A 69,750-nucleotide genomic window follows, 5' to 3' on the forward strand; every position below is an offset into this window, starting at 1 on the left:
AAGAGAGAGGATTCCAGTCTCCTGAGCCCCTGCCACAGAAGCTCCTTAATGACGCTGGTGGTTGACCTTTGGGTGGAGCCATTCCCCACTCAACTACTTCCCAACAGCACTGGACAGAGGGCCATGGGTAGACTGGCTCAGGTGGTCTATGGCAAACTACAAGTCTCACATCCCTTGTTCAGGGCTGAAGAGAAGGAGAAGCAAGATAAGGTAAACCAGAAGAAGCAATACTTTGATTCAGGACAAGGGGGTAGAGGGAAGCATGTTTGCAGCTGCCCACACCACAGTCCTGAAAACCAGGACAGCAGTTTGCACGTGAGCTGGAGGCCTGGGGTACAGGGGAAGAGGCATAAATGGAGTGAGTGCGAGGGAAGGAGGCCTGGCATATTCTTCTCTATGATCCCCTAAGTCAGGACTGTCTATTTTCAGCATTTTGAGCAGACTGGCTTCCACTCTTTGACATGGTTCTCTGATGCTCTCTGAGGCCCTTGTCTGTCCTTTAAAAGGATCTGTGTTTTTCTCACCAACTGCTACTCCTGCTCTGGAGCCACTGCCATGGAATGAAAGTAAAGTTTAGCTACTGCTCTATCAAGTGGCTGGGACTGTAAAAGCCAGGCTTCTATGAAGGGGTCGGGGTGTTCCAGTCAATGCCAGTGACCTTTTGTTTCCATGCAAACGAAGAATGTGCCAACCCAGCCTGACACCAGGATCCTAAGAAAAGAGCAAGCTGAGCTACAATGGTGAGAACGAGAACTAAAAGATAGTATCCAAAATATGAGAAAAGGCTTTGTGCCCAAAGGCGGGAGACTCACAGTTGTCTCTAAGTCCCCCAGTTGTTAGTAGCCTGATGTCTGACCTTGGGGACTGGCTGAGGAAGCTATACACAGCCTTTCTCTGTGCATATGGTGCAAACTCCATGAGTGGTTGTTATAAAACACAGAGCAAGTTGGAGAAAGTATTCACAATAAAATATCTGGGGAACAAAAGTCAGGAGCCAACCTGGTACGGGTGCTATTGTTGCACTAAGGAAAGAAGGGTGACACTTGGGTGGCTCAGTGGTTGAATGTCTGCCTTTGGCTCGGGTCATGATCCCAGGATCCTGGGATTGAGTCCTGCATCGGGATCCCCATAGGGAGCCTGCTTCTCCCTCTGCCTGTGTCTCTGCCTTTCTCTATGTGCCTCTCATGAATAAATAAATAAAATCTTTAAAAAAAAGAAAAAAAAAGGAAAGAAGAGGGAAACATACTAAATGTGCTTCTCAAACTATCAGAGGTGAAGGGCCAGTCTATTTCCCTAACATTTCCAGTCCATCACAAACCAACAGTTTGGTAAAATACCATAAACATAAATGACAAATACATGTCTATCAAAGGATGTGTATTTTTTTTTAATTTTTTTTTATTATTATTTATTTATGATAGTCATACAGAGAGAGAGAGAGAGAGGCAGAGACACAGGCAGAGGGAGAAGCAGGCTCCATGCACCGGGAGCCTGACATGGGATTCGATCCCGGGTCTCCAGGATCGCGCCCTGGGCCAAAGGCAGGCGCCAAACCGCTGCGCCACCCAGGGATCCCAAAGGATGTGTATTTTAAAAAGCCCTCAAGGGGTGCAGGGGTGGCACAATGGGTTGAGTTTCAACTCTTGGTTTTGGCTCAGGTCATGATCTCAGGGTCATGGGATCAAGTTCCATGCCGAGATCCTAGCTCAGCAGGGAGTCTGCTTAGGACTCTCTCTCTCTCTCAAATAAATAAATAAGTCTTAAAAAATAAACAAATAAAAACTCTCAAAATTCAGCAGTGAGAAAACAAAACAAAACAAAACAATCCAACTAGAAATGGGCATTAGACACGAATAGACCCTTTACCAAAGAGGATGGCAGGTAAGCACATAAAATCATGTTCACTCTCTTTCTCCACTGGGAAATACAAATGAAAACCTCATGAGGCCTCACCACGTACTATTAGAAGGCCTGTGGTGGGTTCCGGGGGCCGCATGACAAATCACCACAAATCGGTGGCTTCAAGCAACAGAAATGTATTTTCTCAGTTCCAGAAGCTAGACATCTGAGATCAAAGTGTTGGCCGGGTCCAAGGAGGGAGCAAGGCTACCAAAGAATTCTTCCTTCCTTTTCCAGCCCCATGTGGCTGCTAGCAATCCTCATGTTCCTTGGCTTGTAGCTGTGTCACTACACACTAGCTGTCCCATGGCCTTCTTGGAAGCACAGCAGTCACTGGATTTCAGGCACACCTTAATCCCAGATGACTTCTTAATTCAATTACATCTGCATCAACTCACACCCACAGGTATCCAGGGTTAGGACTTGAACATATCTTTTTGGAGAACGCAATTCAACCCACAATAGTGGCTAGAATAAAAAAACAGAGTTAGGGACGTCTGGGTGGCTCAGTGTTTGAATGTCTGCCTTGGGCTCAGGGCGTGATCCTGGTCCTGGGATTGAGTCCCACATTGGGATCCCCTCAGGGAGTCTTCGGGATCCCCGCAGGGAGTCTGCTTCTCCCTCTGCCTGTGACTCTGCCTCTCTCTGTGTCTCTCATCAAATAAATAAATAAAATATTTAAAAAAAAAAAAAAGAAAAATTAACCACAAATGCTGACAAGAACGGGAGGAACTGGATCCTTCATTCACTGCAACTGGAGAAAAGTTTGAAAGTTTTATAAAACTAAATACGTACTTACCCTAAATCTCAGCCATCACAGTCTATTGCATTTATCTCAGAGAAATGACAACTCATATTCACACAAAAATCTGTACGTGATGTTCATTGCAGCTTTATTCATAGTAAACAAAACATGGAAACAATCCAAATGCCTTTCAGCCAGTGAAATGTTAAGCAAACTCTATACATCTCTATCATGGAATACTGCTCAGCCATAGGAAGGAGTGAGCTATTGGTACATGTAACACCTGGCTGCATCTCCAGGGCATTTATGCTCAGTGAAAAAGCCAATCTCAAAAGGCTACATGCTGTAGGACTCCATTTAAGGAATTTTTTTAAGGATCTTATTTTTGGGGCGCCTAGGTGGCTCAGTCAGTTAAGCATCTGCCTTCGGCTCAGGTCATGATCCCAGGGTCCTGGGATCTAGCCCCGCATCAGGCTCCCTGCTCAGCGGGGAGCCTGCTTCTCCCTCTCCCTCTCCCTTCTGTCCCTGCTTATGCTCTCTCTCTCTCTATCAGATAAATATAAAATCTTATTTTTATTTATCTGAGAGAGAGAGAGAGAATGAGAGAGAGAGAGAGAGCATGAGAAAGGAAAGAGGGAGAAGCAGAATCCCCAGTGAGCAGGGAATCCCAATGTGGGGCTCGATCCCCATCCCAGGACCCTGGGATCATGACCTGCTAAAGGCAGGCCCTTAACTGACTGAGTGAACCAGGTGTCCCCATTTACATAAATTCTTAAAACAATAAAACTATAGTTATGGGGAACAAAATAGTGGTTGCCAGAGACAGTGTTGGGGTAGGGTGCGTGACTTTAAAGGGGTAGAAACAGAGAGCTGCTTCAAGTTCTGTGCCTTATTTGTGGTGAGGACGATCATCTGAGGTCAAACTTCACAGAACGAATGACACACGCAGCTGTATATATGCATACACACATACGTGGCTGAGGAAATCTGACTAAAATCTATAATTAGTTAATAGTACTGTACCAACATCAATTTCCTGATTTTTGTATTGTGCCATGGTTATAGAAGATGTCACCGTGAGGAAAAACGAGGCAAAGGATTCATGGAAGGTTGTGTTATTTTTGTGTTTTTCTGTGAGTTTATGTTATTTCAAAATCAAAAGTTAAAAAGTTAGTTATTAGGAAAGTGAAATGAAAAGCAGATAAACTGAGGCACCTGGGTGGCTCAGTAGTTGAGCGTCTGCCTTTGGCTCAGGGCGTGATCCCAGGGTCCTGGGATTGAGTCCCACATTGGGCTCCCTGCATGGAGCCTGCTTCTCCCTCTTTTTTTTTTTTTTTTTAATAAATTAATTTTTATTGGTGTTCGATTTACCAACATACAGAATAACACCCAGTGCTCATCCCGTCAAGTGTCCCCCTCAGTGCCCGTCACCCATTCCTCCCCACCCCCCGCCCTCCTCCCCTTCCACCACCCCTAGTTCGTTTCCCAGAGTTAGGAGTCTTTATGTTCTGTCTCCCTTCCTGATATTTCCCACTCTGCCTCTCTCTGTGTGTCTCTCATGAATAAATAAATAAACCTTAAAAACAAAAAAAGCAGATAAACAAAACTCAAAGCCCAATTTGTAGATCACAGATTGCACAGATGTAGAACAAGTATGCTGGCTTGCTGCAGGAGTTTCTCAATGCTCATTCTTGTTTTCTGCACCTCGGGCTGAGGGGTAGTCATGAACATCTGGCAGAGTGGCATCAGGCCACGGACCACACTTGGAGGAGCACCTGCTCAGAGATAAGAAGAAAATACTAGAGGTGGATTTTTTTTGTCCCCAAAGAGGCCTAATTTTTTTGCAGTGAAGATATATTTTGCTATTAGAAATGAAACTTGATTTGAAGTATGTATTGAGGGACGCCTGGGTGGCTCAGTGGTTGAGTGTCTGCCTTGGGCTTGGGTTGTGATCCTGGAGTCCCGGAATCAAGTCTTGCATCAGGCTCTTGCATGGAGCCTGCTTCTCCCTGTGTATCTCTTCTTTGCCTGTGTATCTCTCTGTCTCTCATGAATAAATTTAAAAAATCATTAAAATATAATAATAAACTATAGATTGATAACACCATAATAATAAAGAAATCCTAATAAATGTACATTTATATAAAATTGCATTTAGAAATAAATTATATATACATTTATATTAATTAAATGAAATTTTAAAATAATTAAAATATTTATTTCCTCCCCAATCCTGGTTTATAGATAAAAAACACAGTTGATGGAAACCACACAATCCTCCATGTGCCTGATTTTGTTCCCTCTCCCTCCAAGTCTCCTTCCCTATCGCCTTCTCTTTACTGCACCTCCCGATCTGATCTCCCTGTGGCCTGCAAACGACCAGGTCCACACTGCGTGCCCCCGCCCCCCCCCCCCCCCCCCCCCCCCCCCCCCCCCCCCCGCCAGTATGAGGGTCATTCCCTCTCTGAGCAGATCCTTGCGTGCGGTGTTAATGAGACCCTCCTTGGAGCTGTCGTATGGGGAGTAAATGAGATCGCCCACGTGGTGAGGGCTCTGAGAACCACTTGGGAATGAGCACGTACAGAGCGGGCCCTTTTGGCAGCCCGCCCTTGTCCCCAGACTTGGAGGCTAGCTCTGGTCCACCTCTCAGTCTTTGTTCCCATCTAACCCCGTCCCTCTCAAAAAAAACCAGGCTCCTCCTTCTCTGGCCCCTCTGCCCTGGACTCACAGGAGCAACCCAGCCCCTCAGAGTTAGGCCTGTGCCTCCCCTTCCAGCTGCCCAGGGGTAAAGCAAAACGAGGCCACTGTATTTTTTTTTCTTTGCTACAACTTGAGGTCCTGTTCATTCACTCCCACCTGTAATAACAAGAATGATAATAAAAATGAATACAGTCACACTGGCTAAGTCAGTGAGCACTTAGAAGGGCCAGGCACTATCCCAAGCCCTAACCCGTGTATTAACTCATTTAATGCCCACAACCATCCTATGGGGTGGGTTCTGTTCTAAACCCAATTTACATGGGGATCCCTGGGTGGCTCAGCGGTTTAGTGCTGCCTTCGGCCCAGGGTGTGATCCTAGAGTCCTGGGATCGAGTCCCACATTGGGCTCCCTGCATACAGCCTGCTTCTCCCTCTGCCTGTGTCTCTGCCTCTCTCTCTCTCTCTCTGTCTCATGAATAAATAAAATCTTAAAAAAAATAAAATAAACCCAATTTACAGATGAGGAAACTGAGGCCAAAGAGCAGAGAAATAACTTGCCAGAGGCCACCCAGCTTGAAAGCCCCACACTCTAATCCGCAATGCTATCCATGTTTCCTGCTAGGTCTCCTGCTCTGTGACAGGGGGAACCGGGTCTACATGTTCCAGCTCAGCACCTGGCACAGTGGAGGCTCTGTGATTACTTGTTGAATGAATGAATGAGGTGCGAGTGAATGCTGCCCATCGTACTGAGCCTACAAAGCTGTTCTTCTTTGCTGTTAAGGGGCAAGGCAGAGGCCTGGGGGTGGCCACACAGGGCACCCTGAGCACCTGCCTGCTACTGCCCGAGAGGCATCTGAGAACCTTATCCTTCCCACTTCCATCCAGCACCTCCCAGGCTGACTCTTGAGCACTTTACTCCCTGGGAAGTATTCTTCTGAGTTTCCTTCTTTCTTTCTTTCTTTTTTTTTTTTAAGATTTTATTTATTTATTCATGAGGAACACACACAGAGGCAGAGACACAGGCAGAGGGAGAAGCAGACTCTCTGCGGGGAGCCCGATGCGGGACTCGATCCTAGGACTCCAGGATCACGCCCTGAGTGAAAGGCAGACGCTCAACCACTGAGCCACCCAGGTGTCCGTAAGTCTCCTTATTTCTATTTCAAGCTCAAGCTGCTGCCTGGCACCTGCTACTTTTTTCTGTCCCTAGAGGAAAGATACCCCATCTTGCAGTTTCATCAGCTAAACACTCTGGAAGAGCTGCCCCCGTGAGGGCTTAGCCATTGTGAATCTGGTGGCTCCTACCCTTCTCTCCTACTCTGGAACTTTACCCAGTAGCTTTCTCTCCTCCCCACAGACTCACATTCTCTCTCCGACTATACTCCACTCTCCCTCCTAAATTACACCTGCTCCCCACCCAAAAATAAATAAATTAATTACACCTGCTCCCTTTTCCAGCTACCTATTTATTTCCTTCAACATCTTAAATATAGTTATTTGAAAGGTTTCCAGATTGTTATCTCAAATTTGAGAGACAGAAATCCTCCCATTTGTGTTGTATGCTGCTGCTCACAGGAGCTTAGTTCCTCACGTGTTTTATAATTTTTGATTGTGCACTAAACCTGAGTATTGTTTTCCCTCGTGGATGGTCCAAGTGGCCTGGGTTGTGAAAGCTCCCTCCAGTCATGATTTTAACTTACTCCTGCTGAGCTTACTCCTGCCACCACCACCACCACTACTACTCCATATCCATCTCACTCTGGACCAGTTTAAGAATTCCCAAGTTTTGGGTGCCTGGGTGGCTCAGTCGGTTAAGTGTCTGCCTTTGGCTCAGGTCATGATCTCGGGGTCCTAGGATCAAGCCCCACATCAGGCTCCCTGCTCAGTGGAGAGCCTGCTTCTCTCTTTCTCTCTCTTCCCCTGCCCCTCCCCCTACTCACTCTCTCTCTCTCTCTCTCAAATAAATAAATAAATAAATAAATAAATAAATAAAATCTTAAAAAAGAATTTCCAAGTTTTTTTTCCCCCAAGTTTTGTTTTGTTTTGTTTGTGGTAAAATATATGTACCATAAAATTTATTATCCTACCCATTTTTTAAAAATGACTTCATTTATTTTTTCATGAGAGACAGAGAGAGGCAGAGACACAGGCAGAGGGAGAAACAGAGAAGCAGGCTCCATGCAGGAAGCCTGATGCGGGACTCGATCCCAGGACTCCAGGATCAGGCCCTGGGCCAAAGGCAGGCATTAAGCCACTGAGCCATCCAGGGATCCCCTATCTTACCCATTTTTATGTATATAGTTCAGTGGCATTAAGTACCTTCCCATTGTTGTGCAACTATCATCACATCCAGTTCCAGGATTTTTCAATCCTCCCAAATTGAAACTGTACCCATTAAAAAATGACTCTTGGGCGCCTGAGTGGTTCAGTCAGTTAAGCATCTGCCTTTGGCTCAGGTCATAATCCTGGGATCCTGGGATGGAGCCCCACATCCAGCCTCCTGCTCAGTGAGGAGTCTGCTTCTCCCTCTGTCCCCCACCCCACCCCCACTTGTGCATGTGTGCGCTTGCTCACTCTCTCTCTCTCAAATACATAAAATCTTTTAAAAAGAAGACTCTTCATTTTCCTCTCCTCCAGCCCCTGGATACTACCGTTCTACTTTCTGTTTCTATGATTCTTACTACTATATGTCCCTCATATAAGTGGAATCATACAATATTTATCCTTTTGTAACTGACTTGCTTCACTTAGCAGAATGTCTTCAAGGTTCATCCATGTTGTAGCAGATGACAGGATTCCCTTCCTTTTTAAGACTGAATAATATTTAATTGTATACATCTACCATTCACTGATGGGCATTTGGGTCATTTCCACCTTTCAGCTATTGCAAATAGTGCTGCTATGAACATTGGTGCTCCACCATCTGTTTGAATCTCTGCTTTAAATTCTATTGGATATATATCCAGAAGTGGACTTGTTGGATCAAAACGTAATTCTGTTTAGTTTTTCTGAGTAACCACCATACTGTCTTCCACAGTGGCTGTACCACTTTACATTGCCATCAGCAAGGCCCAAGGGTGCTAATTTCACTATTTCTTTGTCAACGGTCACTATTTTGGGGGGATTGTTGTTGTTGTTGTTGTTGTTGTTGTTGTTATAATAGCCATCCTAATGGGTGTGAAGGGATATCTCATTGTGGTTTTGATTTGCATTTCCCTAATGACTGGTGACACTGAGCATCTTTTTACATGCTTTTTGGTATATCTTCTCTGGAGAAATATCTATCAAGTCCTTTGTCCATCTTTTAATCATGTTGTTTTGTTCTTGAATATAGGAGTTCTTTATATATATTAATCCCTTATCAGATATATGATTTGATAATATTTTCCCCCATTCCATGGGTTTCCTTTCTGCTCCATCGATTTCATCCTTTGAATGAAATTCATCTATATTTTATTTTGTTGCCTATATTTTGGTGTCACATCGAAAAAATCCTTGACAAATCCAATGTCATGAAGCTCTTCCCCTATGTTTTCTTCTCTTGTCTTATAGCTTTAGCTCTTATGCACAGGTCTTTGATCTGAGTTGATACAGTGCAAAGTAAGGGTCCAACTTCATTCTTATGCATGTGGATATTCAGTTTTCCCAGCACAATTTGTTGAAAAGACTGCCCTTTCCCCATTAAACGATCTTGATTTGACACCCTTCTCAAAAATCATTTGATCATTAGTAAGAGTTTATTACTGGGATCTGTAATCTATTCCATTGGTCTATATGTCTGTCTGTCAATGCCACACTGTTTTGATTACTGTAGCTTTGAAGTAACTTTTAAAATCAGGAAATGTGAGACCTCCAACTTTGTTTCTTTTTCAAGATTGTTTTGGCTACTTGGAGTCCTTTGAGATTCATATGATTTTTTGGGATGGATTTTTTTTTAATTTTTTTATTTATTTATGATAGTCACAGAGAGAGAGAGAGGCAGAGACACAGGTGGAGGGAGAAGCAGGCTCCATGCACCGGGAGCCCGATGTGGGATTCGATCCCGGGTCTCCAGGATCGCGCCCTGGGCCAAAGGCAGGCGCCAAACCGCTGCGCCACCCAGGGATCCCGGATTTTTTTTTTTCTTACTGCAAAAAACCATCAATGGGGTTTTGATAGGGATTGCATTGACTCTGTAGATTGCTTTCGGTAGTATTAAGACTTCTAATCCATGAACATGTCTTTTCATTTATTTCCTATCTTCTTTAATTTCTTTCAGCAATGTTTTATAGTTTTTTAAAAAAAGATTTTATTTACTTATTCATGAGAGACACAGAGAGAGAGGCAGAGACACAGGCAGAGGGAGAAGCAGGCTCCATGCAGGGAGCCTGATGTGGGACTCGATCCCAGGTCTCCAGGATCACACCCTTGGCTGAAGGCGGTGCTAAACCGCTGAGCCACGGGGGCTGCCCCTATAGTTTTAAATGTATAAGTTTTTTGCCTCCTTGGTTAAGTTCACTCCTAAGTATTTTATTATTTGTATTGCTATTGTATACAGAATTATTTTCTTAATTTCTTTTTGGGGTTATTGTTAGGATATAGAAATACCACTTGTGTTGTGTGTTGATTTCATATCTTACAACTTTGCTGGATTTTAAAATTAGTTCTACACAATAGGGGTGTGTGTGTGTGTGTGTGTGTGTGTGTGAGTGATCCAAGCTGTCTTTGTCTCTGCTTTTGTTTTAACCCAGAGATGTGAGCAGAAATGGGTTTTCTTCCAAAGCCAATGAGCAGGCTTTTCCTAGGTCCCCATTCACTAAGAGTACAGGTTTTAAGGATCCCAGCTAAATTCAATAGTACTAGTTCCAGACTCCTGACCCATGAAGGGCCAAGACCTTGGTCCCTGCCCTGCATGGTCATTATGGTGCAAGTGCTTGACCACTGGGCCTATTTCCCCTCTAATACCCTCCCCTCCAAGCTCCTACTGCATTAGCTCACCCTTCCCTCTGCTTTTCTGCTCTCTCAATTTCAAAAACAGACACATTCAATTTTCTAGATATTCAGAGCAAGAAAGGTTCCAGCATCCCACTTCTAAACAAGCACCTCAAGTACATGCATTCACAAAGGGTACGCAGAAGCCAATATTTTAACCATAGTGAAAAGCCCTATTCCAGGAGACAACTAGAGTGGGAAACACCCTATCTCTTCTGTGAGCAGGAGTCCTGCCTCCTCACGGAGCTGAGAGCTGGCCAAGGCCATGCATGCCATGTGGGTAGTTCCTGTCTACTGCTACTCAGTGCCAGGTACCATACTGGGTGTCTTACATACATTTGATCTCATTTAATCTTCTTTCCAGCACCATGAGGTAGGTACTATTATTGCCACTGATCTGATTAAGAAAACTGCCAAAAACATAGCCAGCAAAGGAGCAGAACCAGGATTCAGGTTTTGGCTGGCCCATCTTTTTTACAAAATACATCTTGTCTTCCTCTGTCCTCCCATAAGCCAACTACAGCTTCTTTATCCTGCCCAGTCCTCAGGGGCAGGGTCCATGTGGTTCCCGTCCTCTTACTTGTCCTCAGCACCCAGTAGGTGTGACCTGGGTTACTATATTTTGCCCCTGAGGACCTGTCCACTACTCAGGAGGACTGCAGAACACACACAGCACTTGGCCTGAGCCCCCGTTACCAAGAGAAAGAAGGCTTTTGCCAAGGACTCTGAGGGGAGATAAATGCTGGGAGCGAACTCAACTCTGGTCAGGACCCAAGCACCCAGCCCTCCTGGAGACATTGTGTGAGCTGGGCCAGGCCTGCAGACAGCCCCTCCCGCCGCCCCAGCCAGGGTGGTGCTTGTGTGGGAAGGACTTTAAATCCAGCTGCCAGACCCCTGGCCGGGAGAGGCTGAGAGGACTGGCCACCATGCACAGCTCCTGTGATCTGCTGCTGCTGCTGCTGCTGCTGCTGCTGGCGGCCACCGTGGGCCCTGCTGGCGCCCTCACTGAAGATGAGAAACGTGCAATGGTGGAGCTGCACAACCTCTACCGGTCCCAGGCATCCCCACCTGCGGCTGATATGCTGCAAATGGTAAGTGTGGCCAGGGACACTCACCTGCCAGGACTGAGGGGTGCTGGGGCCAGGCCCCCCAATCCCTCCCACCCCTGAGTTGAAGCTACCTCAGAGACTCATGTCTCTGGTCAGTGACAGAGACATATTATATAATTCACAGGTCCCCAGAAGTAGTCCCATTAAACAGATCAGGAAACTGAGGCTCAGAGGGACTTGCTGGTCCCTCAGGGGCTTTCAAGTCCCTCAGCTGGTAGAGCCAGGCCTGAGAGACCCAGATTCCCACTCCAGTGACCCCTTCCTAAAATCCAGGTGCCTGTGATAGGGTGAACACAAGTTCCTAACACCTGGGTGAAAACGGTCTTTCAGATGCCTTCCAAGTCAATGAGAAGAGGAAACGCAGGCAGCAGGATGGGTCCCACCCAGCACTAGGGTAGGAGGGATGTACTAAGGAGGTGGGTGAGAACAGGAGCCAGAAGCGGAGAGGGCTCTGCATCACACAGTTCACATTCTGTCTCGGTCACACCGCAAGACCTGCGATTTGGGGTGACTCCTTTAACCTAATAAGGACCATCAGTTTCTCATCTTCTTCATTAGAGCTACCTATATATCAACATGGACTGAATCTCACAGATATAACACTGATAGGGGTGGGGAAGGAAATCTCAATGTGTATATATATATATATATACTGTGTGTGTATGTATGTGTGTATGTATATATATACTGTGTGTGTATATATATATATATATATATATATACATACACACACAGTAGGGCATATTTACATAAAGTTTAAAAATGTAAAAAAATATACTATTGTATACTGGTGGGGACACATGCAGATGTAGTAAACACACAGGGACATGCCTATAGATGATGGAAACCAGATTTGGGATGGAAGCCAGATTTGGGGTGGTGGTTACCTCTGTCGAAAGGGAGAATTATTCGATGGTAGAATTAGGGGCAAGATGTTAATGCTCAAGATGAAAAGAGATAAAGTCGGAAATTCACCTCCTTCCTGCTCTCCCTGAGGACCAAGCAGGCCCATCCTCTCTGGCCACCCTCAGGTGCTCTGGAAGGTTCATGAGCAATGTCCAGGGACCCCATAGCTCATGCCTCAGAGCAAGTTCACACCTGGGAAACAGAGGAGTGAGCCTGAGGGTCTGGGGACTGGAGTTCTTATAGCTTTGTTCCATCTGGCAAAGTACTAGGGGTGGGTCCTTTTACCTTCAAAGGCTTCCATTTCCTGACCTATCACTGGAGACTAATGATCCCTACCCTCAGGGTCAGACAGGATGACAAAGATCCAGGAAGTCCCCTAGAAATGCACACAGCTCAACCAGGAACTACAGACAAAAGATAAGCTCTGCCAGTAGCTCCCTGATTGAGGCTTGGAACCCACTTAGCCTTAGTTTCCCCGTTTGTAGATCCCTGATGCCCTACAGATTTGTTGGCTGAGGCTGGGGGCTAATCACCCAGGAGCTGCTCTGTGGACAGAGGTGGACCTTGGTGGAGGGATAACATTCTGGGAAGCAGTTCAGCGGTTATGCTGCTGTCTGATGGAAAGTGATGGGAGGAGGGGAGGGGCTGGGACACCAGGATAAATTTGGAACAAGGCTCAGGCTCAAATCAGGAGTGGTAAATGCAAAAACTCTGGAGCCAGATGGCTTCTCTCAAATCTTAATTCTGCCATTTATTAGCTCTGTGACCTTGGCTAAGTTACTTAACTTCTCTGTGCCTCAGCTTCCTCATCTGTAAATTGAATATGATGACAACATAGCAACTCCCCTGTAGGATGGTTGGGAGGACTGAATGAATATGTAGAAAGCGCTTAGAACATGTGTGACACATAGTAAGTGCTCAGTAAGTATGTGATTAACAAAAGAGGGAACGGGTCCAGGGTGAGGCAGGTGGCAGTTCTCGTGGACTCTTTTCTCTCTTTTAGTTTCCACATCTAATTGTCACCACTTTTACCTCCCAGAAGGTTCGATCTTCCTTGACTCCTACTCCCACATCCTGCTCCCTTGGTACAACCCTGGTCCAGTCTTTCAAGACTTCTCTCAAGACTCCTAGAAGAGCCTCTACCTGCTTCACCAGGCTCTGGCCTCCGTTGCCAGAATGAATAATCCAACACATGGTCTTGACCTTGTTCAGTACCTTTCAACAGCTCCCAATGGCTCCTGACTGCCTCGGGATAAAACACCAGTTCCTGAGAAGGCTCTGTGTGTCCGGGGCCCTGCTTACACCGCCAGCTTCCTCTCCTGCTCAGTTTCTCCCTCAGTTACCTCAACAGCTTATCCTTCCCCAGCTAAGATGGTGTTTCTCACCTCTACACCTTTTCTCATGCTATGGCTTCTGTTCAGGATGTCCTCCCCTCTCCACCTGACCAATGCCTCAGTTCTAACCCTTAGCTTAGTGTCTCCTTCCCACCCTCAGGTTGGGCTAAATGACCCTCCTTGGTGCCTCTTCATGACCCATTGCGAGTCTGTCATTTACCATGTGGTAGCCCAATCGTTTATGACAATGTGAACTTGGGCTTCACCTCCAGGCTGGCACAGGGCCCCCAGACTGTTGCATGAGTGAGTGAATGAGTAAATGAATGAATAGACTTGTTTTCAGATGGTGACCATGTGGCCAGTGTGGGTGGATGCCAGGACTCAAAAATCCACAGGGGTCTCGGGAAGACTGAGAAGCCTTGAGACCCATAGGAATGACTCTACTGGTGAGATTCCACACATCCAGGCAGAATAGGAATCGCAGCCAGCCTCCATAGGGAGACCACTTAAAACAGAGCCAGTCATCAACAGCTGACAAATGTCTATTGAGCACCTGCTATGCGCCAGCACTGTGCCAGACACTGGGGCCACATCACTGTCTTACCCTGAAGGAGCTGACTATTCAGTCTGAGGTCCCGCAGGTCATCCCAGAAACCCTGATCCCAGTCCCCTACACCCTGCCACTTCTCACTCCCCAGCTCCCCTTACTGCCAGAGTCTGAGACAACCTCAGGGACCAGTGATTTGGGACAAAAACACCCAGGGAAGGAATGGGATTCACCCATAGTCACAAAATGGGGCTGTCCCAGCCCTGTGTTCTCATCTCCACCCCAGGCAGCTGCTCCTGAGAGCCTTGTGTGGGTGAGGAGTCACACAATCCCCTCCTCTCAGGGTCACCCAAGCTCTTGGCACTTTATAGGCTGTCTGGCTCCCACAGCTGGCTGGGCCCCCAGAGGGTGGAGCAAGAGTTGCCGCCAGGCATCCATTTCTAGGAGAGGCCAAGGACAAAGTTTAATGGGATCCAGACCTTTCTCCTCAATCCTTTGTTAATCCCTCTTCCCACCCACACTGGGCCTGTCCTCCCAGCCAGGGACACAGAGAACCTCAGGGTCCCTTAACCTAAAATGCCCCCTCCGTCTGCCTCACCTGAGGTCCCCCCCAGGAGAACGGTGCTTTTGGGATCTGATAGCTCCTGGAGACACCAAAGTTCTGAAAATAGGCCTCTCAGTGAGGGTCACATGGAGACACTTAATAGGTTGACAAGGGTTGAGAGCACTTGGGAGGGAAGTCCGGAGCTGGTAAAGCCATGGAGGCTGGGCAACCCCAAAGGGAGAGTGGGACCTGAGAGGGGAGTGCTGACCCCCTCTTACTTATGATGTGTGGGTAAGAGGGTGGAGGGTGGTGGAATAAACAATGCAGCCCTTGAACACCTTACTGGACATCCTGTGGTCTTCAAAGCAGTCGGGCAGCCGTGGGAGGTAAGCAGGGCACAGCCGTCCCCCGTTCACATAGAAGGATATTAATATTAATTAATAATAACACCATTACAAACATCAACTCATTTATTCTTCCCAAAGCCCCATGCAAGTTTAGGAAGATGAGGCAATCTGTCTGAAACCACATAGCTGGTAAATGGTCCCAAGTTCGGCTAACTCCATGGCCCGGCGAGGCAGCCTCCCACCTCCCCACCGAAGCCCACCAGGAGCACAGACCTGTTCCTGATCACGGCCAGGGTCACCCCGAGGGAGGGGAGGGCTCCGCCTGCAGAGGCCCCCAGGACACCTCCAACCTTCTTCTCTGACCCCAGAGTTGTGGGCATCCCCACGTCCCTCCCGCGCCTTCTGCCTCCACGGAGCCCAAGGCGTTCCTCACCTTCCTCCTCGACCTGCCCCGCAGAGGTGGAACGAGGAGCTGGCCGCCTTCGCCAAGGCCTACGCGAAGCAGTGCGTGTGGGGCCACAACAAGGAGCGCGGGAGGCGCGGCGAAAACCTGTTCGCCATCACGGGCCACGGCTTGGACGTGCCGCTGGCCATGGAGGAGTGGCACCACGAGCGCGAGCACTACAACCTCAGCGCCGCCACCTGCGACCAGGGCCAGATGTGCGGCCACTACACGCAGGTGCGAGGCCCCAGAGCACTGGGCGGGGCTACACGGCGAGGGGCGGGGCCGAGGACCGAGGGGCGGGGCCTCGTGCGCAGGGGCGGGGCCGTATGAGCAGGGGGCGGGGCGGAGGGCCGAGGGGCGGGGCCGTATGAGCAGGGGGCGGGGCGGAGGGCCGAGGGGCGGGGCCGTACGAGCGGGGCGGGGGCGGGGGGCCCGAGGGGGGCCGCCTCTCCCTCCCCAGGACTCTAAGCCCGCTAGACCCTTGGTCTTTCCGCGGTGCGCGTGTGTGGTGCAGGCCTCTGAGGAAGTCTGCTTCTCAGACTCAGCCCAAACCATCTCCAGTTAACTCTTGAAGAACCACAATCGTTTGAAAACCTAGGTGGCCTTCTGGGCCTCCTCGTACAGAGGGGACCTAAGTGAGGTGTCGCAGAGCCAGTTTCGGGGGCCGTAATTATTGTCCTGGGCAATCCTGACCGACCTCTAAGCGGTCCCGTCCTCTGGCCCAGGTTGGGCAGGGCTTCTGGCTTCCCTCACTGTCCCTCTTTTTTTTTTTTTTTTCTTCAGTGTCCCTCTTTTGTCATCTCTCATGGCGTCTGGGGTGCTGCTTCTAATCAGCCGGGGACCGATAAGCAAACACCCCTGCGTGTGTTTAACCTTCTTCCTCTTTTACAAACTATGTGTGAGGGCACCTGGGTGGCTGAGTGGCTTAAGGCTCTGCCTCTGCTCAGGTCATGGTGCCAGGGCCCTGGGATCCAGTCCTGGCATCAAAGCTCTCTGCTCAGTGGGGAGTCTGCTTGTCCCTGTCCCTCTACCCCTCCCTCCTGCGCATGCTCTCTCTCTCTCTCAAATAAATAAAAATCTTAAAAAAAAAAAAAAAAAGCAACAAAACCATGTGTAAAATAAGAACAAATGGTCACTGTATAAAGGCTTCAGGGAGACCTTGAGAGCATTTCCTGCCCTTCCCAGTCACTTTTTGCTTATGTCAGTGTTCTCACTGCATTTTGAACATTTGCATTTCCAGCTAAGAGATGTTGGGTGCAAGTTTGTATGGGTGTGTAGGGGAATTAACATTAGTGTTATTGAATTCATGTTCTTCTCCACCCAATGCTTATTGTTCAAACAGTAGCATGACAATTCTCTTACAAAAAGAAAAGGAAGCTCAACCTTCTTCCCCCTCATATTCACCAATTCCACTTTCCCGTGCTTTTTTTGAGTGGTATTTTTAGTGCTAATCTTTCGAGAATAAAATCCCAACATCACCCACCCAGATGAAGAAGTTGTGAGGGCACAGCAGCCCTCCCTGTCCTCTTCCCTCTGTACCCTGCCACATCTCACTTTACCCCCCTACCCCCAACACACACACACACACACACACACACACACATTTCCTCCTGCTATGATTGCTATAAGTGCCCAGCAGGAATGGGTCTGGCCCACTCCCACCCCAGTGTTCTCCAGGGCTGAGTGCACATGTACTCTGGGGGCATTTCTGCCTATGAGATGCTCACCACTGCTATCCTCAGCTAACTTAAACAGAAAAACCACCAGTCCTGGGGGCTATGTGCAGAATTAATAGCCAGAGTCAGATCTCACAACAAAAACTAGCCTCCGTTTGAGTGTCTCCTGAGCAGACCAGGGCCTGCAAATAGCAAGGGGAGGCTGCTGATCTCAGCCCATGGTGGTGCACAAAGATTGTTTGGACTTCTAAAATTTTACACTTAAGGCAGAATTCCTTCTAGCAGCTAGGAGACCCAGACTTAGAAAGAGCAGAACAGATCCCCACAAGCACTCACTTGTGCTTTGGGGAGGAATTTCTACATCCAAGATGGCTCCTTCTGTTCTCTTTCTCAGATTTTATTTGTTGCTGATATCTAAAATTCTCCCATTTGAGATTCATTCCTTTGGGATATACTCCTTGTTTAAAGTGCACAGGAAGTTGCAAAGAAAAAAACGCACAGGAAGAGTTCATGAGGGTATATACAAAATGAAGTTTTTTCAGAGAAAGGCCTGGTGAAACAGTGTGTTGTTCAGGACAAATTCCTACAAAACTCCCTGTTTAGAGTTTTATCCTGAAGCTGTGTGTCCTTAGAGACTTGGATCTGACAGGTTGTAGAGATCTTCTTCTCCTCATCCATAGAAGACTGGTGTAGACAGACACTAGCTACTGGCATCCCACCCAGGCTAAATTGTTGGGTTTGCCCTTCTTCAGGTGGTCTGGGCCAAGACAGAGAGGATTGGCTGTGGCTCCCATTTCTGTGAGAAGCTCCAGGGTGTCGAGGAGACCAACATCCATTTGCTGGTTTGCAACTATGAGCCCCCGTGAGTGCCCAGGGAGCCCGGGGGATAGAGGATGCGCAGAGCCAAGGGGACGGTTGAGTTGGGCAGCCTAAGAATGTGGGAGGGGGCCAATCTGGGCCTATACCTCATACCCTTGGGGGAGCTGCGAGGGCACCGGTGGGAACCCAGCAAGCTAGTGGGAGCAAGTAAGACCCCGGGTACTTCAGGCCTAGGTGTGTGTATGAGGGATAAGGACTCAGGTTTGCAGGGACCGCCCCGGCCCCCAGCATCATCCTCGCCTCCCACAGGGGGAACGTGAAGGGAAAGAAACCCTACGAGGAAGGCACTCCATGTTCCCTCTGTCCATCTGGCTACCGCTGCGAGAGCTCCCTCTGCGGTGAGTTGGGCTGGGGTGGGCCCACCCTATCAGGCTTCCCGAGCCCACTTTGCCTGCCTTGCGCAGTCACTTCGGCGCCCTGTCATTCAAAGTGACTGGATTTCAGCCCTCCCAGGGGAGGGTGGAGGACAGGAGGGGGGTGGGCTCCTGAGCTCGAGCTCGAGGAAAGGGTCCCCGAGGTGGCAGTGCCTATGGTGGGCGTGGCCAGGGCGACACATTAGGGACACACAGCTAGCTGGAGAGTCCTCTGAACAAGTGGTTGTGTGAGTGCGGAGAAAGGCAGATTTGGACACGGAGGTGGATGGAGGAGACACTGTTATAAAGCTAAAATAAAATAAAACTTATTATCAATGAAGGACAGATTCGCTGGAGAGCATGTGTGTGTGTGAGAGATCACAGGACATTTGGTCGCCTCACAGTGACTGTGGTGGGGCAGGGATGTGGAGTCCCGCCGCAGCACTAACACGGGGCCTTGTTTCTTGTCAGAACCCATCGCGGGCCAGGAAGAGGCTCAGGATTTGCCTGGCCTGGTAACCGAGGCCCCATCCTCCCTGGCAACTGAAGCTTCAGGCTCTGGCAAAAGCGGTATCCCTTCTTCCCTGGCAACAGAAACTCCAGCCTCCTTGGTAACAGAGGCCTCAGACTCCCTGGAAACCAAGGCTCTACCTGCTGTAGAAACCAAGGCCCCATCTTCCGTAGCAACAGAGGAGCCCCCCTCTACCGCAAGGGAGGCTCCACCTTCCTTAACAACTGAGACCCCTTCCTTGTTGGTGTCTCACAGCCTGTTCTCCTTGGATGAGGGGCCAGCTACCTCCCCCAAATCAACCCATGAGCCTATCTCCAAATTGGCAGACAAAGAGGCCAGCAGGACAAGAATGCCTTCCAAGAGCCCAGAGAGTTCTCCACACCCCAAGATGTTCTTGACAGGGACACGGGAGCCACTACCCCAGTCCCAGAAGGTGGGCAAGGCTGAGGCAAAGTTATCTCCTTCCAGTGAGGTCTTGGCTTCAGTTTTTCCAGGCCAGGACAAGACAGGTGAGCTGCTGGCCACATGGGACCACATGGGGCACACCTCCTCCAAGTCCCTGTCCAACTCCCCCAATACCTCTGCCAGCGCTAAAGCCACACGTACCCTGGCCCTGCAGTCATCGCTGCCAGGTAAGGCCTGTAGTGTTGGTCCCACCTTCCCTCCTTGTCTCCAGAATGTCAGCACCCAGCACCCAGCATAGGTTATGCGCACAGCGGGGCATGCACCCTCTGAGTAAGAGCTTCCTCCCCGGCTGCTGGACCCCACTTGCACCCCTGGCAGGGAGGGTGGGAGGTCAGGCATAGCCTTGTCTAGGCTGAGACAAAGCCTCTCCCTCCCCACAGGTGCAGAGGGCCCTGAAAAATCTAGCGTCAAGTCAGGGCTGAACCTGGGCCCTGGTCATATCTGGGGCCCCCTTCTGGGACTGCTGCTACTGCTTCCCCTCGTGCTGGCTGGAATCTTCTGAAGGGGTCACCACTCAAAGGCAAGGCCTGTGGGGAGACCCTGGCCTTATGCCCACACTGCATTGTCTTTCTCCAAGTAAGAGGCCACAGTTTCCTGGGCAGGTCCTGCTCTGTGGCCCATTAGCCCCCCTTGACCCCAGCTTCTGGCCGGACTCCAGGCCAGTGACCTGTGCCCCAGGAGGCCTCTATAAGCCCGACTCCTGGCACTGGCTCAGGAGTGCCTCTGTCCCTATGGAGGTCCACCCCTCAGCTAGGTGAAGATTGTTCTGAGCAGTGATCCTGTGGCTGCTTGTGCTCATCCTCCAGTGTCCTGGTGGCCATGGTTCTGCTCTTCCAGGAACAGATCTCAGCGCTTCCCAGAAACCCCTTGACCCCTCCTAGGCCCCTGGCTTCTTCCTTCAGCCATCTGAGTCTGGGGCTATTCCCAGGAATACCTCCTGCCTTCCCAGGCTGAAGAGGTCAACAGTCCTCCTGCCATCTCCCCCACACTGCCCCTCACCCCACAAACAAGATGCTTCTTGGCTGAAGGTGCTCTGAAAGGGAAAGGCTGCAGGGCACCTGCCTCATCCTCAAACACCTGGGGGGCATGAGGCCTGGCTGGCTATGAGCTCAGGGTGCCACCCAGCACGCCTCCTGCCCCTCCAGTCTTAATCTTAGGGGGTAGGTGGAGATTCAGGGGAGATCCCTGCCTACCTGGATGGACTGCCACTGCAGGTAGGGGGCTCTCCCTGAGTGCCCCCTCCCCCTACTTGCAGATGTAGCTGGGGAGGTGGAGTTGTGAAGGGCAGATGAAGGACAAGCTCATCTGAATGGGGTTCCATGAGTTGATAGGCAGAGACCGGGAAGGGAAGCCACCCCCCCACCCCCCACCCCCACCCCCCGCCCCCGGACTCCTGAATAAAAGCCTGCGTAAGACTACCGAGTGTCTGTGCTTATGCGGGGCAGAGGGCGAAGGAGGGTCTCTGAGAGCCCTGAAGAGGCTCCCCTCCCAGGCCCCAGCACCTGTCCCCTCCCCGCCCCACAACATCTAGTCCTTTGGGGGCACCTTTCTTTTCCTTTCTGTAACCTGGCCTCCCTCCCCAACTCTTTTTTTTTAAGATTTTATTTATTTATTCATGAGAGACACAGAGGAGAGAGAAAGAAAGGCAGAGACACAGGCAGAGGGAGAAGCAGGCTCCATGCAGGGAGCCCGATGCAGGACCCAATCCCAGGACCCCAGGATCACGCCCTGGTCTGAAGGCAGACGCTAAATTGCTGAGCCACCCAGGGATCCCCCCGCCCCCCAACTCAAACTTTCAGGTGGCCAGCAGGAAGGAGGAAGGGCCCAGGGCTGACTCAGCCAGCTCCAGGAGTCACTGGCTAGTTGGGTTTTAGACCAAGTCAGGGAGTGGCATACAGCCTCTTTACGGGGTGCTGCAGCTCGGGCCCATCTGGTACACAAGGTCAAAAGGCTTTGCCAGCGCTGGGTGCTTTGAGGAATGCTGAAAAAGGCTTCTGGAGTCCCAGGCACACTCCCCCAGGGGAGCACAACTGGATTGTGCAGAGTGCTGCAGGGGAGGAAAGTGTGTGTGTGTGTGTGTCTAGCAGCAGCAAGTTAACAGAGGACGGCTTGGGACCCAGATGGGGCTGGTGGGGAGGGTCAGAGCAACTGTCTACAGGCCAAAGCTGGAGTGGAAGCAGTTAAACAGGAAGCATGCAAGTCAGACTGTGTGCTAATGTGTGTGTGTGATACAATGTATTAAGACATAATATAAATTCAGATGTAACTCATATAAAATTCACCCAGTTAAAGTGTACCACCCAATGGTTTTTAGTATATTCACAGGGTGGTGCAACCATCAGCACAATTTTAGAACATTCTCGTCATGCCAAAAAGAAACCCCATTCCATTAGCAGCCACTCCCCATCCCCCCCACCACTCCAAGCCCTGAGAAACCACTAACCCAGTGTCTCTATGGGTTTGTCTATTCTGGTATTTTGTATCAACAGAATCATACAATAAATGGTGGTCTCTTCTGTCTGGCTTCTTTCACTCAGCATAATCTTCTCCAGATTTATCCATGTTGTAGTGTGTGACAGTACCTCATTCCTTTTTATTACCAATGTCCCCTTGTATAGAATACATTTTATTTATCCATTTGTCAACTGGTGGACATTTGGGTTGTTTGCACTTGTTGGCCATTATGAATGATGCTGCTATAAACATTCATGTTAAAAGTTTCTGTGCAGGCATATGTTTTCATTTCTCTTGGGTATATACCTAGGGGCAGGATCATATAGTAACTGTGGATCATTCGGTCACTCTATGCTTAACATTTTTTAGGAACTGCCAACATGCTTTCCAAAGTGGCTGCACCATTGTACATTCACACCAGCAATGTACAAAGGTTTTTGTCTCTCCACATCTTCACCAACACTCTATGTCTTTTTAAAATATAGCCATTCTAGTGAGTGTATAGTATCATGTCATTGTGCTTTTGATTTTTATTTCCTTGATGGCTAATGATGCCAAGCACATCTTTCCATGTGCTTATTGGCCTTCGGTCTATAGAGAGGTCTCTTTGAGTTTTCTGCCTATTTTTTACCTGGGATATTCGTCTTATTATTGAGTTGTAGGAATTCTTTATATAGTTTATATGCAAGTCCCTTCCCTTATCAGATACATAATTTTAAAATATTTTCTCTCATTCTGTGAATTTTTTCAATTTTTCTTTAGGATGTCTTCTGAACACAAGTCTTTAATTTTGGTGATATTCAATTTGTTTTGTTGCTGTGCTTTTTGGTGTTATATCTAAGAAACCACTGCCTAATCCAAAGTCACAAAGATTTATGTGGGGTTTTTTAAAGATTATTTATTAAGGAGCGTGCGCGCGCACACGTGTGCGCAAGAGAGAGAGAGAGAGGCAGAGACACAGGCAGAGGGAGAAGCAGGCTCCGTGCAGGGAGCCCGACATGAGACTCGATCCCGGGTCCCCAGGATCAGGCCCTGAGCTGAAGGCGGCGCTAAACCGCTGAGCCACCCGGGCTGCCCTACATGTTTTTTTTCTAAGAGTTATATAGTTTCAGTTCTATTTAAGCCTTTGATCCATCTTTAGTTGATATTTGTTATGTGGTGTGAGGTGGGTCCAACTTCATTCTTACACATGTGAACATCCAAGCGCTTTTCTTTGAAGGTGATTCTTCCTCCATTCAGTTTTTTCGTTGCCTTTATCCAAAATCAATGGACTTTAAATGTGAATGTTTATTTCTGGATTTTCAATCCTGTCCCACTGATCTGTATGTCTACCTTATGCCAGTACCACACCATCTTTTTTTTTTTTCCAAATATTATTTATTTGGGAGACAGTATGAACGAGAGAGAGCACAAGTGAGGTGAGGGGCAGAGGGAGAAGCAGACTCCGTGCTGAGCAGAGAGCCTGATGCAGGGCTTGATCCCAGGACCCCAAGGTCATGATCTGAGCTGAAGGCACAAGCTTAACCAAACAAGCCACCCAGGTGCCCTTAGTGCCACACATACCATCTTGATTACCATAGCTATGTAATTAAGTTTTGAAATTGTGAAGTGTGAGTCCTCCAATTTTGTTCTTTTTTTTTTTTAATTAAGATTTTATTTATTTGAGAGAGAGGGAGAAGCTGACACCCTGCTGAGCAGACAGCCTAACTGGGGGGTTGGGGGAGCTCCATCCCAGGACCCTGAGATCTCAACCTGAGCTGAAGGCAGATGCTTATCTGATGGTGCCACCCAGGTGTCCTGGTTCTTCTTTTTTCAAGATTGGTTAGGCTATTTTGGATCCCCTGAATTCCCATTTGGATTTTACTGTCAGCTTGTCAAATTTCTGCAAAGCTGGCTGAGATTTTGATAGGGATTGCATAATCTTCCATATAAATCTTCCAATCCATGAACATGGCTTGTCTTTCCATTTATTTGTTTACTTTTGTTTAGCAATGTTTGTAGTTTTCAAAGTGTAAACTATGATTTTTAAAAAATTTGTCCATATTTTATTCTTTTTTATGCTGTTATGTGAAATTGCTTTATTACTTTCATTCTCACTTTGTGCAATTGTGAGTGTAAAGAAATATGATTATGTATCAATTTTATATCTTGTACCCTTGCAGAATTCATTTATTAGTTATAAAAGTATTTTTAGTGGATTCTTTAGAATTTTTTTTCCTAAAGATTTTATTTGTTCATGAGAGACAGAGAGAGAGAGAGAGGCAGAGACACAGGCAGAGGGAGAAGCAGGCTCCATGCAGGGAGCCTGATGTGGGACTCAATCCTGGGTCTCCGGGATCACACCCAGGGCTGAAGGTGGCGCTAAACCACTGAGCCACCCGGATTGCCCTTTAGGATTTATTTTTTATTTTTTTCCTTTAGGATTTTTTAAAAATATTTTTTTTGAGAGAGAGAGCCAGGGAGCACACAGGCAGCAGGGAGGGACAGAAGGAGAGGGAGAAGCAGACACCATGCTGAGTGCAGAACGTGACACAGGGCTCTGATCCCAAGACTCTAGAATCATGACCCGAACTGAAGGCAGACACTTAACCAACTGAGCCACACAGGTGCCCCAGGATTTTCTAAATCCAAGATCCTGTCATCTGTAGAGATAGTTTTACTTCTTCCTTTCTAACCCAGATAAGTTTATTTTCTTGCCTGATTGCCCTGGATGGACCCTCTAGTACAATGCTGAGTCATGGCAAGAGGAGACACACTTGTCTTGCTCCTGAGCTTAGGGGGAAAATATCAGGTTTTTTATCAGTCAGTCTAACATTAATTACTTAATGTTAGGGTTTTCATAGATGCCATTTATCAGGGTGGGCAAGTTATATTCTTAGGTTTTTGTCATAAGGGGTGTTGGATTTTGTCAAATACTTTTTCTGTGTCTATTGAGATGGTCATATGCTTTTCTTTCATACTCTATGTATAGAGGGTGTTACATTATTTTTCAGATGACCTAGCTTGTATTCCTGAGCGCAGGGGTCCTTCCCTTCTTGGGCTTGTTTTCTCAAGCTAGCCCCAGGTACTATGAGGTAGTCAAGGGAGGTAGCCTCTGAGCAGAACAGGCCTATGTAAGGCCAAACCCAACTTTCCTTGTTTGGGGATAGGCTCTACCTGCCTCCTACAAAAGCAAAAGTATCTGTGGCCAGCCCTCAGGAAACCTGTCACATGAGAGAACCCATCCAAGACCAGAAGCAGGGACTTCTTTGGAAGTTCATTGCTGGGGAAATAACAGAAAACAAGACATGGTGTCCCACAGTAGTCAGGCAAGGCTGTGACAAATGGGCAGGGAGGGGATGTGTCAGCACAGCCCCTGAAGATAGGATGGCACATTCAGGGGAAGGGTGGCTGGCACTCAGAGGCTTCAAGGACCAGAGTGGGGAGCACTCTACTCCAGCACTATGCCACGTGGCTCCCAGGCATCTGGGGACTAGCAAAGCAAAAGGGCTAGAGTAGGACCCAGCATAGGCCACTACTGCCAACTCAGGCTGCACCAGAGGACCCCAAAAGGCAGATCAGAGGACTTCACAGCTTTGTCCCATTAGAACTGAGTTTTCCAGGAGGAATGGATGGACATTAATCCCCACAAGGACATTCCCACTCCTGTCAGCCCTCTTTTTGCTGACAGCTCAGCTCCCCTCCCCAATCTAACCCCATCTCCTTTCTCAGTGAAAGACCCTGTCACTCTAGTTTTCAGGACTGATGGGAAGACCAGGAGCTCCAACATGTAGGTGAGACCTCAGCCCTCAAACACAGAAGGGTCCAGCAAACAAAGGGAGTATTAGTATTTAACATGCACAAGACCCGCATCTGAACACTGAACTGAAAAACAGTAGCGGTAAAAACCTGTACTTTGCTCAACTAAAAACAGAACACCAAAGGGATTTTCTTGCCTTTCTGGGTGTGGAAGACAGCTTGGGAAGCGAGTCCAGACCAAGGTCAAGTCCCCAGGCCCTACTTGGGGGCAGCACTGGCTCTCCTCAGGGTGACTGCCACACCCAGCCTCAGCCCATTCTTTACCAGAGGCAGCCGCTCCAAATGTCTGAGAGGAAGGCTGTCAGAGGGACGGGCTCTTCAGAGCCAGCTCGGGTTCCAGAGCGCCCTCAATCTGAAAAAAATACAATTTGAGAGTGGAGTGATAGGAAGAAAGGTCGCCCCACTACAGTGGTCAGTGCTATGGGGGGAAGCCACACTGGGCTGAAGAAAGGTCACATGCCATGAAGCAGGAATGCCTCTGAAGGGCCTCCCTTAAGGAATGGTGCCAGCCAGGCCTGGCCTGCTCACCTTGCCATGTGCCTTCCCTTCCCTGCCACGTCAGTAGTCTTAAGTGAGGATGGCACCCCCGGAAGCCTCAACCAATGGACACTTAGAGGACGCCCACACAGGCACGCTCCTGCATTCTGGGGGCCAAGGATATATAAAGTAAATAGCCCTCAAGTCAATTGTATGAGGCCACCGGGGAAAGCCAGTTCTGCCAAAGCACCAGGCCTTCCCTCAGGGTGATCCAGCTCACATCTGCGAGAAGTAGGACCAAAGTCGCCAGAGTCCACCTCTCCAAAACCACTCCCCTAGAAAAAGGGCAGACACAAGGCCCCTAGAACACTTGAGGAACTCGGATGGGTCCCAACTGGTATTCAAACCCCACCAGACAGAAACCTGTGGTCCCTATCTGGTAAATTCTGCTGGTTTACAAACCAGCAGGAGCTAATTAAGGGAGATCTCTATACTTGAGCTGGGCCCACGTCTACCCGATGCTGTAACCAAGCAACCATTATATGGGATAACTCTTGGCAAAACAGGAGAACGTCATTGGCAAACGGTGCTGCGTTGACCGGGGTGTGGGTGGAACACTTTCTGAAGCCAGGAGGGACTTTATAGGCACTGCCTTCCCAGTCATAGGCCTCCGCACAAGCTGCTGCTTTGTGAACTGGCATCTTGACTTCGTCTAGTTCAGGAAATCATCCACCGGCCTCCCCCCAGTGCTGATCCACACCAAGGCCCAGCACTTCTCATCCTCAGGCTAAGCTGCTCCTAGCTCCTTCTCACACCAACACAGAGGGCTAAGGAGGACTCTGCGGAGAGCCGCTAAGTTCATAAAAATAACAGACTCCCCACAAAACTCCAAATCACCACCAATACATTTATTTGAGGGAGGAAAGGTCAAATTTGATCAGGAACTTTTAAACGGCATGATACGAGACACTGGCCTGCCTAATTTCTGGGTGTTGACCACTGCACAGTAACCAGATCCTGCACGTAAGGCATCACCATTAAACAGACGAGCATTTGCTGAGGGAGACACATTCTGAGCAGTCACGCGATTTCTCACTCAGAAGATGCTGCCTTTGTATCAGGAAAGTAGTGTTGAGAAACACGAAGGCAGAACCCAGCAGGAGCTTCCTAGCACAGGCCTGGATGCGATGGCGGCCTTGTGAAAGGGGACTGTGCCCTATTTACAAAGCAGGAGAGCAATACTCCCAGCCCAGCTGCAGGGGGAGGGCTGGGGTTGACGGGGGAGATGAGCAGGGGGTGGGACCTGACCCCACGAGCCTCTTCCCATTCTACGTGGGCCTCCATTCACCATTCTCTGGCCCCTTGCACAAGACATACTGGGCAAATCTGTGAAGGAAGGGGATTCTATCCCAATTCCCTAGCTCTACCCCCACCTTCCCCAGGCCTACCAGGCAACCAACCCATGGGGTGCAGCCTCACCCCCACCCAACCCCCACTTCTCGACAGACACACGGCAAATATGGAAACCAAAACCCAGCTGGCTGGAGCACATCTAGGTGTTGCTGGGTTGGACTCATCTGACAGGTGCCTGAGATGACTGGGCTCCACCCACGGTGGCCAGGCTGAGACACTGTTTTTTCAGGTGATTCAGGTTACTCCAAGGCAAAGCATGATCCTGATGACACCCGGCGGAAAAGCAAGCTGGAGCCTCGGAAAAGCTGGCCCTGGATTGGAAGGAACAATCAGATCAGTGAAAGGGGAGGCTGTGCTTTCATCCTGCTCCAGAGCAGCATGAGACAAAGGAAGGTCCAGCAGCTCAGAGATCCCACAGGCGGGGTATGTAGGGGAGGCCGTAGGCTTGCAATCCTAGAGGGCAAGATCAGAATGTGCTCTGTACTGAAGCACAAGAGTGGGTGGCCTTATCTCACAGGGTGTCCGGTGTCACTGGGGGTACTCGGTAGGAAATCCCCAAAGAGGAGATTCATTGCCCTTCTGGCTTCAGAGATTCCTTTGACTCCTTAACGCCCGTGGGATGTGATGCACATAGACCTGTCTGGAAACACTGGGAAGAACTGAGTCTGACTCTTACCCCTTGCTTCCCTGCCATCCGTCTTCTTCTCAACCCTGAGGCCTGTCGCTGTGCTGGTTCCTTCCCAGATCACCGCCCCATTTTACTTCAAGGCAAACCAAGGCTAGGTGAAGCAAGGATCTGCTCTGGGCCAGACACCTGGATCCCTGACCTCTGTGCCTAAGAGCTCCAGCCAAACAGGAAGGTGCTTGGGCAGAGAACATGAAATCCCAAGAAAGACTGGCACCCTCGTCATGTGGCCCCACTCGAGCCTCAGGTTCTCCTAGGCACTAGGGATGTCTTGAAGAAGGGAGGTGTTAGCCTCGGACCCAGTGGCTGCTCCCTAGAAGTGCTCTCGGCCCCTATGTTTTCAGCCACATTACTCAAGGGCTAAGATCTTGAGCTTTACCACCCACCCCATGGGCTCCCTTACCGCCCTTCTAAGAATCTTTAAGAGTTGAAGGAGAAAAGTAGACTGTGTCTACGGTAAAACCTGTAAGTACATTCAGATCTAGTAACTTCACATCCTTTCAAAAGGAAAGTGAAAATTTAATGAAAATGCTTTATACCAAGAGTCTATATTCTTTATCCTCTCTACCAACAATATTGGTTCCTATGACAATCCCTCATTCTTCCATGCAATGTAAAGCCGACACCATTTCACCTGATTGGTCTGGGGGAAGAACCGGGGGGGGGGGGGGGGGGGACCTCCTCTGTTGGGAGCTTGCTTACCTGCACGCTCAGGTATTTCCAGCAATGGATCCAAGACTTGAACACTGGGGAGTATGGAGGGAGCCCGGCCTGCAGCCTGCCCAGGGAGGACAACACATTAGACCCACTGAATGACGGGAGATGGACTAGCCAAGAAAAAGGAGATCTCAAGGAATGGTGTGGAGCTGCCACCACCCACATCCTGAATCACAGGTTCAGCCCAGAGTGGAGGGGTGAAAGAGGATGTTAAGCTACCTGGTGGGCAGTGGGGGGTGGCAAGCCTACACACAGCCCAGGGAGGAGAAAGCAGAGCACTGGACAGGCTGAGCTGGACCCCCGCCCCCCACAGCCCTGGCAGGGTGCCTGAGGGAGGGGTGCACACTTACCCACAGTTGTTCACAGCCATGAGGTCACCAACCAGCAGGAAGGGGTAGGTCAGCATGCTCACTGCAATCTGAAACCCAGGGAGACCTGAGTGGCAGTGACCCCACTGCCACCACCAGTCCCGACTCCAGCTCAAGGAGCGAGGGTATCCTGTGCCCATACCCTACACCCAGGCCTGCCTCCAGCCACCACTAGAGCCACCACTAAGTCCCACCCAGGCCCACAGGGCAGTAAAAAGGGCAGCTGGTGGAGCTGCTGGCTTGACTTACCCCCATTACAAATTTGGTATAGCTCCGGATGGCCAGGGCCTGGCTGAACTGGAGACAGAAAGGAAGACCAGTTTGCTACAGGTACCTCGGGCTGCCCTTCAGATAAGTGCCCTTGCCCCATGCTGCCTGGCCTGTGGCCCCCAAGCCCCACCCTGCACCCTGGTCTCATACACCCTCTTGACTTGGCTCCTTGCACATTGCTGTATATACTGTGTTCCCTTTTAGGGCCTGCCGGTGGCTTCTGTGGCCCTGGAGTCAGAGCCAAGAGAAGCCCCGGGAGGCGGAAGTGAGGTAAGCAGACTGAGAAGACTTCCAAGACCCAGCCAGGATGGTGAGGAGCAGAGGTACAGACAGCCTAAGTGGGACCACTGGCCGCCCACTGTGAACCCCACCAAGCTGTTGAGTTCCCAGGGTCTGGCCCGTGTCTGCCTTGATCAGTATCCAAGGCTTGGGACACAGTCAAGGCTAAGTGCTCACTGAATGAAAAGACAGACGCCCGCCTTCCCAAACACCCCAGACATGGAATCCTGGTCCTGCAGCAAAGGGCAAGGGGAAACTCGAAATTTCCTGCCACTCCCTACCTTACCAAACTCTCACTCCCTTTGGACCCCCAACATTTGAACTCTACTTTGCCCAGAAAACAGTCCCCGACTAGGAAGGGGTAGGGAGGACTACCCGTGGCATGGCCATATCACCAGCTGGAGGCCCTGTAACCTTGGATGAAGGCTTGTTCTGTCACGGGTAGCCTCATCTTAGCCTTTAAGCCACACGCAGAAGAGTACTCGAAACCCCTTTCCATAAAGCTGGAGAAAGCCAATCTGCTGTGGGACACCCCACCCCCACTAAACTACCCCCAGTACTCCAGCCTTGTTCTGTACATGACATTAGCAGCTCCCCTGTCCACCAGGCCCCGAGAAACCCACGGCAGGGCCATGGGTTTGCGCTCCTGTATGTTTGAGTGTGAGCTGGTCTCCAAGGAACTACTTGAATTTGCTTGGGTAGGACTCACCTACCCAAATCAAACGGCCAGACCCCATTTCCCCCTGAGAGATTCTCAGTTGGGGTGAGACATTCTTCACCACAGACACATGCCCAGACATATACTCCCCAGGAGCTGCCATTCTGGGCCTCAGACACAGACCTATAAACCCCCAGACCACCCCATGAGGGGACTGTGACAGACAGGCCCTCAGCCCACCTATCCTTTCAGAAGGACCAATGCCTCCTCACACCTGACTCAGCCTGCTGAGGTCTGTACAGACCAGGCTGTGTAGACCACTGCTAACAAAACAGCCAGGTGCGCCTGCATCGTACACTTCCTAGGTGACCTAAAAAGCCTCAAGGCAGGCGAAACGCCCTTGGCCTGGCACAGGCCTAGTCCCAACCCTGTTGGGAAAGGGAAAGACCTAGTCCCAACCCTGTTGATTCCTAGCCAAGTGCCTCTGGAGAGCCTTTTTATCTCAGGGTTTCAACTTCTTTACCGGTAAAATGGGACATTACACCTGTACTGTTTCCTTCACAACTGGGGTGCTATTGGGATCAAGTGTCATAGTGTTCACAAAAGGGTTCTGAAAAGCATAAAATGCTAAGCAAAAGTTAAAGGGTTATTAGCTAGTCTGTGCCCTGATTTCCTGATTCATAGTTGGGCTACTGCCTTGGATAAGCTGGCATCTGTTTTATTTCTAGTTTGCCCAAGGACGGGCTTTCCATGAGCTCCTCCAGGTCTGGTTACGGATCTTGAATCTTTCCTCTCTCCCGAGCCCAATCTCCCCAGAGGCAAAGCTGACCCCAGGACAAGAGGTCCTCATAGGGGGTGCCTGGGTGGCTCAGTCAGTTAAGCGTCTGACTCTTGATTTCAGCTTCAGATCATGATCTCGGGGTCCTGGGAATCAAGCCCTATTGGGCTTCATGCTCAGCAAGGAGTCTGTTTAGGACTCATTCTCCCTCTGCCCCCTCCTCCCCGCTGTGCTTGCTCACCCTCTCCCTCTAAAATAAATTAGTAAATTTTGGGGGGAATGAAAAAGGTCCTCCTAGACTACTCCCCAGAGACCCTCTCTAGTCCTCAGGGCCTTGTGCTAAGGATCCCAGGGTCCTGAGTCTGCCCCAGACCCTGGGTATCAACAGTACATGGAAAGATTGACAAGTCCTTGTTCCAACCAACCTGGGAACCTGGATTCTGGTCGTTTCCCAGCCCCCCTGGGGTGTCACTCACGCTGTCATCCACCAGGTAGGCATTGATGAAGTGGGCCAGCAGGTTACAGCCCCACAAGAAAACCACATCGCCCAGGAGATGAGGGATTAAGCCGCTAAAAAACAAGGTGAGCAAAGATGAGCAGGGGAGGGAGGGGACCATTTCTTGGAGGCTCCATGCCCAGGAAGGAGGCAGGGATGTTCCAAGCTCAAAACTTCAGCATATCCTAAGTACAGTCTCAGGAAGAAAGCCTACAGGGGCCCACATGGGCCCACAGCTAACCACACCAGGAAGAAGGTGTTCTTTTCTCCATGGCTGTCACAACCCGCATGAGGCCACAATTGGTTTACGGTCTCACAAGTGGTTTCAAACTACAGAGGCCACGCCTCAAAATGTGAATGTTGCTCAATCTGGGATCTTTCAAATGTAGATTATGAAACAGGGCCTACACATTTATAGTTTTCTCCTGGTCTCTTTACCTAATCAACTCTCACAAGACACTCTGCTCGATGCATCTGTTGTCTTTACCCCTAGAATGTTCGATTAAAGACATTCCATACAAGCTTTTGCAAGGAGGGCTGTTAAAGGGATGGCCTTCCAAAGAAACAGCCCTACAAACTGCTATGGAAGATCCCTAAAATACACTAAGGGCAAAAAGCCAGGCTGAGATCAATAGGACCCATGTGCTATTATTTTTGTTTTTAATGTGTTTATGTGCTTGTTTAGATACAGAGCAACTTGGAAAACTCTCCAGGAGAAGGATGCCTACCTCTTGGGAAGGGTGGCAGAGAGTTTAGAATCTTTAAAAATCTTATTTTCAAAATATTGGAGGAGGTCAAAAGAATATATGCAACACATGTACGTGATAAGGGATATGAAGAAACTGAAGTTTCGTGAATGCAATCTCCAATCTTGACTCCTCCACCTGTGCTCAGACTAACCATTCCACATGCTTTGGTGCTTTCTCTGTGTTGGAACACGTACTAGTATCACCCAGTCTGCAAATAAGCGAAGAACAACAGAACCTGACAGGTAAGTGTGTTCTGTTTCAGAATCTCTTCATATGCTGGAAGAGGACTCTGTAAAATGAGCATGGAAACTGTCAGCCGTGGTGACATGTAGTTTTATGTCTGATGTACTAGTCATGTGAGCAAATATTTATTCACACATATATTTACACATATACATACACGTATATGTGAATATATGAGTGTGAGAGTATATGTGTGTGTGTGTGTCTATATTAATCAAGCTTTGTCAATCTTGGCACTACTGTCACTTAGGGCTGGATAATTCCTCCTTGTGGGGGGCTGACCTCTGCATTGCAGGATGCCTAGCAGCACCCCTGGCCTCTACCCTCTAGATGCCAATTGTGACAAGCAAAAGATGTCTCCAGATATTTCAAGTGTCCCTTGGGGGCAAAATTCACATCCTGGTGAGAACCATGTATTACATATGCACATACACACATCCACCTGCACGGCCATTTCTCGGTTGCAGGAGATCCTAAATAAAAACTCCTGACCAACTGTAAAACCACAGTGAATTAACAGAGAACCACATTATCTAGTATGTTCCATACATAACAGCATGTCTGTTACTGCCAAGACCTTAAGGCAAAACAAAAGACATCTGTTGGGCTTGGCTTTGGGGTCTGCTTGTGGTTTGTTCTGACTAGACGCAGTTTTTTGGTATAAACTTTCTGTTTTATAGGTAAATGTAAGGCGGGTGTGAGACGCCAAGGGTGGCAGGGGTCTGTGGTTCTCAGGAGGCCATGGGGGCCCAACAGAGTCAGATCTTTTAGGAGAAGCCAGAGATGTGGATTGCTATGTGAAATACCCAAAATGTTACACAGAGTGCCCTGGGCCCAGGCCCACTCCCACTCCCAGGGCCAATGGGAGGAGCCAGTTGGTCCAGTTCCCTGTGTTCTGGACAAACAGTACCATTTCTGCATGAGCCGTGATCTGCAAAGGGCTGAGCAGCTTTGGTCCCCATGATCCGTGGCTCACACATGCCATGGAGCTCTACGGAGCCGGAATGCAGCTCGCAGGAGGGACAGAGCCCCATGATTAGTCTGAGCCTGGCGGCTACGGCCTAAGAGGTCAAGAATGTGTATGTTAGTAGAGCCATGCCAAGTGGCCAGCGAGGGGGTATGTAAACTCACGTACACAAAGAATCCCAGCAGCCCCTCCTCTTTGAAAATCTTCCCAATGGAGCTCAGCACGCCACTGTGAAGAAGGGAAGACAGGGCTATGAGGTGACCCCGTCACCCTGGAGAAGTCCGCCCCCTGGTGTGGAGGAGAGCCCACCGTCCCTGCTCGTCCCTGCTCGTCTCTGCTCGTGGCTAGTCCTGGCTGGGACGGGGAGGGGAGATTCTGTTACCAGGCAGAAGCCAAGTGCAGAAGATTAGAGGGCACCTGTCTGGGGGTAAGGGGTGTTTACACAGTTCATGGAGACAGAAAACCCACTCATCCCAGGACAGAAGCCCAGCGGTTCCCTACTGCTGCTATCTGGGGATCTGGAATTTGGGAATTAGCCTGCCAGTCCAGGCTACTGCAAAGGCAATGGGTCTTTCTCCTACCTGGCCCGAGGGCTTATCTCTGAAGCAGCCTTCCCACAGAGAAGCCTGCATTCCTGACAGCATGGGGGGTGCCGCCAAGAGGGGAACCTCCTGCCCAGAGGGCAGAGAAGGAACACAGGATCCTGCAGCAGGAGGCCCTGGAACCAGACCCCACGGATACAGCCTGGGAAAAGCACCTGGCCCTCCCCAGGAGAAGCTCAGAGATCAAAGGACAGGCTGGGGTCTTAGGTATGAAATGCAAAGGAGGCTCAAGAGCAATGTCTGGGACTTGTGGCTAGTGATGCGATGAAGTGGCCTGTCCTACACGGAAGCCCTTCAAAGCCTAGGCGACAGAGGAAGCTTAGAAGAAATATGGAGATGGAGGGAACCAAAGCCCTGGCTAGCGCTCCTCCCAAGGCACCCAGCCCTGCCAGGCCCCACAGCCCTTTCTGGAACAGTGACTTGGCCCACTGGGGCCAAGTCTCCTGGTCCTATCAACTTCATGTTTCAGTTTGGGAGAATGGGTCAATTTCCCATTAGTGAACCCAAAATGAGGCTGTGGCAGCAGAGATGCCTGGAGCAGTGGTCCCACAGGACAGCTGCAGAAAACGATAGAAGCCAGGAGGTTAGAGCCCAAGGAAAGGTCACAGAGACTGTCCTCCTGCCACGTGCTTCTAGGATCCGCCTCCTGTCCTGTATTGAGCTTTGCTGGGACAGGGAGGGCATAGGTGCCACAGGGAAGGGTTGTGTCCCCATAGCTATGCCCCGTAGCACCCAGCTCAGTGCTGGGCACAGCAGATGCTGGGTATTTGGTAAACAACTGAAGGGACGGGCTCACACCCACAGGGTGGACAACCTCTTAGCAAAAAATGAAAGGAGCTACCAGCCACTTCTATGACAGCTGGAGAAATGGTTTGGGCCTGACTAGGGGGCTCAGTATGGAACCTAGCTCAGTCCCAAATGGCACAATCCGAGCCAACTCCACTCCCACGCACCCCCTCTGCAGGGCTGCCAGCATTATCCAGGACAGCCCTGGACACGAAATGGACACGACTATGGCAGCCATTACCAAATTCCTCTGAAGTTAAGCACATTAGGGACAAGGGACAGCAACTGACTCCAGCACGGCCTGTCCTGGCAGACTCTGACTGGTGACAGGGCCACTCCTGCCAGTCCTAGAAGAATTACCCACCTGTATTTGGCCTCCCGTCCCACAAATTGGACCATGCAGCGCATTGAGATGACTGAGGAAAAAGAAACACACAAGGGTAACATGGTGGCCAAAGCCCATGGCCCCCAGCTGTGGGGTGCCCAGGGCAGTGGCCACTGCACATGGCCTGTGTCAGAACGCAGGAGGGGAGAAGGGCCTCGGGGAGTCCCCATTGCACCCCGTGACCACAGAGGCCCAGTCCTTCTGCCTGGGAAGGGCCCCAGCTCCCTCCGGACAGGACTCCTCACCAATCTGTCCTCAATGTGGTTTCAGTGGAACACTCCACTTCCCAGTGATCCACCACCACCCAGCTACCATTCACAAGGGGTTATCCCACATCTGAGGTCTTCAATGAGGTGGCTCACCATGCAGGGGGTGGGCCAGCATGCGGGACACACACTGCATCATCATCTCGTAAGAGGTCTGGAAGAGAGCAGAGGGTGGGGACTTGGCCTGGCCTCTCTCTGGAACTGGCACGCAAGGGGAACCACAAGCTCTGATGGGGGAATACTGGGATCCTGCACCCTCCAGTGGACTCGGCCTACTTTGGATCACCCCTCGTTACCCATCCTCCATTCCTATCATCCAGGAGTGCTGCTGAGTCTTGGACTAAGCCCCGTGACAGCTGAGAGGCTTTCTGCTATTCCTTGCAGTGCCGGTGCCAGGGCTCCTTCCACGTCCCACCCTGCCCATGCACACACGAGGAGCCAAGTCTGTGTCTCTTCAGTGACCTGCCTGACTCAGTGGTAAAAAATAATCAGCTCCTCTCCTAGGGCCTCTCCCGACTCCAGATACCCACCTCCTTCACTACTTTCTTCAGAGAAGTCTTCATGTCATCCTTGTTGGACACCTGCTCGATCTCATCCGGAGGGAAAACCTGAGATACAAAAAAACAAAGGAGTGGGGTGCCTGGCTGGCTCTGTCGGTACAGCATGCGATTCTTCTCAGGGTGGAGAGTTCAAGCCCCACATTGGGGTAAAGCTTAATTAAAAACAAAGAAAACAAAGGAGGGCCAAGACCAAATTACAGCTATGCCTCTTAAACGTAACTCTTAAGGGGCTGGGACAGCTGAAACCAGCTCCTGTTTTCCCTGAAGCTGGGTCCACCCCGGATAGCCCCAGGGCTGGAGTTCGGTGTGGCAGGGGGAGCCCCTGCTTGGTGTCACACCCGACACCTGGTGTCACACAGTGGGCAAGCAGCAGCAGGTCTACAGGGCAGGGCCCTTCCCAATCAAGGAGATGTAGTGTCAGACTCCCAGGGCTCAGAGCCTGGCTACAGTGCTGGGGTGTAGACTGGGAAAGCAGAGATGGACCAGTGTACATTGCTGCTCCTGGGGCTAGCAGGGAGCTTGGGGAAACCTCAGGCAACTGCTCCTGGCTTCACCCCAGGCTCACCTTCTTCATACTGCCCCGGGTCACAGTGGAGAGGGCGTTGGACATCAGTCGGGGGCTCAGGCCTCGGAACAGCCCTATCTTCCCATCCACCTGCACTATGTACTTGGCTGTAACAAAGCAGAGGTGGCCATGTCATACCCAGCCCAGACACACCCACCCTGGGCACATTCACACCCAGGCCAGCTGCAGCCTGTCCCTCGGTGCAGGCAGACTTCAGTCACAGAAGGGGACAGCTATCTATTCAAAACTCCAGACGTAATCAGGCTCCAGCCCGAAAATCTTCTCTAACCCATTTCTTTTTATAAAGCCTTCAAAATGTATTTTTGACCAACAAATTCACACATTTTAGCTTTGGAAAAAGTATCTGGCAAGCTCAGCTAGTCTTTCAACTCAGCAACTTCAGTGCTACAACCCAAAAACCAATTCTGTTGTTTATAAGAAATGTTTAAAAAAAAAAAAAGAAATTTTTTTTAAAGATTATTTATTTATTTATCAGAGAGATAGAGAGAGAAAGAGGCAGAGACACAGGCAGAGGGAGAAGCAGGCTCCACGCAGGGAGCCTGATGTGGGACTCGATCCGGGGTCTCCAGGATCATGCCCTGGGCTAAAGGTGGCTCTAAACCGCTAAGTCACTGGGGGTGCCCAAGAAATGTTTTTCCTTGTGGCGCCTGGCCAGCTTGGTCAGAGAAGCATTCAGCGCTTGATTTCGGGGTTGTGTGTTCAAGCCCCATGTTGGGTGTACAGATTACTTTTAAAAAAGTTTTCTTGGAGTAGGAAGAAAAAGAAAAAGGCAGAGAGTGCCTACAAGCAATGATGAAGTATGCAACCTAAGGGAGGAAAAAAGGGAAAGGAAGAAAGGCTCAGGACTGTCCTCTGAGCACACCATGGAGAGCACTGTCCTCATCCTGTCCCTGTGCTGCACCGGGGCCCCCACCTGGAATCCACTAGCATTTATGAATCAGACACGAGGTGGGGGGATAGGCGAGGCAGTCGACATAACTAGTGGAGAAGTAACCAGAATTGGCACCAAGGAACTATTCTACAGAAAAAACTGAAGCAGTCAGGGAAGCTAGACCCTACCTGTGTGAGTCAGTGTTTTTTCCTTTTTCTTTTGTTTTGTATTAATTTTATTTTTTAATATTTATCTATTTGACATGGAGTGGGAGTGAAAAAGAACACAAGCAGACAGGGAGAGGGAGAAGCAGCTCCCCAATGCGGGGACTGATCCCAGGACTCAGGATCTGAGTTGAAGGCAGACACTTAACTGACTGAGCCACCCACAGTTGCCCCCCACCCCTTTTTTTAAAGATTTATTTATTTGAGGGATCCCTGGGTGGCGCAGCGGTTTGGCGCCTGCCTTTGGCCCAGGGTGCGATCCTGGAGACCCAGGATCGAATCCCACATCGGGCTCCCGATGCCTGTGTCTCTGCCTCTCTCTCTCTCTCTCTCTCTGTGACTATCATAAATAAATTTTTAAAAAAATTAAAAAAAAAAAGATTTATTTATTTGAAAGAGCAAGAGAGAGTGAGCATGTGTGTGAGCAGGGGGAGGGCAGAAGGAAAGAATCTCAAGCAGACTTCTCGATGAGCACAGAGCCTGCTGCAGAGCTTGATCTCAGGACACTGAGATTATGACTTGAGCCAAAATCAAGAGCTGGAAGCTCAACCAACTGAGTCACCCAGGTACCCTGATAGTTGGTACTTTTTCATTAGGGTCTTTAAAAGGATACTTAATGTTTCATTTCTTTTCTTAAAGATTTTTGTTTTATTGAGAAAGAGAGAGAGAGAGAGAGAGAGCGCGCGCATGTCTGTTGGGAGCGGTGAGCAGAGGGAGGGGGACAAGCAGACTTCCCCAGCAGAGCACAAAGCCCAACATGGGGCTGATCCCAGGACCCTGAGATCATGACCCAAGCCAAAGCCAAGAGTCGGACGCTTAGCGGACTAAGCCACCCAGGTGCCTCTAAAGATTTTTAAGTAACCTCTACACCCAAGATGGGGCTCAAGATCAAGAGTCACATGCTCTACTGACTGAGACAGCCAGGTTCTCCAATGTTCCATTATTTTATTTTATTTTATTTTATTTATTTATTTTAAAGATTTTATTTATTTATTCATGAAAGACAGGGGGGGCGGGCAGACACACAGGTAGAGGGAGAAGCAGGCTCCATGCAGGGAGCCCGATGCAGGACTCGATCTTGGGACTCCAGGATCATACCCTGGGCCGAAGGCAGAGGCCAAACTGCTGAGCCACCCAGGGATCCCCTTTTTTAATATAAACTTTCAAACTAAGCTCAAAAGGTGATATATTCTTATAAACACTTTATATATTTCTCTATATCTAGAAGCTAGCAGAACTTTCTCTCAGACACTGGACTCCCCCTTCCAGACCCGATTTCAGCTCCTTAGCACCACGCAGTGGCAGGAACCAGCAAAAATGTCTTTCCACTGCAACATGTCTGCCAACCCAGCAAATTCAATGCTACTGTTAGAAGAGGCTTGACTGGGGCCGGGGAGCACATGTTATCCACCTATTTGGCTTTCTGAGATGGGGGTGGGGCTGGAAAGAGAGAGAGAGGAGGGGACAGGACACTGGGTGACGTGGCTGGGTGCCAGGCTTCACAGAGTGAACAGGCAGAAGGAAGGTTTATTTTGGGGGAGGGGAGCTCTAGCCAGCAACGAGAGGCAGGCAGGATAAAGCCTCAGTGTGATCGAGTGAGTCACTTAGCCTCTTTCTATCCAATTTGCCCACCAGTAAAAAAGGAGTAAAGACCCCTATTTCTTCTCAACTAGAGACGATTTATGAATAAGTGAGAACAGAGAAATTAACGCAAAAATGTCTACAGGGGTGTAAGTGGGCCCAAAGAGTCCCATGGCCAGCCAGGGCCTGTCATTCCATGGTTTCTCTGCAGTCCCTGGAAAATTCTCCAGGAAGTTCATTCTGTTGCGCCCAACAATGCCGTGACGGCTGTGGCATTTTTGATCATGGTCTGGAGAGAAGTAGACATCATCCAGACAGTAGACAGACAGCTGAGCCCCTCGCTCACGCGAGAGCAGGCAGGGTTATCCAAAACCGCCCAATGGCCATCTGTTTACAGCATCTGGACTAAATATTATATACGCAGGGTGAGCAGAAGCACCTCAGAACTCCGTTCATCATCTTTGCAAGAGGCAAGATGCAGCTTAAGACCCTCCACCTTGAGTCCTTTTGGGAATGACTGCGTGATGCGAGTAGAGGCAGTCTGGGTTCTCACCTGGGGTCCCTCATGAGGCTAGAAAACGCAGAGAAGCCACAGCGGGGCCCTGGCAGCCCACCACCCCAGCTTCCCATGACCCCAGTGTTAGCTTTGTGTACCGGCTTCACTGTGCAATGGTCAGGGCGCCTGCCTACGACTATGACTTCCCCCTTCCCTTCACTGACAGTTTCTAAATAAAACCAAGTATGAACACGTTTCCCCACAAAATGACATGTTTTGCCTGGCCTCAGACGACTCAACATCACAGCGGCAAAAATGGAAAAGAAACTCAGGATATCAGATTCTGCCAAGAGCGTGCGGAATAAAAAAAAAAAAAAAAAAGTGATAGGAGGCAAAGCCCCCGGTTATTCAGCAGAAAGATTTTCAGAGAACATTCTAGACTGACCAAATAGGTATGAAGAGCACACAGGGAGGAAGCCTGAGGCAATCAGCCCGGCAGTGAAGGTGGAGAGCTAGGGCACATGTCAAGAAGTTCAGTGAGGGTGCCCTGGGAGGGAGATCCTGATAGTGGGCTAGAGAGGCCTTAGCTAGCTGGCACCCGGGGGGCCCGGGGACGAGCAGTGAGGGGCAGCCAGGTGGGCAAGGTGGCATCGGGCGCTGTGCCTGTGGCGGGCTTCTGGGGAAAGACCACCCTCCCCACTAGCCAGCAGAGCTGCAGGAGGAGCTGGGGGTACCTGCGAGAAGGACCTGCACGCAGAAGCTGCACAACCGTGCAGACGAGGAGCACGGGCCAGAGGAGGGAAGCGGCCTGCCCGAGCTCTTCAGCTGGCCAGGGTATGCCAGAGGTGAAGCGCCATGCACCGCATGGTGTGCTCTGCACCCCGTGCAAGGAGATGCCCAAGCAGGGCCCACCACCTGGAGAATGCAGGGGAAGGAGCCGGAAGGACAAGAACCCAGGAAGTCCCCAAAAAAGGCCTCCTGCTGGAGAAGAGGGAAGCAGAAAAACTGGTAACGGGACCAGGCTGCTCAGAAAGCAAAAGGATCCCTGGATCCCCACTTCCAGGCACGACTTGGGGCAGCAGGGATGACAGGGCCCAGTGTCCCAGGGTGGCCCCTGGGGCTGCCTGGGCTGGCAGCTGGCAGCTGCGGGCAGTGGAGCTGGACCCTAGCTGTATTGTTCACCTGCTCCCGTCCTGGCTGCTTCCACACCCTCTGCCCTGCCAGTTCCGACTCTGGGGGCCACACTGCCCAGCCTGTTCCCCCTGGGGCCAGCTGGGCCTGCTCCCTGTTTTTGTCCGTGTGGGCTCTCCTGCCTGGGAAGCAGACTCACCATAGGTGAAGAAGCTCGGCAGATAGAGGACCTTCCTCCCCAGCACATTGGTCCCAATGGTGGGGGGCATCGGCTCATGACCCACCTTCAGAATCAACAAACACAAAAGGAAGGTCAGATGTTACTGCGAATCCAGTCCCCTGCCGCTCATGCCCCCAGGTCCTGCCTCTTCTCCCACAAATTCCAATGCCGTTCTTGGTGGTGTCCTCAGCAAAACACACCAGAAACATCATCGGCGTCCAGAACCATCAGCAATGTGTAAGCTCCTGACAAAGGGAAATGTCTAGCCCCAGATCCCACCCTGTCCCCCAACATTTGCACTTTCAAGTTCCAGACATTTCCAGTGCAGAGATCCCCCACTGTTACGTACTTCGAACCCTGCACTCACCGTGGAATAAATCTTAGTTAATTCCCACCTCTGAGCTAAAACTTCAGTCTGATCTCAATCCCCAATGTGCCAACACCAAAACACACCACCCCCACATCTCAGGCCAGAACTTCAGAGAGCGCAGCTCCAAGTGACCCACCCCAGATGCACCTGACACTCAAGTTCCTTACTGTACCCTCGGCAGATGCCAACAAACCTGTCCCTTTCGCTCCCAGACAGAGCAAACTGTTACCTCCAATCCTGGCTGCTCCTCAAACAATTCCTCCTCTGTGTTCTAATCTTGATCACTTCATATCCCTGAGACAGAATCACCCCCTCATTTCCATAGGGCTATCATAATTCTTACTGTAGAATGGTTATAATTATGGTACCCCTTAAATCTATAGAGGAGGGAGGACACAGCCACTCACACCCCTAGGAGGGGGGTGTCTCTCCTGAGGGGTGAGGCCATTTATTATGCTGCCAGCTGATGAGGAGAGAGACTCTGCTGCCAGGCAGGAAGCAAGGTATCTAGGAGATCAGCACTTAAGTGGGGTGCGAGAAGTCCCCTTCCCTGGCAGAGGGCCAGGACACAAGCCCTATCTCTCACAGGAGGCCAACCAAGCCCCCAGACCAGAGCAGCTCCCTTTGGATGCAGGAGGGAGCAGAAATGGTAGGGTTGGGAAGCTCTGCCTTAAAAACTGGACTATGTATGCTTCTGGTGTTTTCCTGGTCCAATTCCCTCTCTTCTTTGCTTGAGTCAAGTGTTTTTGAAAGTTCTGAAGGTTGTGCATTGTGGATGTGGTTCTGAGCTACATGACAGATCACTGACTATAAATTAAGAAATCCCCTCCACGATGGCCACTTTCTTTAAAAAAAAAAAAAAAAAAATCCTAGCCCAGGGGAGTTGAAGGAAAGGGATGAGCCAGCTGACCCTAGCAATCAGCCCTCCCCTTCTAGACCTTTCCCCTTCTCGGATAAATGCTCCAAGGTTCTGACTTAAGTTTTGATCTTGTCCCCTTCTATAGGTGGTATTCCCTTTTATAGACCTTCAACTCTGAGTCTGAGCTGCTGTTCTGTTGCTGTCCCACTCAGTCTAGTTAATTTGGGAGTCCTAATGGTTCCATCTGCACCTTTAAATCTGCTATGTCCCTTCCTCCCAGGGCCCCCAATCCGTTGAGTCTTTTTTTTTTTTTTTAAAGATTTTATTTATTTATTCATGAGAGACACAGAGAGAAAGAGGCAGAGACACAGGCAGAGGCAGAAGCAGGCTCCATGCTGGGAGCCGGACGTGGGACTCCATCCCAGGACCCCGGGATCACCACCTGAGCCGAAGACAGACACTCAACCACTCAGCCACTCAGGCACCCCAAGTCTATTTTTTCTTAACTTCCACCTGGGTTTATCAAAGGCACACATCTCAGCCCCATTCCCCTCCTCCTCAAATTTCCATGACTTATGCCCAAGTCACATGCACCCTATTTCCCCCCCCAAATGTGTTAACCTAGTCCTGACCACAACCAGAGCTATGGCTCTGCATCAAGCACTGGCAGGGCCAGTTTATCACCCTCAAAATTCCAACTCCTGCAACCTGACTTGGATGAACCCTAATCTGAGGCCCCGTGAGCTAGCCAACCCCCAAATCTGCCCTGCCAATCCTGCCACCTGCCCGCACACACTGGGAGCTGCCTTTTTGCAAACTGTTGCTGATTCCTAAACTGTATTAGGATTTTGCCCTAAAACAAGCTACCCTGAGCACCAGCTAGATTCAGACCAGACCAACTACCTCACCCAGTTCTTTCTACCCTTCGGCCTCCCTCGTTCCCAGTCCCCTCTTCAAGCCACACATTTTTCAACTCTCTTCTCGAACCCATATGCCAAATCCACTGTGAAGCCATTTCGTTCATGTGAACGAGCACTCCCTACCCTGCCAATTCCTTGTGTACTCCAGCATCCTCTACCCCACAGACCTTCCTACCTGCCACTCTAAAAACTCAGCCCTCACTCAATCTCACTCCCTCAGACGAAAAACTTAGCTCCCGGTACCCTTACTTCTCAGGTAACATCAGTTCCAAAGCCCCCCACTTTCTCTCCCAAACCTATAATCTCTACTGCCAAAACTTCAATCCTAATTCCCTCCGTAAAACAGCCCTCGCTCAAATGCCAGTCTCAATCTTCCCCCACCAGCCGTTTTCAAATATCAGTCCCCATCAGATGCTAGTCAGGCACCTGATGTCCCGGACAGGATCTCCTCATTCCTTGTCCTATTCACAGTCACACCTGCCCCATTCCTCAGACCCCAGATTTCAACAGCTCCCATTCCAACTGTGTATCACACTCTCCGACCAGTTGCAAAGACGGCAAACCTGGCACCCACTTGCCTCCACTCAAATCTCAAATTCTGGTTGGTCTCCATGTCAGTGTTCACCCCTTAGATTAATTACCCTTCTAACTGGAAGATTCTAGGCGAACTCCTCAGTTATCAGTGCAGGCCTGGGCCACCCCCATCTAAACCGAGCGGTCTCAGTCTTGTCCACCTAATTCCAAATGCATTCCTTCCACTTGGCCTCCCTCCAGCTCAATCTCGCCCTTTTTCAAGCAGCCCACTTCATCTGCAAGGCCTTGCTGGCCACAACCACGGGCCAAGGGCCCCTACTGGCTCCATTCCAGAGTCATCCCGACCTTGGCCTCAGTTTCTGCCAGACTCGACCGATCCTGCCACCGTGTGTCCCAACCGCCCCTTCTGCCCAATTCCAACACTCCATAACCCGTCCCCCCGCAAACAAGGACTGCGAGTGCCATCTCCCGACCCTCCAACTGCGACTTTCATTTTCTCTTCCAAATGCGTCATCCCTTTCCCCCTAAAAGCCTCCTCCTCCTCCTCGGTCCCCTCTCCAGGCAAATCTCCACCACACCCCTCCCCCACTGCGTCGCCCTATCTGTTCCCCTCCCTCAAAACGCGTCACCCCGTTCCCTCCTCCCACCAAACCTGTCGTCGCCATCAAACCCGGAGCCCCCATCTCCAGCGAGCCCGTAGCTCTCCCCCGCTAAATCCCTCGCCTCCGCCCTCTCCCACCAAATTCCCTCGCCAATACATCCACCGCCCCCGCCCGGGCCTTGATGCCCTTTCCTCCCTCCTAAATTTTGGGCCCCGGCCTCCAGTCCTTTGTCCCCATCTCTGTCAAACCCAGACCTCTCGCTCCCCTCTCCCCTAAATACGCGCTCTCCACGGAATACTCCGCCTCGGCCCCCAGCCCTCCCCCCCCCTCCCCCATTCCGCGGCGTCCCGACTCGCCGCCAAACGCTGCCCCTTCCCTCCTACTCCAAGCTCGTCGCCGCCCTTCCTTCATCCTCCAAGCCCCCCCGGGCCCTCGGCCCCTCCCCTGCACCCACCCCACCCCTTGTTCCTTCCACCCTCTCCCAAACCTGTCGCTTCGACCCCCTGGCCGCCGTCACCCCAAGCCCCTCAACGCTCCCTTCGTCTCCCACTCCGCCAGCCCCCCAGACCTGCCGCCCTCGCCCCTCTCCCCAACTCCGTCGCCACGGCCTCCCTGCCCCCATCCTCCCCCAGGTCCCGGCCTGCCACCTGCACAGCAGCCCCCGCCTGCCCGCAGCGCCCCCGGCCCCCCACCTGGATAAGCAGCTTCACGTAGAGCAGCGGGTGGCTGAGCGCCGTGACGCCCGCGCCCAGCGCCACGAACAGGGCCTCGGTGGTCGGGGCGTTGTCCCCGGAGCCCAGGCCCCCGGACGCGCCGTCCATCCTGCGGGCGGAGGGCTGCGCCGCAGGCCGAGGGTGGCGCGGGTGCGCACGGTGCGCGGGCGGCGGATCGCGAGCCCGAGCCTCGACCCCGGCCGCCGCTCCGCCGCGAGCTCCCGCTCCTGCTCCGGCTCCCGCCATCCCCGCGGCGCCGCCGCGAGCCCAGGGCGCCACTTCCGGGTCCGAGGCCCCCATGGCGCCGGGCGGCGAGGTCACTCCCCGTCACGTGACGGCAGGGCGCCCCGCCCCCAGCAGGCGTCGGGGGGCGGGGCCGGGCCGCACCACTGGCGGCCGCGGGGGGGCCGGGGCGTGCGGCGCGGCGGGTGGGACGCGCCGGACGTGGCCCTCGGGCGGGCTGGGGGCCTGGCCCAACCGTGGGCGGCGGGCGGGGGGCCGGTGGGCGCAGGCGGCGCGGGCCGCGGCTTCCCGGGGTGTGGAGGCTGCGGCCGGCGCGGGCGCTCCCCCGGCAACCCGCGCCCGCCCTCGGAAGGCGGCCCCGCCGGCCCGACGCCCCCGGTAGGGTCCGAGGCCCGCGCCTGCAAGCCCCCTCCCCGGCTTGGCGTTTTCTCGGCAGCTGCGGGCCCGCCCCTCTGCGGCCCCGCGCCAGGCCCTGCGGCCTGCGAGGCCTCCCCGCGGGCCCGAGCTGCTCCGCGGCCTCCGGGCCCTCCTTCCCCCCTTGCCGTCCCCACTGGACCGAGCCCAGGCGCCCCGTAGCCCTTGGAGTTGAGCCTTCGCGGACGTTCCTTAGAGCCCAGGGGCAGAAAGGTGTTTTGCCCTAAAGTACTTGCTTATCTCCCGCAGGCGGTGCCAAGGGTTTTAACCCGTCTTGAAGTGGGAGGACATGCAGGCGCTGTGCCAGGCTTGGAAGCCTCGAATTTAAATTTAAAAATTTAGCCGGCCCTTAAGTCTCGCCCCTGTGCCAGACGCGGTCGGGTGCTGTGCGGTCAGGTGCTGTGCGGCGCGCTGGCTGCAGGAGGACCCGAGCGGCGCCTGGGCGGCCGCGGCCGCGGGCTTCGGGCGTGCGGGGGTTCTCGGCCTCGCCCAGCTCTACATCCGCAGCCCCGCCGGGCTCCATGCGGGGTGTGGAGCCTACTTAAAAAAGAGAGAGAGATCCCCGTGGCAACCCTGCAAGGAAGGTATTAATTACAGCAAGTGCCCTGTCCCTGTTTGTAACCGTGCCCACCCTCACCCCCAGCAAGACCACCGAGAAGGTGCTCAATAAATGTTTATACGGAAAAGAATGGAGTATTCCAGAGTCCGCAAGGACACAGCAGTGGAGCACCTAGTCTCTTGGCCTGTGCTTATCCTGTATTCGTTGTGAAAAAGTTCTCCACAATAGATGTATGTCTTTTGACTACTTAGTCCAAGTTTCCTGGAGTCTCCTCTGACTCCCTTCCTGCCTTGCCCTCTAAGGAGCCACCTCCCTCCTTGTCACTCCTGACAATGAATACTCCATACACTCTGCCCACATCCCAGTCCTGCCCATCAACCTCCCTCCCTTCCTCTGTCCTCTCCTTGTTGGGTTCGGTAACCCAGGCGTCTTCTGGTCTCAATCACTACAGAGCTTTCTAGCCCTTTCAAGTTACACATTTTCCCCTTCAAATACAACCTTCATCAAAACTACCTCCAGCTCCCAGGAGCACTTTAAATGACTTCCTTTAAAAAAAAAATAAAATAAAAAATAAATGACTTCCTTTTGCCTGGATTCTGATTTAGCTTTCTCAACAGAAACCTTAAAATCGAGTTCAGAGGCACCAAGGTGGCTCAGTGGTTGAGTATCTGCCCTTGGCTCAGGTCGTGATCCCCAGGTCCTGGGATGGAGTCCCGCACTGGGCTCCCCAGCGGGAGCCTGCTTCTCCCTCTGCCTGTGTCTCTGCTTCTTTCTGTGTCTCTCATGAATAAATAAATAAAATCTTAAAAAAAAAAAAAAGTTCATTCACCGCCTCATGTAAAGTTGCAGAAGCACATAAACTCTCCACCTAGAAGTCAGGGTGTGTAGGGGGGTAGTTTAACTTTCCCTTACTTGTGAAACTTCTTCACACAAACCACCTTTCCTGGGCTTTTCCCCACCGTCTTTGTCTACCTGCTTTCTTTTTTTTTTTTTTTTTTAAGATTTTATTTATTTATTCATGAGAGACACACACACACAGAGAGGCAGGGGAGAAGCAGGCTCCATGCAGGGAGCCCGATGCGGGACTTGATCCCGGGACCCCCAGGGTCATGCAATGGGCCAAAGGCAGCGCTAAACTGCTGAGCCACCCAGGCTGCCCTCTACCTGCTTTTCCTTCTGAACTTGACTGTGCTCACCACTAGGCCTTTTACTCTTCTTTACATGGTCACCTAACTTTTGGGGGATATTTGGTCCTTTGAGTCTGTAGCTGCCTTATGTTATTTTGTATCCTCCACAGCACCAAATATGGAAATAAACATATAACAAATGTTCAGTAAATTGGTTTTAAGTGACGGAACAATTTCCCTAAGGACAGAAATTCAAGTAAAAATAGATCGCTAAAAGCAATGCTATCCCTAGGAAACTGAGCAGAAGCAAATGCAAACTGCACCGTAGCTATATTTCCACAACCTGGGGCTTGTAGGGACACCCAGAGGAAGAAAAAAATCCTCACAGTAAAAAAATTACAGACCACTCAGAAACACATTCCATCATGAAAGTGAATGGGCAAAACAGGAAGATTAATACTCCTGGGAACTTGACGTAGTAAGGCAATCTGGAAGAAACTTTAAGGGGGAAATGTATTTTCAAGCGACTAGAAATAAAGAATCAAAAGTACTAGAAAAAAGGACAGTGTGAAAAAAGAACAGGAATATTTCAAAAGAAACCAAACAGATCGTTTAGAAACGAGAAGTATACTTATTGGAATGATTGAATCAAATAAAATCTTGCTCAGGATTTCCTCTACTGCGCAACTTAGCAATAGTACTTAGAGATATACTTATGTACTTAAACTTAATAGTACTTAGAGCTATAAAGCAGTTAGCTCTGGGCTGGGTTAGTGGCCCCATGTGGTGTCAATACCACCTGCAATTTCTTTCCATACAGTTCTGTGGCTGCCTGCTATCTGTCTCTCTTGTTAGATTGTAAATTCCTTGAAAGCAGGACCGTCCTATTCATGCTGGCACAGTGCCTGGCACATGGTAGAAACCCACTACATATTTTCTAGAAAACGAATGAATAAGCAAAATACTTTTAAAAACTGTACAAAGTTATTATGGTAGCAACACTTATCGAAAGAAAACTTTAGGAAGGCCTGTATGCCCCAAAGTAGGATCACACAGCAGAAAATTCACAAGAAATAAGATTGTTGTAGACCTTGAGAGTTGCCAAGTATATAAACCACCAATCCCTGGAGCCTTGAATATTATAATGAAAAGAGAATAATACAAAATAGTAAGTACTCATTGTTGCAACTAGGTTGACATCACACTAACCAGGTTAGGAGTGGACTTGAAGTGATGGTAAGGTCAGCATGAGGGTTCAGACCTCACACGAGGAGGGGCAAGCCACACCGGGTACTGGAGAATTAACCCTGCTGTAAATAAGATGGGCTTGTTCTGGATGTAGGCTCCCTGATTACTAGTTCTGGGTGAGAACATTCTGACTACTGTCTCTGTTCGCTCTGGGTGGGAGGTAGGGAGCATGGGCCTTCCTTCTGCCACTAAGCCCTGGGGTTCCATACCAAGACATCAACCCCACCCAGAGGCCAAGCTTTAAGTCCTGGCACCCCACCTCTTCCCACCCTCCCCCAAAACATGTAGGATTCTATTGAGCAGTTTCAAGAGCTAGATTCAACCAACTGTCCTGTATTCAGGGATTCCTCTGCTAAGGGAAGTGAGGCATGCCTTCACAGGTTACCAGGTCCTGCCAGACACTTGTTACTGGCTTTACAAGTATTAACTCCATTTATTATTACAATATGAGGCCAAGGCTATGATGATTACCCTCAGGGGATTCTTTCCACAGGTGATGAAACGGAGACCCACAGAGGTTAACTTGCCCAGGCTGCACGGCTAATAAGAGGCAGAGCCAGGATTCAGATCCAGATCTGCCTAAGTCTGATACCCCATGTTCTTGAACAGAGGTCAAAAGCAGCAAATGGGCAGGTGAGGGCACTTGGGTGGCTCAGTGGTTGAGCTTCTGCCTTCGGTTCAGGTCGTGATCCCGTGGGATTGAGTCCCGCATTGGGCTCCCCCCAAGAAGCCTGCTTCTCCCTCTGCCTGTGTCTCTGCCTCTCTCTCTGTGCCTCTCATCAATAAATAAATACAATCTTAAAAAGAAGAAGAAGGAGGAGGAGGAGGAGGAGGAGGAGGAGGAGGAGGAGGAGGCGGCAATGGGCAGGTGTCCAGAGTGATGACCCTGGGCTTTCAGGGGCTACTGCCGGGCAGGCCAGTCACTTGGAGGGTGTTGCTGCCACAAAGACCTTCTGGACTCAAGTTCTGATAACAGAGCAAGTTTTCAGCACCACCACACATCCCCCAGCAGTTTACATCTCCTAACAATACCTCAGGTAGCCACCATCACATGTAAGCCAGAGAGGCAGACTGATGCCAGCCTCACTCTGGTACTCTTCCTTCATTTTTTCATTGCTGGTGTGGAGACCGCCCCTGCTTAAAGGGCCATCCCTCTCTCCCTGAGATTACAGTCTCTGCAGGCCACCTCCAGCCTTGGAGCTCTACAGTTGTTGACTTCTCTAGAAAGAGCCCCCCTGGCGAAGGAAACATGAGTCTGGAGTCAAACATGTCTGGCTCTGAATTCTGTCATTGTTGCTCACAGCCGTGTGGCCCCGAGAGCCTCTCTGAATTTTGACTCCCAAGGTCTGCAATAAGAACTGGAAATAAGGGACCCCTGGGTGGCTCAGCAGTTGAGCATCTGCCTTTGGCTCAGGGCCTGATCCTGGAGTCCTGGGATCGAGTCCCACATTGGGCTCCCTGCATGGAGCCTGCTTCTCCCTCTGCCTGTGTCTCTGCCTCTCTCTCTCTCTCTCTCTGTCTGTCTCTCATGAATAAACAAATAAGTTCTTTTTGTAATAAATATTTTTATTTATTCATGAGAAACATCCAGAGAGAGAGAGAAACAGAGGCATAGGCAGAGGGAGAAACAGGCTCTACGCAGGGAGCCCGATGTGGGACTCGATCCCCAGGACTCCAGCATCACACCCTGAGCTGGAAGGCAGACGCTTAACCGCTAAGCCACCCAGGCATCCCAACAAATAAATTCTTAAAAAAAAAAAAAAAAAAAAGAACTGGGAATAAGAAATATGACAAAGTGGCAGGGCCACCACTCAATAAATCCTGGCTGTTATTAGTGTCAAAATTCTCAGGGGTAGGGGAACACCTGGGTGGCTCAGTTGAGCCTCTGCCTTCAGCTCAGGTCATGATCCTGAGGTCCTGGGATCAAGCTGCCCATAGAACTCCCTGCTCAGCAGGAAGCCTGCTTCTCCCTCTCCTCTGCTGTGCCTCCTGCTTATTCTCTCTCTCTCTCTCTCTCTCTCTGTCCAATAAATAAATAAAATCTTAAAAAACAAAAAAATGAAAAACAACACCCAGGGTGGGGAGAGATATCTCATTTTTGGATTTGAAAATCTCCTCCATGGATTACTTTGAATATTTTCCCAGCTTCCCACCCTTCCCTTCTTTGTGAGTAGGCCTTCATTTGTACAATCCAACCCATTTCTGTGCAAAGCAGGTTGGTTACCTTGCTGGTGTAGGACTGCTTCCACCCAAGGAGGAAGAGGCTTCTCACTAGCTGGTAACAGCCAAGCAGTTGCTGTCCAAGGGGACTCTGAAAGGCAGCAGAGAACTGTGCTAAGATAGAGCCACCCATTTAGGAAACACCTCTTGTTCTAACTATGCCAAAAGAAGGTACATTATAACTGATCATCTCAGGAATTGTGCAGGTCACTAGGAATGTATTGGCATGAGGCATCACTAGGCCTTCTGGGAGAAACATGGGAGACAGCTTTGGGACTAACAGATTCCAAGGCCTTGGGATGAAGCATGCAAGAGTGGAGAGGGGAATTAGGGCCTCTGCGCTGTGAGGAGATGTGGCATCTCACTGTGCATGGTACTCACCCTCGTGTCAGAAAGGATCAAATGCCTGTTTGCTTTGTGCTCCGCCCCACCATTCTCCTCTCCAGAGAGAAAGATATGTCTATCTGAATCTCTCATGGCCTGTTTGTCCTAAAATGTGAGAGGAAGTTTCTTCTGCTGCAATCCATAAATATCAAATATAGGAATGTCTGGGTGGCTCAGTCTGTTAAGCATTTGTCTTTGGCTCAGGTCATGATCTTGGGGTCCTGGGTGGAGCCTTGGCATCTAGCTCCCTGCTCAGTGGGGAGTCTGCTTCTCCCTCTACACCTCCCCCAGCTCCGTGTTCTCTCTCTCTCTCTCAAATAAATAAATAAAATCTTAAAAAAAAAATATATGGTATCATTCAATGGGAGACTATTCAGCCCTGCAGAGGAAAGAGCTATTGATACAGGCAAAGGCAGAGGCAGATGAGTCCCAAAAACATAATTCTGAGTGAAAGAATCCAGACATTAAAGAGCATCTGCTGTATGGTTCCATTTATACAAAGTTCTTAAACAGGCAAAATTAACCTGTGGAGATAAAAATCAGAACAGTGGTTACCTAGAGGGGAAGAATGACTGGAAAGAGGCATGAGGAACTTTCTAGGGGGGTAGGAACACATTCATCTTGGTTGGGGTAGTGATTACACACCTGGATGCACTAGGAAAATCTCACCAAGCTGTACTCTTATGAAACCTGGGCATTTTATTGTATGACCATGATTCCTTAATTGAGGAAAACCTATTTCAGGACTACGATTTTTGTTTCCTCTTAGCGGGTATCCGGGGGAAGGTGCTGTCAAAATGTCAACTGCACACATTCATGTGAATTCTTATGTAACCAGAAAAACAAAGCGACTCCCTTCTCCACTGCTCCCCTACCAAGCCCTTGTTTGCAGCCCTGTGCTGGTAAGTTCGAGAACTGGTTCTCTAGTAAGAAAAAAAAATCCCAATTTGTAGCACTTGCCAATTCACAAGGTGGGAATACTCTCACTGGGACTGCTTTCAGGCTGCTAATGTGACATGTTACTGGGCATGGAGTTGGGAAGAGATGGGCCCAAGTGACTTGTGCAAGCTAGTAGGAACAGACTCCAGCATACAGCAGCGACAAGCCTTTCTTGTAAAACTTCAGGGAAATCCTGACAGAGCTGAGCAAGCAGCTGTTAAGCATTGTGTGGTTCAGGAGGCAGCAATTCCCTACTATCCTGAATGTGAAGGATGGTGGACACTGCCCCAAAGTGATTGTGTGAAATCCTGACCACATTGTGACAGGGGTCAGCCTTGCAAAATACGGCAGGTCAGCAACTTTATAACTGGGGTTGGTAACACTTTGGCAGCATCGGGATTTTTAAGTGACAATATGGATTGTTGCATTTAAAATTCCCAAATTTAAATTCTTTGGGGGAAAACGAAAAACAAAATCTGGCACCAGGAGACCTGCATTCTGTCTTGACAACAGGTCATTGCATAGGAAAAGCTGCCCTCAGGAGAAGTCAACAGCTCTCCCCATGTCAGCAACACACCTGCTGCAACGTGGTTCTAGTTGGCATTTGAGTTTGTGAATCCTAGTTGAGATTGTGCCTCCTTTGAGAATTAGTTTGGTCTTTTGTGTGTGTGTGTGTGTGTGCACGCACGTGTGCTCATGTGTGCATGCACCCACATGAACAGTTACCTGTGAGGTGAGCTGAGGAATATCCATGCATGCCCACAACTTGCCCAGTTGGAGGAACCTAATGCCATTTGGCATCTTGGGGTACCTGTGCTCACTCTGGGTACTTTGCAAGCCTTGGGATATCAGGGATACCAAAACCCAGCCAGGACATTATCTGGACCCCTGATTGCCTACCCTGGTTGAACATGAGAATCACTAAAGGAATAAAAAAAAAGAAAGAAAGAAAGAAAAGAAAAGAAAAGAAAAGAAAAGAAAAGAAAAGAAAAGAAAAGAAAAGAAAGAACCCAGTCCTCATTCCAGACAATTGACTAAGAATCTCTGAGGATGGAGTCTGGAAATTAAAATGTTCTGGGGCACCTGGGTGGCTCAGTTGGTTAAGCGTCTGGTTCTTTTTTTTTCCCCCCCTGTTTATTTTTTGTGTATATATATATATATATATATTTTTTTTTAATTGGAGTTCAATTTGCCAACATATAGCATAACACCCAGTGCTCATGCTGTCAAGTAGCCCCTCAGTGCCCGTCACCCCATCCCCCACCCACCTCCCCTTCCACTACACCTTGTTCGTTTCCCAGAGTTAGGTGTCTCTCATGTTCTGTCTCCCTCACTGATATTTCCCACTCATTTTCTCTCCTTTCCAAGTGTCTGGTTCTTGATTTTGGCTCAGATCATGATCTCAGGGTCCTGAAATTGAGCCCTGCCTCAGACTCTGGGCACTAGGTGCACAGCCTGCTTAAGATTCTCTCCTTTCCCTCTGCCCTTCCCCCTGCTCATGCAAGCAAGTGCGTTCTCTCTCTCTCTCTCTCAAAAACAAATTAAAACAAATAATAAAATGTTTTATAAAAACCCGTACTGGTAAAAAAAAAAAAAAAAAAAAACCCGTACTGGTGATTCCAGTGTGCACCTATTCTTTTTCTTTTTCTTTTCTTTTTTTTCAGGAAGCATTGTTTAGGAACTATTCAGGTTCCTTGAACCAAGGGAAAAGTCATGTGCAATGGCCAGCGTTGCATCCTCAGGGTGTAACTCCCATCCTTTCCTGTATAAAGGGGCGGGGCAGTGAAGGAGGTGTGGCTTACCCCCAACCCCACCCCTGCTCCTGGGAATGGAGTGGAAACTACCACTGGTCCCAGCAGGGACCAGAGGCAGAATGAGCTTGGGCTCACAGTGAGTGCAGCTGTGGTGCCCAGGAACTTCTGCCCTGTGAAAATAAATTCCCCCTTGAAGCTTTCAACCAACATTTATTGAGCACCTACTGTGTGCCAGGCACTGTTGTAGATTCTGGGGATATAGCAGTAAGCAAAAGAAACAAAAAAAGCCTGCTTTCCTGCAATGACATTCTTTTTTTATTTTTAGGATTGTGTTTATTTATTCATGAGAGACTCACAGAGAGAGAGAGAGGGGCAGAGACACAGGCAGAGGGAGAAGCAGGCTCCATGCAGGGAGCCCGATGCAGGACTTGATCCCAGGACCCCGGGATCACGCCCTGAGCTGAAGGTAGAAGCTCAACTGCTGAGCCACCCACGTGTCCCCTGCACTGATATTCTAGTGAGGGAGATGCAAAAAGTCAGTATATGAGAAAGTGAGAAGTGAGGAAAATAAAGCAGGGAGGGAGGCCTGGGAGTGTGTGAAGGTGTTGCAATTTGGGGAGTGTATGGGAAAGAGGAAAGGCCTTGGTGAGAAGGTAACATAAAGCAAAGATTTGAAGGAGGTGAGAATGTTAGCCATGCAGACATCTATCTGGCAGAGGAGAGTTCTAGGAAGGAGGGATGGCAAGTGCAAAGGCCCGGAGGTGGGTGTTTGACAGGTTGGAAGGCAGAGAGGAGGCTGAGTGCTCAAGCAGAGCAAGAAAGGGAAGTGTGGGAAATGAGATCGGGCAATTGGGCCTTGTAGGCCATTGGCTGTGGACTTGGTTATGACTCCCGGTGAGATGTAAGCTGGATCTATCCCTCATGTAGAGTTGGAAAATAGTGGGGAAATGAGGTTAGAGTAGTGGACATTCAGCCAGCTTTCCTTCAGATTTGCCTTGTGGGGAACTGAGGGGGAGGGTGGGGGGCTCACCACATTGGAGTGCTGGGGGGACACCAAAAGCCAAGATCAGAGAAGGCAGAAGATTGAGGAAAGAGAACTCTGCACTCTCCCAAGATCCCTTCCTCCATGCTCAGAACATCCTGTTGCCAACTCAGGAGAGATTTGGGGAGGGCCACCACATGGCAGGTGCTGTGCTTACTTCCCAGGACACAGTGGTCCTGCTTGCTCAGGGTTCTGTAAGGACTAAGGCCTCAGCCAAGTATTCAGGCTTGGCCCTTGTTCCTAGGACAGGGGCTATCTGTTGAAAGGAGGAAGGGAGAAGCCAGGTGGGAAGGAAGGAGGGAATCTTGCAGCTCGTTGTGGGAGAAATGGATTTGAGTGGGTTCACACGTGGTTGGTGATAGAACAGCGCTCCTGGAAACGTGTAAGGGGGGACCTTAGTAACAGAGCAGGTGCATTTAGTTGGGGGCTCACAGGCAGAGCGTGAGTCCCGCTGTTGTGTGGGAAGATGGGGAGAGGTAGCCCAGGTTGGGAAGTGGGTTGTGGAAGAAAGGTCACCGTGAGCAGGGCAGCTGGCCGTGAAGGAGCAACATGTTCTGTTTTTATTCTCCCCAAACTGGTGTGTTTCTCCGTGTGTCACTGCTGCCGAGGACCCGGTAGATCTCAAGAAAGGCCCACAGCTGTTTGGAGATAAAAGGGGTGACCTGGGGGTGAGGCCCCACGCGCTGACCGTGTGCTCACATGCTGGGCGTCTTCTCAGGCGAGGCCTGGCACCGTTCCTGGGCTCTGGCCTTGCCTGGCTGGCTCCCTTCTGGCGCCTCTCTGCCCGGACCTGGGCCCTGGCTCTGCAGGGGGAGCAGGGGGCGGGGGGAGGCCTCTCCTCCCTCAGAAACACAATTCCTCCCTCTGCTCTGTCTCAGCTTCCCAGGGGCATATCTCCTGCCTTCTGCACAATCACTGCTAGCCCAGCCCCGCTGCGATTTCACACACTTGGCCCTCCCTCTTCATTCCTGGGTTCCCAGGACGCCTCCCTCGGCCCCAGCTGATGCCTGCCTCTGGTGACCTTGAGTCTTTCCTGAATAGTGGGGTGGGTGCCAGGGCCTGGCACAAACCTTGCCCAATCCCTGAGAATGCCAACTTTGAAACTTGATCGTTCACACGCTGAAGAAGAAAGAGCTGTTTATGCTCTTCGCTGACGTCCTCCTGGCCACCCACGTCAGGGCTGACACATATCTGCTGTCTTGTCCTTCAGCCACCTTCACAACCTGAGAGCAGACCCTCCACCTGGGCAGCCAGCCCTCGGCTAGCACACACTGGGAATTTGCTTTGGTCTCCCTGTGTCCCTCACGGAGCTAACTGACTCAGGATGAAAAGATGTAGGACCACCCAGACCACAGAGGGGCAGAGGTCTACAGTAGCCAAATAGGGGAGGCTTTATGAGAAGGGTGAAGGGAAGGAAGGGACGGCTGCCTGAGGCCTGGCACCCACGCCCATGAAAGGGGCACACGGCAGCACCCAGTCCTCCTAGGAGAAAGCTTTGGTGGAATTTCCAGCAGAGGGACAAGTGGAAAAAAAATTCTGGCTGTTTGGGGGAGGGCAGGCAAGCTGAGTCTACAAGGGACCCTAGCTCTTTCAGCGTACTCCCCCTGAGTCAGGTCAGGCAACGAAGGCCCAGCTTTCCCATTGGCACTGGTGGTGTGGCCTCTGCCCTGTATGATGAGCGCTCCCCCGCCCCCCCAACAGTCCCCCCACAGGGCCTCCCAAAGACCAGTAGTGGGGGAAGGGAGAGGGGCTGGGAGATGCAGGCACGAGGTGGGGTGGCAAGGCTGTACCAGCCAGAGGAACCTGTTTCAGCTGGCTGCTTGCATCTTCCCTGGAGCCACATCATCCCACGCGCTGGCCAGCCTGTCCCTCACAGGCCATTAAGCTCTCAGCAGGTGCTGTGCTTGACTGAGGCTGAGGGCGGGACTGGGGGCAAGGGGGGACCTTGGGAACACACCAGTCTATCCTCTCCTGGGCCTTGGCTTGCTAGAGATAAATGTTCCCATTGGGAGGCTTCATTCCCCCTTGAAGAAGCTATGCCCTCATGAAGCCCTGGAAATTTCCTGTGTGTGCACACATACGTACACACATACCACATACACATATCGCACACCAAATACACACACGTATACAGCCCTCATACCATACAACATACACACACATATCTCACACACACACACACACACACAGCACCCAGGTCCTAAACTTTGACACTTCTTTTCCTGGCAGCACCCAAATGCCCCCTGCTGCTCCAGGGCTGCCAAGGAGAGGCCCTTTGGGTGTCCCTAGTCTGCACACAAAGCCCTCTTTGCATCCCAGGGCAGAGCTTTCTTATGGGTCAGCCACGTGACTGCCCAGTCCTGCAGTTCCTGCTTGGGCATCCCTCCCTGCCACTGTCCCTCCCTCTTTCCCCCTGTCTGGGCTGCAGGGGACTGAGCTCTTCCAGCCTCCTTAGGGCTTGAAAGCAGAGGAGAGAAAGCATAAGACGTACCCATGCCAAGGACCCCAAGACCCCTGATGTTGCCTCCACTCAGAGGAGATGTGTTCATGCCCATCAGATCAGGGGCTCCTCTGCTTAAAACTGCACCCACTCTCCTTAGCTCACAAGTAGCTCAGCTCAACAGACAGAGCCTGCCAGGGGAGCCTACAAGACCCCCGGCCTCCCCTCAGCCCATGTCCCACCATTCTGCAGCCCCTGGACACCCAGATGTGCTGGACTGTCTGTTCTTCTCCTCTGTCTAGCCTTGGTCTCTCAGGCCCACACCCCTTTGCACATGCTGTTCCTTCTGTTTTGAATGCCTTTTCCTACCTTGTCCACCTGAAGAGTTAACTCATCCTTCACTCTGCTAACATCCACCATTCTCTGCAGCCTTTGGTGCCCCTTCTCTGGATCCCTTGTTCAAAGCATCTCCACATCATATTTTACTGGTTACCAGGGGCCCATCTTCCTCATTAAACTATGAGCTAAGGGGCAAGGGACTGTCTTTCATCTATAACTTCTATCCCAAGGTCGACACATAGTAGGTGCTCAAGAAATACTCGTTAACTGTGTGCATTACTTAATAATGGGGCAGGAGAGATCAGAGCAAACAGAGAGGAATACACACACACACACACACACACACACACACACAAACAAAACAAAAATCAGAGAGGAACACCAGCTCTCTCAGGAGGGAAAGGAATTCCTGTGGTAGGTAGCAAGGAGGGCTCTTTGGAGGAAGTGAGCACGCTGTAGACAGTGGAGACATTCCAGGCAAAAGGAACTGATTGGTCAAGGCAGGGGATAACCATAGCAAAGGTCTTCGGTCAGGAGCAGGAATGGTTGCAGCCAGCACTCCCTGAGTGTCTACTCTGTACCAGGCCTCACTCTGGGCCCTTACACAGGTTACTATCCTATTTTAATCTGCACAACACTGCAGGAGGTTGGTGCTATAATGATCCCCACATGAGGAAAAGTGATTTCACACATGAGGAAAAGTGAAGCTCAGTTACTGGCCCAAAGCAAATAGGTCAGATTTGATGAAAGAAGCAGAGAAACCAGAACTGATCGAGAGTATGGGATTCAACCTTGTACAATAGGAAAGCTACTTCAGGAGAGTCTTTTATTTTTATTTATTTTTTTTAGAGAGAGAGTGCACATGAGTGGGGTGGGGGAGGGGCAGAGGGAGGAAGAGAGAGAAAGAGAGAGAGAGAGAGAGAGAATCCTAGGTAGGCTCCACGCCGAGCGGGAGCCTGATGTGGGACTTGATCCCATGACCCTGAGATCATGACCTGAGCCAAAATCAAGAATGGGACACTCAACCAATTGAGCCACCCAGGCGCTGCCAGGGAAGTTGCTTAAAGAATCTGTGCCTCTGAGTATAAGCTCATTATGGCAGGCAGCGGGGAAGGGAAGATGGATATGAAATGGAGGGAGCAAGAATGAACTGAACCAGTGAGGAAGAACTGGGGCTCTGCAGAACAAATGGGTCACCATCTCCAAGCCACCAACCTCGATGACACAGGTGAACTGCAGAAGTGGCCGGCACCATTTATCCCAGAGCTAACCACCCAGCTGTCCCAGGAGTTGGACAAGCTGATGGAGATGGGTGGAGAACCCACAGACCCACTTCAACAAGTGTGAGTGAGCTACTGGCATCAGGCCCACGCATGGCTGCTATGCCCCCCCCCCCCATCCATGGTCAGCTTGTGGGGGATAGCATTCTGGAATTGTGGTTCCACTTGAGTGCAGTTGACGCAGCCCAGAGCCACCCCTCAAGGTCACAATCTCACCCTGGTAGAAATTGGCTGGGAAGGTTAACCAGAGCCAGACCAGGAGGGTCTGCACGGCAATACCAAGGGATTTGGGATTTTTTCCAGTTTTAGAGACTGTGTGTTGAGCTGGAAGCAAAGGTGGATGTGTCCCTGGTGATGTCCTGAAAGTGATGGGCATACTGAGGCTGAGGTCGGAGGGCAGGAAGGGGTGCCTATGGAACCCTGGGGTAGATTCTGAATTGGCTGTGGAGGCTATGGGTAAATGAGTCCCCAAGGTCTGGACAGAGCCTCAGGGGTGCCTGCACATGAGAAGTCAGGGAAGAAGGCTGGGAGTACAGTGAGAAGCTGAGATCACGGAAGGGGGGTACCAGGGAGGCAGAGCTCTGGAAGATTGTTCTGGGTGTGGGCATCACGTTCTCCTTCCTGGGCCAATGCAGATCTGATGGCGGCTGTGCCACGTTCAGAGTTGGGCTCCTAGGTGGTCTCCTGCAGGTGCCCCTGTACACTCTCCTGGCCCCACATGAGGGGCTGATCATGATGTTGGGGCCTAGACTCTGCTCTAGAAGCCCACAATACTGGGAGCTGAGGGCTTAGATAAGCCTCTGGGCTCAGGATGTAACATTTGTCCATTCCACATGCCTTCGGAGGCCCTACTACATTCTGGACACTGGGTTGGGCTGGGGATCAGGGCCTGGGGACATGCCCTGCCCACAGGGAGCCAGTGTACAGTCTAATGGGAGGCAGAGGAAGAAACTGGGCATGGCAGTTGAGGGAAGAGGAGTACCAAAGAGAGAGGCCTCCCCAGACCTGGAAGGATGGTCCAGGAAAAGTGGCATTTAAAGTTGAATTTGAGGGATCCCTGGGTGGCGCAGCGGTTTGGCGCCTGCCTTTGGCCCAGGGTGTGATCCTGGAGACCCGGGATCAAATCCCACATCGGGCTCCCGGTGCGTGGAGCCTGCTTCTCCCTCTGCCTGTGTCTCTGCCTCTCTCTCTCTCTCTCTCTCTCTCTGTGACTATCATAAATAAATAAATTTAAAAAAAAAACTTAAATAAAATAAAATAAAGTTGAATTTGAGCAAGCCCCTAGATCTAAGCACCAGGGACAGGAAATCCAGAGGTCAGCCTTGCAACTGGCAAAGTCCTGACTGTAGGACCTGTAGGGCCAGCAACCCAGTATCCTCTTACCTGTATTGTGTGGGAAAACAAAAAGAATGAAGTAAACCAATGAATGGAAAGAGGGTTGGTTAATAGATGGGACATCATAGCATGTGGACCTTATTTGAATCCTGATTTTTATTTTTTTTTAAGTAATCTCTACCCCCAACATGGGTCTCGAACTCACGACCCCTGAGATCAAGAATCACACACTCTACCAACTGAGTCAGCCAGGTGCCCTGGCTCCTAATTAAAAAGACAAAAAAAGGGGGACGCCTGAGTGGCTCAGTGGTTGAGCATCTGCCTTTGGCTCAGGTCATGACCCTGGGTCCTGGGATAGAGTTCACATCAAGCTCCTGGTGAGGAGTCTGCTTTTCTCTCTGCCTGTGTCTCTATCTCTCTCTCTCTCTCTGTCTCTCACGAATAAGTAAGTAAAATCTTAAATGATGGATGAGTCTGCTAAGCCTGCCATAACAAAATACCACAACCTGAGAGGTTTAAGAGAACATAAATTTGTTTTTCACAATCTGGAGGCTTGAAGTTCCAGATCAAAGCACTGGCGGGGTTCTGTTTCTGGTGAGGTCTCTCTTCCTGGCTTGCAGCTGGTCACTTAGCCTCACATGGCCTCCCCTCAGAGGGTGTGCAAGGTTGGAGGAGAGGTGGGTGTGAAAAGATTGCTCTTCTTCTAATAAGGCCACCAATCTTTAGAAGGACCTTATTCTTACGAACTCATTTAAGCTTAATTACTTCCTAAGAGCCCTATTTCCCAATATAGACATGCTGAGGGCTAGGGCTCAATAGATACATTTTAGAGAGGCAACTCAGCTTATAGCAGATGATTTTTTAAAATTTTACTTATTTACTCCTGAGAGAGAGAGAGAGAGAGGCAGAGACACAGGAGGAGGGAGAAGCAGTCTCCATGCAGGGAGCCCAACGTGGGACTCGATCCCGGGTCTCTAGGTCCATAGCCTGCGCTGGAGGGACATTAAACCGCTGAGCCACCCGGGCTGCCCTGCAGATGTTTATGAGAAAATTGGCACTTTGAATGCTGACTTGGTATTTGATTATATTAAGGAATTATTGGTAAATATCTCTTGGGGTATGATAATGGTAATATTGTTTTTTATACATACACATGTATATAACATATATATGTATGTATGCATATGTAGAATGATACTGTGTGAGAGTATATATATATCTCCTTATCTTTTAGATACACACCAAAGTATTTATGGGTGCAATTGTTGGACATCCAGGATTTGCTTCAAAATGGTAAAGGAGAGTGAATGTAGCTGCAGAGGAGACAAGACTGGCCATGAATTGATGGTTGTTGGGTCTGGGCTATGGGTTCATGGGAGCACATTATATTATTCAATCTGTTTTTGCATGTGTTCTAAATTCTCCATAATAAAAGGGAAAAACAAAAAGTAAAGAGGATTGGGACATCTGAGTGGCTCAGTCAGTTGAGCATCAGACTGGGTCTGATCATCAGGTCAGGGTGGTGGGATCAAGCCCCAAATCAGGCTCAGTGCTGGGTATGGACTCTGCCTAGGATTCTCTCTCCCTCTCCCTCCACCCTTCCTCCCACTGTTCTGTCTCCCCCTGCTCCCCGCCGCCTAAATAAATAAATCTTTAAAAAATTAAATAAATAAAATCTTTTTTTTAGAAAAGTGAAGAGGATTAGTGAAGTTTAGGGTTGGGGGTAGGAGCCAGGCATCTGCTAGAAGAAACTGCTCAGGCAAAGCTCAGGCGGGTGGGTGTGTAAGGTCCCAGGGGGTTAAAGGTGCTGGAGTGTGAAGCTGTGCCAGGCACTTTGGGTAACAAGATGACTAAGGCTCAGTTCAGGACAAAGATGAGTCTCAATGGAGGGCCCTGGTTCTGGACCAGTGAGACCAGAACCCAGTGGGAGAGCCCTAAAGGGCTAGTAAGGCTGGAATAAGGGGAATACAGGTAATGGGCATTTGTTGTGGAAGTGTTGGGAAACCAGGTGGTAAAGGAAGCTTCCTGCAGAGACAACCCAGCATGCTAAGAACAGAGAAGTATGAGGATGACACAGCAAGAACGTGGTCATCCAGGTTCTCAACCAAATCTTTGCTGGAATTATACATTACTTACGTTTGGTTTGGAAATCTGACTTCTTTTGTGTTCTTACTGGGTGACTTTGGTCAGGTTACTTAATCTCTCTGATCCTCAGTTTTCTCTTCTGTAAAATGGGGGTAGGAAAAGGATCCGCCTCATAAGGCTATTGTAGGATTAAATGAGAAAATGCTTGTAAAGCACTAAAAAGAGTATGCGTTAGCTGTTATTATCAGAGTTTCAGGGAGGAAGCTGTCCTCCCCTGGGGCAAGGAGGTGGAGACAGCAGCCATTAAAATGAGAGCCCCAGTGGGGAGATGAGAACAGCCTTGCACTCCTGGCTGCTAACCCATAACAGGTTTGGGATCTATTTTTAGTTTTAAAAAAAAAAAAAGTGGTTTCCTCACAGCAGTGAGCAGGTCAGATGCAGAAAATAAGTTGCTGAGAAAGCCTCAAGTAAAATCCACTGGGCCTTAAGAGAAAGTGTGACTGGCCAAGATCAGCCACAGGCTGGCTCCAGAAAATTTGTCTGGGCCCCCTTGCCCCCTGGGGGCGGCCTCTGGAATGAGGTGTACAGGAGTGAAAGGTCAGGCCCTGTGAGAGAGGACTGGGGCCTCAATGGCTCCTCCCCCCTGCAAGGAAGCACAGGCCTTTCCCCTTCAGGGCTGTGGCTCCAGGACCACTTCCTCCTTCCTCACTCTGAAGGAGGGAGCAGGCCTGCTGAGCTCCTTGGAAAGACCAGAGCACCTTCCAGGATGCCTTAGCTTGTCTGTGACCCCAGGTGGGAGTGCCAGAGGGTGCCAATTGGAGGCCTCCCTCCCTGTTTCAGGGGTAGCTGAGGACCACCCCAGAGACCTGCAGAATGGAGGGAGAGAGTAAGGAGAAGCTGGCATCTGTGTCCAATCTGGTGACTGTGTTTGAGAACAGCAGGTATGGCGTGGTGGGGGTGGGAAGGGTCACCAGGGCCAACTGGTAACCTCCCTCTAGCTCCTCTGCCTGGCCCGGGCCCCCATCTGCCCACCTCCAGGCCCTAGAGCATAGGCCCTCCCAGTCTCCAGGCTGAGGATCAGGGCTGGGGCCACCTTGGGCCCTCACAGTGAGCAGTTCCCTCTCTGGGCCCATCCTGAACACCTCCTAGGTGGTTCCTCCCAGCATAGAGGAGTGCGGTCAGGTCCCCGGAGCTGGGCAATGGTGAGGGTATGTGCACCGATATGTTGTGGAGAGTCCAGACATGTGTAGTTCTGAGTGAGTATGGGTGGACCAAACATAGTGTTTGGGTTGCGGGGCTCCACCCATTGCCTCTCCAGCAGAAACAATAGCTAATACTTATCAAACACTTACTCATTGTAAGTAGGACAGCCATATAGTTTGTCATTCAAGTCTGCACACAATTAAGACTGGAAGTGGATGCCGTTAAATATTTTTGGCAGAGGGGAGGGGACAATAGAAAAAGCTGAGATTGTATTGGGCAAATCTGGATGTATCATCAGCCTACCTTTGGGGCAGTATTCTAAGTAACTTGTCTGACTTATTTCATTTAATTATCTAACAGCCTCCTGAGGGCAGGTCTATTTCTATTCCCATCTTTTGATGAGACAATGGATGTACAGAGAAGCAGGGGGTCAGGGGAGCACCTGGGTGGCTCAGCGGTTGAGCATCTGCCTTTGGCTGAGGGTGTGATCTCAAGGTCCTGGGATCGAGTCTCACACAGGGCTCCCTGCAGGGAGCCTGCTTCTCCCTCTGCCTATGTCTCTACCTCTCTCTGTGTCTCTCCTGAATAAATAAATCTTTAAAAAGAGAGAGAGAGAGGCAGGGGGGCTCAAAATGCTTTAAATTCATGGGTAGAGGCTTCCATCTGAAGGGAAAAAAACTGGGCGAGATGTGTGGAGGTCATTGGTGGCCCTGGCAGGGGTGGTGTGTGTGTGTGTATGCACGCATGTGCGTGAGCGTGCCTGTGTGTAACGTTAATTTACTCCGCAGACATTTCTTAAACCTGGGACTGTGCTAGGGACTGTTGCCGGTGGCATTGTCTGGAAATAGACCGTAAGGTAGAAATCTGTTTCAGTAGGTTTACTGGGGATAGTTTTGGGAACGACAGCTGTCAGGGTGAGGCTAGAAGTACTGGGAGAAGTTGAACTGTGTGAGCTTGCAACAGAGGCCTCAACCTGTCCCAAGGAGCTCTGGAGCTGAGCTGCCCCTCAGATTGTTTCAATAGAAGCAAAGCAAGGGGTCTTTGTACCCCTACATGGACTAGTCATTGGATATGGGCTTGACCTGGGATGAGGCACCTGTCTTTCAACCAGGGCAACCCCAGAGAGAGACCTTGTCAGTGGCTGTCAGCCACCATACTGCCAGCAGCTGGGGGAAGAGAGCCTCAGTCCTGAAGGGGGTGTGGGTGGCACAGCATAGCATCATACAGGAACCGTAGTGGACACAGGAGGTGTAAGAATGATCCCTGCCGGGAGGATTTGTTTTGGGCACTAAGCTCATGGAATTACTGTGATCCAGTCATAGGCAGTAGATTTCCTGAGAGGGGCCTGGATTCGGTGCTGAGGGCACTCAGAGCAGACAGAGACTTCAAGGTGGACATGGCATAGATGTGGACCTAGAAGGGCTGTGCAGCTTGTTGCGCCGCTGACGTTACCCCACCTCTCCCAGGGTTCTTTGCCAAGCCCATTCTAGTTCAGCACCGAGGACAGCTCTCGGCACCACCTCCCCGGGCCACCACCCGCCCCTGCGGTGTGGGGAGAGAGTACCACCCAACTCAACATGCCAGGCATGCCCAGTGGAGACCCTCAACCTGTGGGCTGTGCCCAGGCAACAGCGGGCAGGGGGAGGCAGCCCTCAGACCAGAATGGGGTCAGAGGAGACCTTGCCCGCAGGGTCAAAGTCTCCCCTTATCAGGTGAGAGGCCCTGGGCCAGTGGCCTTGGCTTTGGCTTTCTTGTGCGGTCTTCTAGCACCTTAGCTGATCTGAAACTGAGGGGTGAAAAGGAAACAGAAGCTGGCTTGGGGCATTTGGAGGGAAATGCAGAAGCTGAAACCAAATGTAGAACAGAAAGCTCGAGGCCCAGCTATTTCTGCGAGCTGAGGAACCAGGCCCTGGGGTGCCAGAGAGATGGAGGAGCCCATGAGGAGCCACTGAGGACTGGCTTCCAATCCTCTTTCGACCACCAACCATTGGTGTGACTTGGGGCGGACATGTTTCTCCTTGATTCAAATGGGAAGGGGCAGCGTAGGGCGAAGGCTCGAGAGCCACCATGCTTGATGAATCCCACCTTTGCCACCCATAGCTGCAGGTTACTTACGCTCACTGTACCTCAGTTTCCTTAGCTACAAAACCAGAGTAATGAAAACCTTTCTCAGAATTTTGGAGATTTTGTACCTCTCTGGTCCTCCATCAACCAGCCTGTCTTCTCATTGCAAGCCTTTCCATACCAAAGGGAATGGGCACAGCCTCAATCATGGGATATACTCAGTGAGGGTGTCCTCTTTTACCTAAAGAATTTAACTGGCCTGTAGACTCTGTAGGTAAGATAAACACACACAAAGCTCCCTTTCAAAGACCCATTCCTGGAGGAACAGCAAAACTGCTTCCAGACTGGCTTTCCCCTCTACTAGAGGTGTGGAGGGCACAGCTCCCATTGATAAGCCCCAGGTTTAGCAGCTCTGCTCTCTCTTTAGAGTGTTCCATGGCTCCCAACTTCTCTCCATATGTAAGTTACTAAGATTTTAGGGCCTTTCCTGCTGCAGAGACTAAAAACAGAGGTAAGGTAGACAGATGAGGGTGATCTGCTACCACTTAGAAAGCACTGTATGCGGGGGGGGGGGGGGGGGTTCCTCGTTGCATTTTAAAGAAGGAAGTATGTAGTTCCCCAGGAAACAAAACAAGTCTACACTGACTCATCTTGAAGACTAGAGTTCCCTCCAAGAAGATGTTGGGGAAGGAAGTGGATGTTTTACTTAGCAAATTTCTCGGGAGTGTCAGGCACTGGGGAACCACTCCATCACAACTGTGATTTGCATTAATCACCTCTAAATCCCCACCAGGAAAGTGCTAGTCTTCTTTCTATTTTACAGCCAGGAAACTTTCAGGTCTGTTTTGTTTACCCCAGGATTCCAGGAGCAGCATCCAGAGTCAGCAAGCTGGAGATTGAACATCACCACCCTGGATGCAGGTCTCCCCCACCTGCAGAGCCATTGAAGGAGCCTAACCTTGGGGAGACCCTGAGGGTGTCCGAACCCAGGATGGTCAGCAGGAAGTACCTGAGCTCCCTGAAGAACAAGCTGTCCAGTGGGGCCTGGAGAAAATCTTGCCAGCCTGGGACCGACCCTGGGCCAGGGACACAGGTGCCTGAGGGCTAGAGTAGAAGTGGGGAGCTGGGGGGGACCACTTCACTAACCTCCTCTCAGCAAATTCTCTCCCAGCCAAAGCCAGCACTTCCCTAAGCGAGGGTCTTATGTCACCAGAGATCCATTGAAAGTAGATTCTCCTTTCTTGATGGCCTTTGATTAAATGCCTACAATGTACCCCACTGCTGGCATGATTTCACATCCGCCCCCCCACTGTAGGATTCTTTCAGACAAGGACATGAAAACTCAGACAGCTTAAAGAACTTGTCCAAGGTCACACCACTTGTAATAGTCTCCATTTTGTGAACCTGGTGCCCTTCCCAGGTGTGGCCTCAGTTTACTCACTGAAGGAGGCAACAATCCCAACTAGAAATATAGGTTAGGACTAATCCTGCCCTTAGACTGATCCTTGGACAGGTCACCTCCCTGGTCTGGGTGTCAGTTGGTTTGTCTGTGGAGTTCAAGGGCTAGGCTGTGTGATACCATGTACCCCGGAGCCAGACTGCCAGGGATCATGCCCCAGCTCTTCTGCTTCCTAACTGTGTGACCTTGGGCAAAGCACTTTAACATCTTTGTGCCTGTTTCTTCATTTATAAAATAGGGATGGCGATCATAGTAGTAGGTTCTGGTTACCAGTTGCCATATAACAAATCACTCCAACATGTAGTGGCTGAATGCATTTTATTATTTCTCACAGTTCTGTGGGTTGACTGGAATGCTACTGGGGTGTTTTTCTATTGGTCTCACTTGGGGCTTGTCTTAATCAGCTCAGGGCTGCCATAATAAAAGATCATAGACTGTGTGACTTAACAAAAATATGTTTCCTTACAATTCTGGAAGTCTTAGATCAAGGTACCGGCAAGGTTGTTTTCTGGTGAAGCCTCTTGTCCTGGCTTATAGATGGCTATCTTCTCACTGTGTCCCCATGCACATACTCTCCTGGTTTCTGTCCCTCATCTTATAAGGACATCCGTTCTATTGGGTTAGGAGCTCACCCTTATGGCTTAATTTACCCATAATTATCTCCTCAAAGGTCTTATCTCCAAATACAGTCATATTGGGGGTTGAGGGCTTCAATGCATGGATTTGGGAAGGAAGGGGCACAATTCAGTCTATACTAGGGTCTCTCCAGAGGGTGGCTGAGGCTGGAATGCCCAAGGTAGCTCAATTCTCAAGCCTGGTGCCTGGGCAGGGACAGTAGAAGCTGGGTCCTGCTTGGATGCTGGCATGGCTGGACCCTCGGCTCTCTCTCTATGATGTCTTTGGACCTCTCCTCTCAATGTGTCCTCTCCATCAGAAAAGCCAGACCTCCAGATGTGGTGGTTCATGGCTCCCACGAGAGCATAAGCTTCCAAGAAGCTTCCTAGGCCCAGAACTGGTGTAGCCTTACTCCTGCCCCATTCTTTGTTCAAGCGATCCCACCACTAACCCAGATACATTGTGCGAGGGCATGAGTGCCGGTTGGTGGGCATTCACTGGGACATCTTTGGAGACTGCACTGGGGGTCCCCATCAGAGGACACCATAGCTGTCTCTCTCCTTCTCCTTCTCCCCCTCCACCCACCTGCAGGAGCCGGAGGAAAAGAGGATCGTCCAGGAACTACTGGAGACAGAGAAGGCCTATGTGGCACGCCTTCATCTGCTAGACCAGGTCAGTGGCCAGAATACTGCCCCATGCTGCCCCAAGCCCCATCACCCAGGTCTCCTCACCCCACCTCTGCTCTCCCTCTGTACACCTCACCAGCACTGAGAGTTAGGACCTGGGGTATGATTCTAGGAATTTAGTCCTTTATCTCCATTGGCTGGAGTTGGGGCAAAAATCAGGATTTAGTGCATTTATGCCACTTGGCCATTCCATCCCCCGTGCTTGGGCTGGGCTCACATGTAGCAGAGTGCACATGTCCTTCCCAGCCCCACACAGGATCCTCATCTGTCACCCTACCACCTGACATTCTTACTGTTATTACCCCTTCACACTTTTTAAAAAAAAGATTTTCTTTATTTATTTGAGAGAGAGACTAGAGAGTGAGCGAGAGAGAGAGATAGAGGGCATGAGCAGAGTGGGCAGCAAAGGGAGAAGCAGACTCCTCATTGAGCAGGGAGCCTAATGCAGGGCTCAATCTCAGGACACTGGGATTATGACTTAAACCGAAGGCAGATGTTTAACCAACTGAGCCATCCAAGCGCCACCTCCTTTCACACTCTCCTAATAAGCCCCAAGCAGGAATGTTAAATATTTGTAAATCTGGAGCATGATCTTTAGCTTGGTGAAGTCCAAGACCTTGAGTGACCCTAGATGGGCCCATTTCTGACACTCACCAGCTGTGAGCCCCTGGCCAAGTCCCTGAGTCTCTAGGGCTTCATTTGCCCATCTGTAAAGTGGCCAGAACACAGCTCTCTCTCTTCCTGAGCTTGTTTCAAGTATGATGGGAGACTGAAGAGGTGAAAGCATTCAGTAAACTGGGGAGGGGCCCCTAAGATCCCAGGCTGTGC

The 69,750-nt window shown here is 50.4% G+C and overlaps 3 protein-coding genes across 4 annotated transcripts in view; 2 read left to right on the plus strand and 1 right to left on the minus strand.

Annotated features, from left to right (window-relative positions):
- The first annotated feature begins 11,202 nt into the window (after nucleotides 1-11,202).
- Nucleotides 11,203-20,846, plus strand: PI16 (peptidase inhibitor 16). The gene is made up of 6 exons (XM_025990842.2): nucleotides 11,203-11,403; nucleotides 15,557-15,778; nucleotides 17,973-18,082; nucleotides 18,349-18,437; nucleotides 18,924-19,595; nucleotides 19,809-20,846. The coding sequence occupies exons 1-6, from the start codon at nucleotides 11,239-11,241 to the stop codon at nucleotides 19,928-19,930; spliced, it is 1,380 nt and encodes a 459-aa protein (XP_025846627.2). The 5' UTR covers nucleotides 11,203-11,238; the 3' UTR covers nucleotides 19,931-20,846.
- A 6,198-nt stretch (nucleotides 20,847-27,044) lies between these two features.
- Nucleotides 27,045-45,974, minus strand: MTCH1 (mitochondrial carrier 1). Of its 2 annotated transcripts, none has more exons than XM_072731438.1 (12): nucleotides 45,466-45,974; nucleotides 41,468-41,552; nucleotides 36,945-37,051; nucleotides 36,350-36,427; nucleotides 35,916-35,973; nucleotides 35,533-35,584; nucleotides 33,949-34,008; nucleotides 31,802-31,895; nucleotides 29,590-29,637; nucleotides 29,323-29,390; nucleotides 28,958-29,033; nucleotides 27,045-27,881 (listed from the first exon to the last, which is right to left on the minus strand). In XM_072731438.1, exons 1-12 carry the CDS (start codon nucleotides 45,784-45,786, stop codon nucleotides 27,810-27,812), a joined length of 1,119 nt encoding a protein of 372 aa, XP_072587539.1. In that variant the 5' UTR covers nucleotides 45,787-45,974; the 3' UTR covers nucleotides 27,045-27,809. The 2 variants fall into 2 exon arrangements, with proteins under 2 accessions (XP_072587539.1, XP_072587528.1); XM_072731427.1 differs by having other exon boundaries at nucleotides 31,751-31,895.
- A 17,414-nt stretch (nucleotides 45,975-63,388) lies between these two features.
- Nucleotides 63,389-69,750, plus strand: part of FGD2 (FYVE, RhoGEF and PH domain containing 2) — a 22,864-nt gene continuing 16,502 nt past the window's right edge. The window contains exons 1-3 of the mRNA XM_025990843.2: nucleotides 63,389-63,836; nucleotides 67,021-67,255; nucleotides 68,828-68,908. Coding sequence (XP_025846628.2) covers nucleotides 63,769-63,836; nucleotides 67,021-67,255; nucleotides 68,828-68,908 — 384 coding nt within the window. The 5' untranslated portion in view covers nucleotides 63,389-63,768. The remainder of the gene's footprint in view (nucleotides 63,837-67,020; nucleotides 67,256-68,827; nucleotides 68,909-69,750) is intronic.

This window comes from Vulpes vulpes, chromosome 1, assembly GCF_048418805.1.
Source record: "Vulpes vulpes isolate BD-2025 chromosome 1, VulVul3, whole genome shotgun sequence".
Classification (NCBI taxonomy): domain Eukaryota; kingdom Metazoa; phylum Chordata; class Mammalia; order Carnivora; family Canidae; genus Vulpes; species Vulpes vulpes.

Coding starts and splice junctions, on each gene's coding strand:
- PI16 (XM_025990842.2), top strand. CDS start 11,239: ATGCACAGCTCCTGTGATCTGCTGCTGCTGCTGCTGCTGCTGCTGCTG. Junction 15,779..17,972: donor TGTGCGGCCACTACACGCAG/GTGCGAGGCCCC, acceptor GCCCTTCTTCAG/GTGGTCTGGGCCAAGACAGA. Junction 18,438..18,923: donor CTGCGAGAGCTCCCTCTGCG/GTGAGTTGGGCT, acceptor GTTTCTTGTCAG/AACCCATCGCGGGCCAGGAA.
- MTCH1 (XM_072731427.1), bottom strand. CDS start 45,786: ATGGGGGCCTCGGACCCGGAAGTGGCGCCCTGGGCTCGCGGCGGCGCC. Junction 35,585..35,915: donor GCTGGCCCACCCCCTGCATG/GTGAGCCACCTC, acceptor CTTTTTCCTCAG/TCATCTCAATGCGCTGCATG. Junction 29,391..29,589: donor ATACCAAATTTGTAATGGGG/GTAAGTCAAGCC, acceptor CCTGGGTTTCAG/ATTGCAGTGAGCATGCTGAC.